General features: G+C 35.3%; 1 protein-coding gene across 1 annotated transcript; it reads right to left on the bottom strand.

Annotated features, from left to right (window-relative positions):
* Nucleotides 1–24,185: 24,185 nt before the first annotated feature.
* Nucleotides 24,186–64,627, bottom strand: LOC149226729 (uncharacterized protein At4g15970-like). Its single transcript, XM_089377576.1, has 3 exons — nucleotides 64,153–64,627; nucleotides 63,669–64,055; nucleotides 24,186–24,917 (listed from the first exon to the last, which is right to left on the bottom strand). Exons 1-3 carry the CDS (start codon nucleotides 64,609–64,611, stop codon nucleotides 24,384–24,386), a joined length of 1,380 nt encoding a protein of 459 aa, XP_089233702.1. The 5' UTR covers nucleotides 64,612–64,627; the 3' UTR covers nucleotides 24,186–24,383.
* Nucleotides 64,628–72,089: the final 7,462 nt, after the last annotated feature.

Genomic DNA, 72,089 nt, shown 5'->3' with positions numbered 1-72,089 from the left:
TACTCGACAAACCCCCTGCTACATAGATTATCCAAAGAGCTAGCTGCCATCATATCTGCATAACTTTCCCTGTTGCCTTTGAAGGCCTCACATTCTAAATGAAATGTTTTTCAGTTTCCACTTTTCCAAAAGAACAAAAAATGCATACTCTTTCCTCCCACACTTCTTTTGGCCTTTTCCAGTGCCCTGTTTCACAACAAAATTGATGAGAATTAGTCCTTAACTAAATATAGTTTAATTAAACTTAAAAATATGAATAACTAATATTGTCTATATATATATTTCTAAAATAGGTTTTTACTATAATAATAAATCATTTTAAATTGAAAATATCATGAAAAAATTATAATTCATGCCAATGTAAATGATAGAAAACTGAAGAAAAATAAAAAAATAAAAAAATAAAAATTAAATTAATTAATTAATTAATTATTTATTTTATTTTTTAATTGTTTTATTTTTATTATTAATAAATATATTATTATATTATTTTTTAAATTATATATATGATTATTAATAAATAAATTATTGAGGAATTTAGACTTCTGTGATCCATAATATTGTAAGATAATCTTCGGCAAAATCACATAACGAATCTTTTGTCGACGCGTTTGGAACCAACCAGTGTGGTTCATCGTCAGGACAAGTTGAAGAACCAATCTAGCTTAGCGTGTATAAATAGTGTTAAGTTTAGGTATGTTCTATGCTAGAGCAATTTATTTAAATTTTCACAGTTAGCAATCACATCAGCATTACGATAAACTGCAGATAGAACATAAATATAAAACGCAGAAGACAAGCCAAGACAAGAGGACACAAGATGTGGCGCGAGCCATGGACAAACCCCACAATGTGTGGGGAAACCCTTTGATCAAATCTTCTTTTATCTTCAAAGTTCAGCAAAGAAAGAGAGAGAGAGAAAGAACAATTACAACAGAAGTCAACACTTTGACTTCTCTAGATCTAAGCATAGATCATCTTCTATAACAATGAGATCAGTTGAAGACATTCTGCTTCAACTAAATCTCCCAAGTGACGACGTTACCTATCCATTTCGTTCATCTGTCACACCTTACCGTATAGCGCCATCATGCTGCATCATGCATCTTCATGTTGCTCATGATCATTGTGTTGCCCATACATTGAGTTGTCCATGACCTCATACTTCATGTTTCCCATGTGTCGTGCTGCTTCATGATTTCATCATACAACCCATACTTGTGATTACTAACCATGACTGCAGCATATATACATGATTGTCCAGCGTTTACACTGCTGCCTATGATCTTTGATATGTGACTGCATATATTAAGTCACTGCTGTACAAGATGTAAGTCACTAAGATCCATATACTAAGGTTCTTCATCCAACCGAAGCCGAGATGGTTGTTGCAATCATCTCACATCAAGACTGGAGGTGTTTCATTCATTGTATCCTTATCCGAAGTATGCTTCAACTATCCAAGATAGATGTGCCCAGATCACATACTTCTACAGTTATGTTGGCTCCTTCATGTACAATCTGCATCTACAACAACTATGATTGCGATTAAGTCACTGCTATAATCACTGCGATTCTTCCATTCTTGATTGCGTGAACAGGTTCATTAACTGTGTCAGAGCACTCTGATTAGGCTTCTACAGGCAACGTTCTTTTGACTGTGTATCTTGGCAGATTAGGGTTACAGCGTATTCACTGCGGATAACAAGTCTTCTTGAACTGTTTCTGTGTCATGCATATAACGGTGACAGTGCTTCTTCTAACCGCAGCTTCATCATGAACAGTCTATACCCAACATATGAACGTAATCATGAACACTATATAAATGTGTATTATCTGTGTAAGTATCTCCAGGACCATGAATGCGATGTACTGCGGCTTCATAGATTTAGCTGCGTCTATATTGATCTCTGTCCAGAGTTTAGGGCATCACATTAGCTGTATGATTTGCGTGTAATTGTCTGCGTGAACTCTGCTTTGACAACAGTGTATATCATCCTTACGTTGACTGAGGGCATCACGTTCTCATGAACTGCACGTAGGGAGATTCATCACATTTCATGAACGGCGTATATGGCCTTACATTGACCGAGTGTAGAAGTCTTCCATTGCTGCGTATGCGTAGATAGATCTTCATTTGCCAACGTAGCTAAGACCTCATCTGCTGCGTGGATGTGCCCTCATCATAGCGTATGGACTGCGGCTCATTCTATTACAGCTATATCTGTAGCTAGTCCATTTAACGTATTCTCTTTATGTCTTCTCCCTCTCCAAAAACCCAAGACGTGGAGAGGAGGAATTCACCTGGAGAATTAGTCGTTAGAAATGTAGCCGTTGGGATCTCTGCACACTCTATTTATACACGCTAAGCTAGATTGGTTCTTCAACTTGTCCTGACGATGAACCACACTGGTTGGTTCGAAACGCGTTGACAAAAGATTCGTTATGTGATTTTTCCGAAGATTATCTTAAAATAAATAAATTATTTAATTACTTTCTCAACCTATTATATATATATATATATATATATATATATATATAATTTTAATAATAATTATTAAATAATTTAAATAAATAAATAAATTATCTTTTTAATCTAATCATTAATCCTAACTTTTACCTTAATAACCGAATATTATAACTTTATATATATATATATATATATATATATATATATATATATATATATATATAATTGTTAATAAATAAGTTAAATAAATAAATAATTACATCTTTAACCTTAAAATTATTTTATTTTTGTATTTTAACTAACTTCCATAAAAATAAACTAACCGTTGAATTATTATTGAATAAAAATACTAGTCAACTTATGATTTTAATTAAAATATATATATATATATAGAATACCAATAATAATTATTTAATAATTTGAATAAATAAATAAATTATCAAACTAACCATTAAAATTATTAATCCTAACTTTTATCTTAATAACCTAATATTATATATGGGTCTTCCGCGGACCGCTGTAGCCATCATTCAATGGGCGCGGCCGCGGGGGTCACTGCAATCATCATTCAAAGGGCGGAGACGGCTATAAATAAGATGAGATATGAGATGAGGCCACATTCTTTTCACTATCCCCAATCCTATCTAATTGTCACAAGATGTTCACAGTCTAAGTCTGAACCGACTATTCACTTCTTCACTCAACTTTCCCGTGTTGGTGGCCATTAACTTGAGTTTCAGATGGATGTATCGTGTAACACAATTTAACATGGAATTTTCTTCCATCAAAGTCACTGGCGCCTTCCTTCAAAATCTCATCTCGGAGATGTACAAAAGTCTATTCTTTTCAAATACATACGTCTTCCATGAAAGTCAGTGGCGTCTTCCCTATTCTTTTCTTTTTTTTTGTGATGAGATTAGGTTGTTAATTTTTATTGATTAATTCAGTTTCTTAATTTCTATTAAAAAACTAACCCATTTAGATTTTGCAAAGTAAACCATTTAAACTGATCAATTTCAAAATCACTAATAAAAAAATATGAATTAATTATTTAAAAGTTAATCAAGTGGGGTTTCCTAGTTTAATTTCTCTTATTGAAATCACAGGGTTGATGGGTAACTCATGCACAATGGAAATACCATAAGAGTTTTTCAGGGTGCTGAATCCATACATACAGCGAGAAAACTAGTTTAAATAACACAAATCAAGATTTCACTTCAATTTTTTCAACTGTATTCCAAAACCAGAAAATCCAAAAAATGACACAACTCCTTAAGACTACCAAATAAAGTTAATAATTTATTTGTTTTTAAATATTTAAAAAAAATCGCCATTCCAACTTTAAAATAGATGAATCTCGTGACACAATTCTGTATATAATTGTCTTCCTTTTATCCTTATCACACACCACTCATTTTGAATAAAGTACCACCACCCATTCCGAGCCCACAGCCATCTTGAAATCACCATTTTTTATTTTTCCGATCTTTTATGAATTGGGTTATGTAGTTTTTCAACTTTCCTTCACAATATTTGTTCTCTAGTTTGCACGATATTGATAGACTGTGGTTTTGGGATCCCTTCTTGGGGTTCTCTCCCAGCGCAGACTTGCATTTCGTCTCAGACAAATACAAAGGTCACCCACACTATCTCCACAACCTCCCAAACTGTGACTTTTTGTACGTCCAATCCAGCCAACGAACAATCAGTTTCTTTAAGTTCTAGTCACCTCCTTATAATACCTTAGCTTCATTTTTACCACTAGCTCCTTATCATCTCAAAACTTATCATTAAAGTTTGAAGCAATAATATTTTTAATATTTTCGTTATTTTTTAGTTTGATCTCCACCTTTACCACCCAATGGTCTAGCCAAGACTAGGTATCCTTATGTCTAGCTCGCTTGAGCTGGAGGTGTGGATTTTGGCTAGAGTTAGAAGCAATTTTAGGAAACCACTTAGCTTCCATGTTGTATAGGTTCTTCTTATACAAGAGATACTTAGTCATAACCATGATTTCAATGGGGGAAATGATAGCTCCAATCAAGAGGATATCATAGTAAGTATTTCCTTTAATATTTAGGCTGTAAGATATAAAATTCTTTTGAATCAACTCAATCTTCCTATATGATTCTCTAGATATACTACATCCACAAACCTTACATCCATATAAAATAACAGGGGTGGCGAGAGTCTCAAAGATGAGCATTTTTTAACTCCATATCCAAATATCTATCGACTTACAATTCTTTTAAAGCCAGTAATAAGATTTCCAACATCCAATTATCATTTTCTCAATGCTATATTCCAATTGAGCTCATGTTGAATGTTGATTCTGAGATACTTATATGAAGAAACTTTCTCGGAGTAGTTATTATCATAAATGAAATTATTGAATTCAATCATTTTGGATTTAATTACCATGACTTTATAGTATTAACAGTCATACCCAGATTGGAGCATTATTCTTGTAGGATTCTGGCTTCTTGTCGAGATCATCATGGTTCCTAGCTAAAAGAATGACATCATCAGCATTAAGGAGAAGAGTAATGACCATACTAGTGAGCCTGAGACCATCAAATCCTGTAGCTTGCAAACACTCCTTTATCTTATCAATGCAAATGCCAAAAATTATAGGGGGAAAAGGGATGCCATTGTTTAACTCCAATATTGTAATTAATTTCTTCTTACCAACCCTCGATGGTCCTAAGCTTGACAGTAATTTATATATGTATGCTTGTGTTATATGAATGAACAATTACATCAATTTTATAATCATGTGACCACTATCATAATAACCTTTTGTGAACTTGTGTGTTAGAGGAATCAACTATCAGGTTTGGGTCATATTCATGTGACTAGTACCACTATAACTTCTAGGTGTAGCCTATGCCCCAACATTTATGGGTGGACACAATTTTGATATGATTCAGACTTACGCATGACCAAAACATAATACATATATAAGCATAAAAATAGAGATTCAACATAAATAAATCTTCATTTCATTAATATCAAAGAACATAAAGATGCTTACAAGCAGAATGGAAATAAACTAGCTTGGGCGATGGTAGCCTATCTCTTAGAAGAGATGTGGTGGCTATATGTCTCTAAACTATGTTACAATGAGGCTCAAGGGACTTTTTATTATAGAAAAACAAAGCGAAACCCTAAAAAACCAAAATCCTAACCTTAAGAGATAAAGTGCCAAGAGTTTATGGGCCCCATTGGGGTTAGTTGGGCAGCCTACCTCTCAGGTTGTAACTTGGTCATATGATCTCCATTTGGCATGTACAATACCTAGTTGGAAATAACTCTTCAAGTAGTACAATATTTGTGGAAGGCCTAGGCCTACCCATGGCTATGGGCCTACTGCAGACCTAAAAAAAATGATGTTTAGGGGGCCACAACAAATCTAGAAGTTAAAGACCTGAAAAATTTGATAAAAATAGTAAATTCTATTATAATCAAGGAAACTGATGAAACCGACTGGAGGTCTAGGTGGCATAGGAGGGTGGATACCAATATCCACATGGATCAGTCCTCCCCCCTTAGGAAGCAATGGACCCATTGTAGCAGCTCCAACAGCCTCTAAAATTTTGGCTCGCATCCAATTTTAGAGCCTCCTTTGAGAGTTTTACTTGATGTTTGCATGCACTTGAGTTCACCCCGTGAGCTCATGTGTGCCTTCGCACCCACCCTACTTGATCGTTCGACAGACAAATTTTGCATGTTGACGTCAATGTAATACTTGCGACCATGATTTGGTCATACCCAAGGCCTCTGCTTCATGTGTACATGTTGTGTTCACTATGTAAACATCCATTGCACTCACAAATGAAGTCATATACACTGTCGCACAAACATCATCGCAGTTATACAACGATTAATCAAAAGCATCGCGCACTTATCTCTCACATTGTCAGTCAGTCATGTTGAGCATGTGTGTCTAGATGGTTTGAGTCGTCCCATTGTGAATTCATGTAAGTGTGTGTTTGCAAGTTCGCTTATGCACCTTTTCACTCACTCACACACTTAGTCATTTTGTTGAAGTCTTGACGATCGGATTCCCCTCTAACATTAGGACCTTCACCCTACCACCAAGTTGATCGATTGTCAACCAGAATAGCGTAGAAGCACCAAACACGCCATTTCAAGATGCCCTACTTGCAAGCTGATCAATCAATCTTCTTGTTGATCAAATAGAGAGTTTTACCTGGTACTCACCCCGAGACTGACTCCCCTAAAAAATTTCGCAGACGTTGTAGACCTTGCCCACTCCGCTGACTGAGAAAATTGCGTAGACATGTCGGATAGACACCCAGTGCCCATTCCTGTCTCCCTAGAAAAATTGTGCAGTTTTTCCAGCCAGCCCACCAGTTAGCTGATTGGCTACTCATCAAGAAAATTGTGCAAATTTCATGAGAAAACCCTCTGCTGCTCAGCAATCTACTTAGCTAAGAAACGATCATGCAAGAGATGTGTTGACGGATGGATAGACACACGAACATGCGAATTTGTGTTTGCAAACAGACAGATGGAAGAACATGCACTTTTCGTGAAGGACCGAACCTATCAAGCATGTCAATAGATAAGCAAGGAGCAACATACGAATGAAACATCAAGCAAACCCAATGACCATCGAAGACTCTCTGCACCTTGCCATGCGGAGATGAAGCTGTGACACACCATGAGGACATCCATCACCCAACAACACTACAACTCGACATGCACACCAGCAGCAAAATGACTGTACCAACAGTGTCATGTTGAGTCTTGTCATGATTCATGTCAGCCACATCTCTACTGTGGGCCATATTATTAATCAATGTAATGTAAAGTGGAAGTGCAAGAGACCCACATGTCATATGAAGAGTCATGTAAAGTTGAGAGTTCATGGAAGTCAAACAGTCACGAGGGAAGTCGAACATCCACAAGGGTCAGTTTCACCCTTGGCTATAAATACCCCCTCATTTTTACATGCAAAAGATATTTTCACCTCAGCTACTCCCACATAGCATTGAGACTCTGTAATCTTTTCTTTGAGGAGTAAGTAGTGTCTCCAATGCCCAACACATGGGGTTAGTGATGTATGGTGTAATGATGTGTCTTGAAACTTTCCCTTAATTTAGAAGCCTACTAACAAGCCAACACATTTTCACACATGTTGTAAATGTTGTAAAACTAATCTTTAACACTTGTAATACATGTTGTGAACCTGTGTTTAACACTTGAACTCATTCAATTTTTCTAATACATATATATTAATGAAAATGTGTTGTATGAGCTATTAATTCTTTCCTGCCCGTGTTGGTTACCTCCCAAGACATCATACAAACCTTTCACCTAAACTTTCTATAACGATTGTCGCACTCTTGCAGACTCCTCCGTTGTGTGTTGTACGTGTTATCTTTCCTTATGTGTTGTGACTGCCACATCCATCTGGACTCCTCCTCCAGAAGTTGTGCACTTCCTATTGTGTTGTGTGTTCCTAACAGAGTTGGTACTTTCTCCCATATGACTCAGGACTCACTCTAACCCCCTCGCTATGGAGTGAAAGAACCATTGACACAAGTAACACTAGCAATCACCAGGCATGTGAACCTCACTCTTCGAAGACAAAGGGGACCACTCTACTACACTAACAAGCAAGAGTTGAGGCAAACATTTAAGATAATGGAAACCATGCCATCATACTAGATGTGACTCCCACACCAAATGGTGCGAGGTCTAGTTCGGACTTCATATTGGGGTGATCCCCTGAATGTTGGTGGGTCCATCACCATCAACATTTCTGGCTCTAGAAGGAGGGCCTCCAGTGGTTTATGGCTGAATGTCCTCTCATACTCACTCATCAACCATTTGGTCAAGGCAATAACTCGCACTCCCTCTCACCTACACGTGACTCTACAATTGGTTACTACTCACCTTCCATGACTAAACACGAATTTCCATATCATGACCTTTGCTTTGTCCATCTCATCACCCACGAGTTTGTGAAATTAGTCCAACTGATCCCAATAATACATAATCTTCCATACGTATTAAGGAAGCCCAAAACCACTCCCATAGGGGTTGTTTTATCATTAGTGGAAGAAGCAGTTCTTGCCACACTTGAAGATGTCGTAGAAGATGTTGAAGACAAAGAGGAACCTCTGGTCTTCTGATATGGAGAAAAGACACCCTCGTGATCTTGGGCTCATATTTCGATATAGGAGGTGGAGGTGGAGACGAACCAAAATACTTAGAGCGAGAACTGTCAGATTCTAAAGAAGATGAGGAGCACAAAGAAGAATTAGACATGGCTGACCAAAACTTGGAATGGATGACTCAGGGACTATTGGATCTCCTAAGTGTTTTGCAAAAGATGCCAAAGAATTCAGAGAGGATTCTCACAAAGTATGACCCTGACAACACAATGAAGGTAGAAGAACATGTGGACAACTTCTACCTACAACTGTAGATATTCAAGGTGTGGCAGGATGAAGTTGCATGCAGATTGTTTCTGTGTACCCTGGATGGTCATGTAACAATATGGTATCACAGCCTTCCTGTCAACTCATTCCATAATTGGGTTACGTTCAAACAGGTATTTTTGGAAAATTTCACTAATGAGAAGACACCGACCATGTTGCTCAAAGACTTGGGCAGTCTGAAAATGGAGTCGAAAGAAAAGGTAAAAGATTTCACTCAGAGGTTTTTTCACATATTGAATAAGTTTGCAGCAGACAAAAAGCCTCATGACTCCATGACTATTGACTACTACACATGTACACTACTAACTAACATTGCACAGTTCGTCAAGTGAGCTGCAAAACCAACATTACTAGAAAGCTATGAAGAGGAAATCATTGTAGAGAAGGACCTATGTGAAATTGGTGTCATCAACGATGATGAACCGGCGAAGGATTCCATAGACGTGAGAAAGAAACCCCAGGCTACCATGGACAAGGGTAAAGAAAAGGAAACAAGTGATATTGAAACCCTTACTCATCTTGTCAAGAACTTGACAACAGAAGTGTCCAAGCTCAAACAATGAACAATCGACACATCTACGAGAAGCCTGCCACCGAGAAAACAACACGGAAGAATTTCATGAGGCAGGAACCATATCTTGACGAAAACTGCGCAGATCTCTATGTTTCATCTCAATCACTGTGCAATCCTTGAATTTTGTTCATTTCATGAAGATGGTCATTCAAGGACTCCTTATTCAGACAGGAAGTGAGTCGCGGGGTCAGTATATAGTTTCACACTTGACATGGACAATAGTATGTAGGAAAAATTGGGAGATACAGACAACGAAGAAGATGTCGCACTAGATGAGGCATCATGTTCTGGGCATGTGGTGAACATGTATCAGTGCTTGCATGGAGCAATGAAGATGAACACCGAAAAACAATCCCCAAAGAAAAATGACTGTTACAATCTCAAGAGTAAAGGGGCTCCCCTTACAGTTGGGGAAGCACAAAAAAAGATGAGATTGTTGATGAGGAAGGTTGATCCACCAGCCATCCCAAAGTAGAAAACACAAAGTAAGTCCAGCAAGACATCGGCGGACAAGAGTACGTCCATGAGCAGCAAACTGCATAATACTCTGCTAGACAACAAGAACATCAATCTTACTTCGTACACCTCGATGAGTCTCCCCCTTCTGAACTACAACATGGTGGATGACATGAAGAAAACTCATGCAAAAATTAGTTTGTTCAAGATAGCTAAGATCCAGAGTTAGAGAGACATCCTGTTCTGTGCATTGGGACATACAACAATGGACAACACAACCTCTATGAGTAAGGGAGCAATCACACCTCCTGGATCACTTTCGACTGTGTTAAGAACACTCTGGATGGAAGAAGAAAATTCAGGTTGCCCTCCATTCCTGCTCTCATTTGAAATTATCAACTGTAATGTTCAAAACTTCTTGCTTGATTCTGGTGCAGCAGCCAACGTCATGCCGTTTTCCATTGCTAAAAATATCAATGCACAATGGAGCAATACATTCACGCAAATCATCCAACCTGATTGAACACTTGTACTAGCCATTGGTGATCTCTGAGATGTGATCATCTGACTATCTCACGACAATCGAGTCCACCAATGCATCAACATTTTTTTTGTGGACATACAGGAAGCATATGGTTTACTACTCAACAGAGACTAGTCCAACAAGATGAATGGATATTTTGCTACGGACTGGTCACTAATGTGGCTTCCTTACAAGGGTTAAAAGAATAAAATTTAGGTGATCTCCAAGAGGCATATGAAGCATAATGTCACTCCCATCAATGGCAAGAACGAGCCATTGGCCTTCGCAGAATTCATGTTTGGCAATTTCTTCATGGAAAAAACATTGGGGTGTTATCCTACACGACCAACTCCAACCCCACCAGACACAAAGTTGGGTCTACTTCCTTGCCCAACTAACCGTAATGAAACATGTACAATACATTGTACCAATAGTAGCAGTAGCAGTAGCAAAAAAAGTATCAGTAGTGTAAGCGCGTTGAATGGTCCGTGTATAGATGAGTTGTGGACCATCTATTTCGACAGATCAAAGCAACAAAATTGCTCTGGATTCAAGTGTATCTTGGTCGACCCAAACAACATAAAACAAATGATTTCAAGTCGCTTGGAGTTTGAGTGCAGAAACAATGTTGTTGAGTGTGAAGCATTCGTGTTAGTCTTGCAAAAAGCCATTAGTCTCAACATGGTCGCACTCAAAGTGGTAGGTGATTTGGAGATAGTGGTACAGAAGGTATGTAACACAATTCAATATTTGTCAGCTCGTCTCAAAAGTTACCCACTAAAGGTATGGTGTCTGATCTCTAACTTAGAATCATTTTATATCATTGTTGTGCCGAGAACATGTATTGTAGCTGCCATTGCCTTACGAAACACAGCTGCTAGCATGTCACTACTTAGGGATAGATGTATTGTTGAAATTTTGTATAAGCCTCCTGTCTCTGACAAAATAACCGAGCTATGAATTTTTGGTGATTGCTAACGGATATTGCACTCCATGAACATTGTTGATGCTTTCAAGGACACAATAGTTGATGAATATGAGCACCAACAGCCCCTACAAACTGCAGTTGATGGTGAGAAAGGAAACCTCATCCCCAAGGGTGTGGTTTTATGAGTAAGCTCTATGGTTTGCAGCACCACTGTCAAGAGTCAAGAAACAAAAGAACCCATAGTTCCACCATGAGGAACGAACAGAGAAACCCGAGAAAAAACCATGATCCAGAGTTAGTCAGGCTCAATAGGTATTGCACACCGTAGCAGAAGAAAATTATTTTCTTCTTGTTCAAAGAGTACCGAGATGTGTCTGCATGGGCATGTGATGACCTGGGTACATACGACACACACATAATCCAACATAGGATTTCAAGAAAAGAAGAAGCCAAGCCATTGCGGAAAAATTTGAGTAAAACACATCTGTCGCTTGAACCCCTTATACATAAAGAACTGACTAAGTTTTTGGAAGTTATTTTACATGGGTGTCTAATGTAAGTTATGTACATAGAGAATTTGGGAAAATCCTCTTATGCATTGATTTCAGGAACTTGAACTATTCCCAGAACAAAAAGCAACTACCTTGTGCCATCATTTGAACCTACGATACATGCAGTATCTGAAGCAGTAGTGTCGTCCTCAACTAAAGGTCTTTTGAGATACCGCCAGGTTCCAGTAGCGGAACTGGATAGTCCATATACAATCCATGAGAAGATTGTCCCACACACATACCATATACAACCACTTGTCAAGATGATTGAAAATCTTCCTATCAATGGCCAAGATCTCAAACACTCCTTCCATTAGGCCGGGTCGCGCCCCGCGCCATGTACATAGTTTGCTTGCTACTTGTTGTTTTCATTTTGTTTGCATTGCTTACTATTTTTTTTTTTCATTTTTTTTGGTTTTCTTGATACCTTACTATTTTTCTTTTCCAGAAATAAGTGCTGCCATCTACTGAGTTCTGGATTTTGAATGAGTATGTGGCTAAGATACGAAGAGACTTGTGACGTTGCAGCACTTGGCCAGTCTTGTGTCTGTCTTCTGTGTGCTTGGTTATAACCTTCGGCCAATGAATTCTTGACGAAAAATATGAGACATCTACAAGGGGAGTTTTGGTCCAACCATGAACCTGTGTCCACACTAGCAAGCCTCATGCCTGTACTCAACTTTCTGCTCTATGTGTTGGAGCTCATCCAATTAGTAGAAACGAGGAAAGGGAAAATCTAAACGAGCAAACCTATGCAAGAGTTCTTACATGCTTCTCTGAAGGAACAACCTCTTATGCTCTCAATAAGTCAGGATCCCTCTTCCGTCCCAAAAATAAATAAGTTCCTATGCACAATCCTCTTGAAAAGAGTATAAAGGTGAAAGAAGAGAAAGGCTTCCTGCACAGAGATATGAAGCATGCAACTCCACGGGGGTACTGACCAGGCTCACTAGAACTAGAGAAATGTGTGTGTTCCAGCATGACTCTGGAATGGTATTGTCCAGGCCTATTGGTAGCAGAGCAACACCAAAGAAGAAAACTTATACTTGAAAAATCTTCAACTCGCGAGCTAAACTACCCTTCCTGATTTCGAAACACTATGATCAAGCTGAACTTTTGTTGTTTCTGACTGAGTTTGAAAAAGGTGAATCATGTATGTCCATGGGGTAAGTGGGGAAGCTGAAGTAACCAACACAGTGATTCAATCCTCCTCGAAAGACTAGGGCCTTGTGCTGACAATGTACCAAAATAGAGAAGTTGGAGTTCTACCAGTGTGTCCCCAAGCGCTGTAGCGGCTACAACACTCTCCAAAATTTTTGGCCCACATCTACTTTCGGAGCCTCCATTGAGAATTTTACTTGATTGTTTCACACACTCGGGTTCACCCTATGAGCTCGTGTGTGTCTTCACACCCACCCTACTTGATCATTCGATAGACAACTTTTTCATGTTGATTTCAATGTCATGCTTGCGACCATGTTTTGGTCATACACAAGGTCTCTACTTTGTGTGTACATGTTGTGTTCGTTGTATAAACATCCATCGTGCTCACATGTAGAGTCATATACACTTTTGCGCAAGTGTCTTCGCGGTCGTACAATGATCAATCGCAAGCATCACACTTTTCACTCACACTGTCTGTCAATCATATTGAGCATGTGTTTCTGGATGGTTTGAGTCATCTCATAGTTAAGTCGTGTAAGTTTGTGTTTGAAAGTTCACCTATGAACCTTTTCACTTGCTCACACACTTAGTCGTTTTACTGAAGTCCAAATGACTAGATTCCCCTCTCACAGTTGGACCTTCACCTCGCCATCGACTCGATCGAATCTCACCCAAAACAATGCAAAAGAACCAAATGAGCCATTTCAAGATGTGCTTCCTACAAACTGATCATTCAACCTTCCTGCTAGTCAATCGGAGAGTTTGACCTAGAAGTCACCTTGGAACTGACTCCCCTAAAAAATTACGTAGAGGCTGTAGACCTTGTCCTCTCTACTTATTTAGAAAATTGCATAGATAGGCCTAATAACACTCAGTGCTCGTCCCTATATCCCTCAGAAAATTGCGCAGTCTTTTAAGCCAGCTCACTAGTCAACCGACTAGCTGCTCACCCGGAAAACTACATAGATTTCATGAGAAAGCCCTCTACTGCCTAGAAATCCTCTTAGCTTAAAAATTATGTAGAGGTGATCAGCGGGACAACCTCCCAGTATAAGTGTATTTTTTCTGCTAGCATCTCCCAACCATCGACTCCTGATTCCCTCCAAGAATTACGCAATTTCTACTGCCAAGGTCCCAGCAACCCACTGTCAGTTCCCTCCAGCAATTGTGTAGTTTTTACTGCTAACCTGCTAGGCTCCCATTGCCCGCTCCTTCCAAAAATTGCGTAGATTTTGTCTACCCAGCCTTCCCATAACCCGAAAATGTTGAATTATAAACTGATTTACTTACCTGCTCAATGTTATTATCAGAATTATGTAAAGTTTGACGTGAAATGGAGATTTGACATGAATGCTTTCCATTTCATTTTTTTTAGATGAAATTTGAATTAATGATATAATGAATACTATGTTTTACACAAACCAACTGACTTACATCTTATTTGATGAGATGAGTGCATTTTATTAGAAAAAAATCATTCTTATTTTTATGAATTATTTATTAATTACTTTTTTAATGACAGTTTTATAATAGTTTCATATGAGATCGATTCTAACCACTACCATTATTAATTCTAGGCAAAAGATGAATAAAGTGGATTTTAACACTTGACCTTCTCACTTTTATATTTCATATACATGGATGAAAACAATTATTTCCATTAAAAATGCATAAATTTTTTTATTACACGTTCAATATAAAAATGATTAATACTTTTAAAATTATTATTTATTTTTTTAATAAGAATTTTGTAAATATATCCAATTTTGCGTTTTGACAGTAACAAATAGATCAAATAGGTACATCTCTATATCTTGGAAAGAATTTAGTGATCAAAGTTATTCAACAAAACTATATTTTTTTGCAAAGGACTCTAAAATAGATAACAAAAAACTAGGCTTTTGTAGGTCTATACCTTACAAAACTATGTCTATACCTTAAAAAACTACCCTACCAAAAAACAAAATTTACATGTCATGTTATAATTGATTGATAATGTGGTCCTTCATAATTGTGTAATGTCAATCCATTTGGCTCAAAGGAATAGGAGAAGGCCAGATTCGACCATTTATTTTCAAATCTCTCAATCTTAATTACACCCTTTATTAACACATACGTCTACATATTTATTAAAATCATAAAGAACATGAAAATATGTTATTCAAAAGAACCCTTCAACTTTTTTTCTATTGTTTTAGTAAGACTTTTTCCTTCACCAAATCTTGAGTAAGGAAGAGAGATTCTCCTAAAAGAGTGATAATGGTTACCCATTTTTGTTTGGCTAGTTAAATCCTCTAGTACTAAGCATAAGCTTTAGCTTAGTTATATCTAATGCATCCTAAACCCCAATAATACTCTACAACCTTATCTTCTTCGAAATCATAAAAGCCCCTCCTCATACTCCTTTTAATTTTATTATTTATACAAAATATAAAAACATTTAATGTTTTATAAATTATTTATTAAATTATTTATTTTTTTACACATACTAAATAATATGAATACTTCAAACTATATATATTAAAATTTAATCAATTGTATGTAATTTAAAGTATTCCCGGTAAAAATAAATAAAGTCCACTTTTCAACCATTAACCTATCCACTACAAACTTGAAATGGCATGGAATGACTTCACAATGTTTGCAAATGGCATGAAATGACTTTACATTAAGCCTACGCAAAGAAAAATGACACAGATCAGAAATACATGGAAATTTTAACTGCGCTCTTCACAACATTTCCCTACCCTCCTTATATTACCACATTATTTCATTCTTTATTTTATCAACTTGTGCCTCATGTAACTTACACTATCATTCTATAGTGTTCATCTTATCTGCTTGTACGTCATTAGAACAACAATAAGGTGATAATGCAAGCCCAGTTGTAGCAGAAGAAAACAAATTTGAGGTAAGTCCCCTACCAAGGGGATCAGTTAGGAAGACTCAATTACCATTAAAATTGAGAAACTTTTGAACATTGTAGAACCCTCTAATTACAAAGAAGCTAGTCAATTTAAGGAATGGAGAGCTGCAATGAATGAAGAGATGGAATCAATTCTTAGAAATGATACTTGGGATTTAGTTGAGCTGCCTAAGAATAAAACACCCATAGGATGTAAATGGCTGTTTAAACCAAAAATGAATGCAGACGGAAGTATAGAGAAGTTAAAAGCTAGGCTGGTTGCAAAAGGATATTCACAGCAGGAAGGTATATATTTTGATGATACTTTTGCACATGTAGCAAAGTTAAATACAATCAGAATGCTTATTGCTTTAGCTACTAAATGTAATTGGGAATTGCCCTAGCTTGATGTTAAATCTGCATTTTTAAATGGTTATTTAAAAGAGGAAATTTACTTAGTACAACCAGAAGGATTTGTAAAGCAGGGGTAGGAACATCTTGTTTGCAGATTGAAAAAGGCTTTATATGGTTTAAAGCAAGCACCCAGGTCTTGGTATGAAAAGCTTGATTCTTTCTTTGTAGAGCATGGTTTCCATAGAAGTTTAAATGACCCAAATTTGTATACCAAGTACAATAATCAGGGGCAGATTATTTTGATTTCTTTGTATGTGGATGACATGATTATAACAGGAAATGCAGATGATTTAATCAGAGGAATCAATAGGATTTTGGCACAAGTTTTTGAGATGAAAGATCTCATAAGCCTTCACTATTGTCTGGGATTAGAAGTATGCAGAGATAGTGGGTAAAATTTTCTTACCCAAGGGAAGTATGCCAGAAATCTGTTGGAAAAGTTTGGTATGGATTAGTGTAGATTAGCAGCGACACCTTTGCAACAGAATCTGAAATTGAGCAGTGATGTTGGCACTAAGGAGGTTGATGCCACAATGTACAGACAGCTGGTTGGCAACTTGATATATCTTACAACAACCAGACCTGACTTGGCATACTCTGTTAGTGTGTTGAGCCAATTCATGTTGAAACTGCTTGAAAGCCACTGGATAGCAGCAAAGAGCGTGTTGAGGTATCTTTGTGGTACTGTTAATTATGGTATTTTATACACTAATGTATCTGATGTTGCTCTAGCAGGGTTTTCAGACTCAGACTGGGCAGGTAACATGGATGATCGGAGGTCCATCACAGATTACGCATTCAACATAGGTTCCGGGGTCATAGCTTGGAGTAGCAAGAACCAGAGTACTATAGCCTTGTCTTCATGTGAAGCTGAGTATCAAGCATTGTGTGCAACAACGTGTGAAGCGATCTGGTTGAGTAGGCTTCTCAAAGATGCAGGAAAAGAACAGAAGAATCCCACTTCCATAAAAAGAGGCAACCAGAGCACCATTAAATTAGCATACAATCTAGTGTTTCACAAAAACACCAAACATATAGACACTCAGTTCCATTTTGTTAGAGAGAAAATATAGTCAAAAGAAATTGTTGTTGAATATTGTAAAACTTGTGACAATGTGGCTGATATTTTCACAAAGCCTCTTGCACGAGTGAAATTTGAATTGTTTAGAAAGATGCTAGGAGTCCAGGAGAACCCTTTCTCCATTAAGGAGGGGGGGGGGGAGTTAAAAATAATTAATGTTATTTTGTATTAATGGAGAAAATGGTTACATTGTTGTAACGTTCTCCCTAGTTTAGGATTAGTTCGTAAAATTTAGGGGTTTGGGTGCAACTTCCTAATTCCTAGTATTGTATTTAATGATGTAATCTTTCATTGATGAATAATAGAGTGTACGAGAGTAATCTCTCTGTTTTGTGAGTGTAGTCTCCAGGTGCAGGCCACACCTGAGAGATACATCTCTTTCTTTTCAATTTCGTTCACATTTTATCTGAGATGACATCTTGCAAATATCGAAACGTCATCAACTTAATGGAACAAAGAATGTTACATTGTTAAAAATACAACACTTAGTTAAAAAAATAATGAACCCATATTCAGGACAAAACTTGTATTTAAATAATACATTTTCATATTCTAGTGTGTTTCTAAAGGTTATCTCAATAATAAATGTCTATTGAAATTGGAAGAAGTTGTGAAATTTTCATATAGATATAAATCTTTATATAGGATGTGTATCTCTCTTAGTTTCTTCAAAAATCTTGACAAGGCTACCATTGGCATTGACAATTCCTTCAAAAATTTCTTCCTCCCAATATTCCTTTTGAAGAGAAAAGAGTCGAAACCATATTATGGAAGCAAGGTATTATTCATTCTCACAATTGTATCACTCTTTCTAAATTCTCATAAATAGCCACACATTATTAAAAAGTAAGGTCGTAATTCCAAAACTGTCATTCTATCTTCCATGTTGGAAAAAAATACTATTAATAACCCCTTTTCTCCTACCTCTAAATGTATTTGTCCCCTAAGGTTTCATATATATTAGATCCAACTAATTTAGAGAGCCATATTCCTATGACCTTGCAAATTAGAGCATGATCTTGCATATATTGAATGTATTCTATAATCTTGTTAGATCTAACCTCATTCTTTGGATATTCAATTGACTTTGGTAGGAAACAACTTTGAATTTTATTTTTCCAAAATGCTTGAAGCAATGCTTTCTGTAACTAACCAGAAGCTCCATTACGTCTAGAAAAGCTTTCAAAATGATGTGAATGATAAGGATTTTGGAAGAGAATTTCAATAGATCTATCATTATTATCAATTGTTAAGACAATCTAATCGAAGTAGGGGGATTATCCCCCTCCTGTAGAACTAGATATGCATGGATGCACAAAGAACGCATAATTTAAAACCCTAATAAATCCAAGCACAAATTTAACTAAAACTTGGTTAATAGTTTAGAAAATTTCATTCATGATAATTATAGAATCTATCGTTCTTGTGCATAGTTAAAATTTGTATTGGATGATATAAAAGTAATTTGTAGATCATAGAACATTTTAGTTTTTGTAGCAAGTTTAGCTTAAACATAATGTTATCATTAGTTCACCTTTTGCATAACTAATTCTTGCACATATTGAGCTGATGCTTCATAATATTATAAGTTCATTCTTGCAAATGCTGAGCTGATGCTTCATAATATTATAAGTTCATATTGATAATTTGTTGAAGGAATTTAAAACTAATTAAATTACTTGACAGTTTTGGAACCCTTGTTGAGGAAGACACGGAGGGAAATTAGTCCAATGTATATTAAAATAGAGATGCATGCATGATAGATTCATAATGGATTTCTAATAATAATAGTGACACAGAAATAGTACAATCAATTTTACAATAAAATAAACTATAGGCCTCTAGGGAGATATTGAAGAAAATCAAATTACCAATTTCATTAACAATTATCATTTTTTCTAATATATTGGCCCGGGACAATCTTATTATGATCATATCTTGATTTTTTTTTTTAAGAAAATTGTATTATGGAATGTTTTTCATCATTATTTGATTCTATTTTTTCTATCAATTAAATATCAAAACCTTCTATAACTCTTCTAGAAATTAAGAAATGAGAAACTTTGAATATTAATTCTAAATTTGAGGAATCTCAAAATTTTCAATTAATTCAAACACTACACGAACATTCTAGTGCATTTTCATGGGAGTACACGAATATGTGAGAAATTGATCCTAATTTGTATTCACCATAGTTATATTCAAGAAAATTATAAACCTTATAGATAACCCCAAAGATGTATGAATCTGATTTTACATGAAATTGTAAAAAGAGTTGCAAAAAATATTGAAAGTGAATATTATATACTATAGTTTTTTTATAGTCATTGGGTATCACCATTACAAATTTCTCCCGAAAAGAGTGGTAAATGGCATGTTTTTATATAGTATCGAGAACTAAATAAAGCTACCTTCAAAGACCATTTTTGTTGCAAAAATATTGAATGTGAATATTATATACTATACTTTTTTATAGTCAATGGGTATCACCATTACAAATTGCTCCCGAAAAGAGTGGTAAATGGCATGTTTTTATATAGTATCGAGAACTAAATAAAGCTACCTTCAAAGACCATTTTTCTCTTCTATTTATAGATCAAGTTTTACATACATTACCGGGGAAAAATATTTTTCTTTTAATGATAATTTTAATGATTATAATTATATCAAAATAACTCTAGAAAATAAGGATAAAACAACATTCACATACCCATCAGGGACTTATTCTTATACAGTATTACCCTTCAAGTTATGCAATGATCTTGCTACTTTTCAATAAGTCGTTTTAGGTATTTTCTCTAACTTGATCCATGACATTGTAGAAATATATATATGATTAAAAACTATCATAATACTTTTGAGGAAGCATTGAAAAATATTTAAAAGGTTCTTATTAGATGCGAAGGAACTTATCTTTCATTAAGTAAAAAAAAATGTCCATGTTATTCACTAAAAATTGTTTTGGGTCACTATATTTAATGTGAAAAAATCAATTTTGATCCCCAAACTACAAAAGTTATTTTTAAACTTCCAATACCTAGGACCCAAAAGGATGTAATAATTTTCATGGGCCATGCAAGTTGCAATTCATATAAAAAATTTAAAAATAGCCTCATCATTATTTAAACTACTTTTTAGAAATAGTGAGTTTTTTTGGAATATTCTTGGCCAAATAACTTTGATACATTAAAGTAGAAACTTTCTAAAGAAATTATTTTAAGATAGGCACATTAATCTCTTCTTGTGCCTATATCTACTAATGTTTCATACACTACATTGGAAATACTTTTGGAACAAAATGTATCAAATCCCTTTATGATACTTATGGCACTACATTAGGCAGTACATTAATAGTTATGTTACCTTTATCCATACTAATCGTTCTTCCATCTGATATTTGATGAGCACACCAATACACAATGGAAGAATAATTACATGGATTATTTTACTACTAGAATTCAATATCACAATCTTTGATAAACCTCAACAAGAAAACATAGTTGCATATTTTATTTCCTAAGTCCATAATGAAGGTGAAACAATTCCTATACATGATAATTTTCTACATGAACATTTATTTGTAATTTTTATTAAATATACTTGGTTTGTAGATATTTGTAACTATTTTTCTATAGGAAAATTATCCTAAAATTTGTCACATAGAGAAATTTAGGCCGTCAATTTCCATACTATTGATTTCCCTGCATGGAATTAGGCTTAGTTGGAGGTTTCTCTCCTTCTAGAGTCATTGCAGCTATGTATATCCAACTTTGATGTCCTATTCAATCCTAAGATGAGTCTCATGCTCTACTGATTTTCCACTCCATATTTGTTTTTCAACTCGACTCAGGTGACATTCTTACATCACACATCTCTTATATTATCTTTTTCCATTTGTCCATTTTTATCATTTGTATGTTGATAGATGGTTTATAATAAACCATGTCTTTTCATTCTTTTAATAGACTCTTCATCAAGTGTATGATATTTCATCTTTCTAGTTGAATTTCTTCCTCCCATATTGACTTGGCACTGGTCGACTTTTCAACTAATTATAAGTATCTCATGGATGTTTATCCCTCCATTTTCAACTCCATATTACTTTTGGTTGAAAATGGGGAACAACAACATGAACATGGTTATTTTTTTAGAAAATAATCCCCAAGATTTTCTTTATTCCTTACAATGAGGTTGTAAAAATTGTTTGTAGACAATTTGTCTCTCTTCCTCATTGGAGTTCAATTATTCACATTGTTGTACTCGATATTGAACTATACTTTTCATGCTCTTGCATATCAGAAATTTATACAATAAAGAAGTTATTGTAGATAAGAGCCCTTTGTGCAAATCCATGTAGAATTTCTCTGTGATATTTTCAAAAAAGTTGTAGTCTTCAACTACTTGTTTCTTGAAAGCATATTAAAGTATATTTTTTATCCACTTGTGAAAATTTATCCCCGTATTGATAATATTTGATACTAACCATTCATTAGTGATATGTTGACACATTAGAAGGTTGGTCAATGTATTTCTTTAGTTCTACAAGGATTGAATCAATGAATTTCTCATGTGTCTCAATGAAAAAGTGTGACTTTTCCCTTTCTAATGAAATGGATTTATGTGTGTAATTATTTAGATAGTTTTTGACATTTATTTTCCACCACTCTTGTATCTCTTCTATATTCATCATTTGTGTGTGCATTACTAGATTGAATTGGGTGCAAGAAATGGCAACAACAGAACCAATGTTGTAATTTATTGAATTTCATTAATAAGTTACCATCAAATCAATACACCAAGAAGATTCCATCCACACACACACATATATAAATATCACATAAGAGAGAGAGAAGAGAAAAGAAATAGAAGTAGTGGTAGAACAATGAAACCCCCATTGTATTAAGAAAAAATAGTCGTTACATTCTTCATTTAATATATATATATATATATATATATATATATATATATATATATATATATATGTATATATATATGTATATGTGTATATGTGTATATGTGTATATCTATATCTATATCTATATCTATATATATATATATATATATATATATATATATATACATACTATACTATACTATACTTTGATATTTATAATGTATTTCCACTTGGATAGAGTATAATAATCTAAATTCATCACCACATTGGGGATTTTACTTCTTGATCTCAAGTATAAATAGGACCAACCAATGAGTTTATTCTAATCCGTTCATATGTTCTTTGTGAGAGTAGAATGCCTTTGATGATCATTATATGAACGAACATCTTACACCATATCTATCTTTAATCTAACATCATCTTCTTATTCCCTCACTTGTTATATTATCAATAGTATTAGATTGGGTCTATATTTCCATTTTCTTATTCAATTCAGGATTAACTTCTATTGAAGACAACTAAAAGATATATTCCTTATGTTTCCTAAGTGTGCTCACTAGAAGACAATGCAAGCCCTCATCTAAAGTTGGCCCATTACCAAATATAAGAATAAGCACTAATCATATACAAAACTTCCATTTATAAAATGAAAACCTCAAGAAAACTTCATTCTCTAATTTGTTATATGATTAAATACCTCAAATAAAAGGATGGAAAGTGGCATTAGGGATCCCCAAACAATAGAAATTCTCTAATGTTGATGTGAAAGAAATAAAAACTATTTCAACATTGTGCATTGCTTTCCTTAACAATGGAAATGCGCCAATAGTAAAGTGAAAGAAATAAATACTATTATAATACTAGGAATTGTTTTTAGGATTGGCGTTAAGTTTGCATTATTAATTTATTAAGAGCTTCATGTTTTGGGTGTAGGTATAGGTGACAAAAACTATATATATAATTAGTTTTTTGAAGGTTAAATACGATGAGGAAAAATAAATTAGATATTCCACCTTTCAATTATCATACACACTATACAACAACGCAAATAATACCACTGTTATAGGATCAATATTTATTATTTCAAATAGCTAATTGTAAACAAAATCAAAATGCATTTAGATACATAATAAGCTATTTGGGGAAAATTAAAATTATATCTTTATATTCACCAGTAAAAAAAGCTAAAAATATATATATAATTTTACTCAGTAGAATTAAAGATGGCCTCCAATGCTCACTCTTTGGGAGGTTCTTGGCTCCTTAAATAAAATTGTCTTACAAAATCTAGACTGATTTTAGTAGTGTTTCCCTCTACGAAATAGTTAAATAGTTATATGGACACACCAAATTTGGACATTAGAACAGAAAATTAATTCAAGGGAAAAATTAAAGTTAATTGACATCATCATTCTTCAATAAATTATTGAACCATAACATTAGATACCTTCATTGAGTATAGTTAAGGACTAATATAGGCATGAATGGACTTAAAAAACTTTTTGAAATAACTATTTCATTGAGTGAACCGTTGGATTTCCCAACATCATTGTTAATATCTCAATTCCTTAACTAAGTGCATAATCACACATTTCATAAAATTATGATAAACATTTAGTTTTTCAAATAGTGATATCGACACTTAACCTTTAGTTTTTACGTATAATTGATGCTTCTGAACTCTTAAGATGTTCTCAAAGATGATTTTCTAATTAACTAAGTGCACAATTACACGTTTAAGATAAACATGTAATTTTTCAAAGGGTGATATTAATATTTAACTTTTAGTTTTCATGTATAATTGATCCTTTTAAGCTTATAAGATATTCTCAAAAACGATTTTTGATATATTTGCGAAAACAAAAAATTAAGGTCCAAAGCAAACAAAAGTGCTTTACAGAACCCAGCTTGACACTGCTCTAAGTTACTCTCATGAATGACATTGATAGGTCAAGGAAACCATCGACGCCAAAAGTGCCGATAGTGCCGGGTGCGCCTGCATGCCCTTGCAGGTGTCCAGTGCAATTTCTTGACGCCGTGATGGCCCGGTGTTGGATGGCTGTGCATCATATACCTTTTCCAGTCGGAGAGTGTGTTTCGCAGATCATGGAGCTTCGGCTCGAGTCCTCTGCAGCAGTTGGCGTGTACGGTGCACACCTGCTTCAAATCCGGGCTTTTCTGGCAGTACCCTCTGAAGTATTCTGTATCCAGGAATATGACTTCAAGGCATCTCTGCAGGATCTCCTGGGATTTGATCAGGTTTAAGACCTGTTGTTCGTTTTGTCCAGGATAGGTTAATCTCGACTGATACCAGAACTTAAAGAAACTGATTGTCCGTTGGTTGGAGCGAGCGTACAAGAAGCCACAGTTGGGGAGGTTCTGGAGATCGTGTGAGTAACCTTTGTATTTGTCTGAAGCGAAATGAATGTCTGCGTTTGACGAGAACCTCTTGAACGGGTCCCGGAACCACAATATATCAGTATCCTGCAACCCAATTTATAATCACAATGTTATGATTAAGAAAATATGTTTTTTTATGCCAATGTAATTTTTTTTATTGATTTGATTGACTAGTGATATTAGTTTATGACTTACGAAATTATGATTTAAATATTAAAAATCAATTCACAAGCCCAATCAACCTTTTACACAAAATACAATTCTCAAAAAGCAGAGACATGTATTTTTCTCAAGTTATATATTCTATACCGTAAAACATGCGTATTTCTTATAAATAAACATAGATTATGTAGATATATAAATATACAAATTTGTAATTTGTTACATTAAGAATTGAATTTGATTGCATATCACAATAATCATTTCTCATAAACTACTTGAAATAAATTCAATTCACATTCTGTTATGTCTATAAATTATATATTCTATACCTTAAAACATGCGTATTTCTTATAAGTAAATATAGATTATGTAGATATATAAATATACAAATTTGTAATTTGTTACATTAAGAATTGAATTTGATTGCATATCACAATAATCATTTCTCATAAATTACTTGAAATAAATTCAATTCACATTCCAACCCAATTTGTTGACATTGATGTCAATAGGGGCTTAGTACTATTTGTCATATCATTGATGTGAACCACATGATGGTAGCTCTCATGGTTTATCGTTTGTATGTAGATTTATTAGACATTAATTAAATGCAAAGGTTGGTTTGATGTAGAGATGTTGGTTCATAGTGAAGTGGTTTTCCAAATAAGCCTCCATGTTCCTCACTTAATGCAGATGTATTTGGCATAATAATCTCCTTGTGCTTGTGTTATTGATGATTATGCTTGAGATGCTTGGATAGTTGTTGGAGACTCTAGACAAGTTCTGGAAAATCTAAGCTACAAGATGGAGGTCACGTGATGTATGCCATGTCATCATTAGTTTGATGTCTTGTTTTGAGCTCTATGCATATAGTGATGATGTCAAATTGATTATGGAAGGTTTTCTTGATGTATCAGGCTCACTCCTAAAGATAGCCTACAAGTTTGATGTCAATTAATGCATGCCCTATTATAGTTCTTGGGAGTTAGACATACATAGAGTGGTTGGAGGCTCTCAACCACTGGGAGGCCAATGGAAGGATAAGAATTACAGTCTCTACGAGCTAGTAGCCTTCCTAGCGATTGTGATTGTAGGTGACTTTTCCGAGATTATGCGTGCACCTCACATGTTTTTACTAGTGTTTCTGATGCTTTTGTTGAGGGATTTTAATCAAAAGGTGAGAAAAAGGTTAACTAACTTCTACAAGGTGGTTAAAGTAAAGAATTTTTCCCAATAAGTGAACTAAGTGGCTAGGTTTTTTTATTAAAAGGTGAGAAAAAGGTTAACTAAATTCTAGAAGAATATTTCTCAATAAGTGAAGTTAGTGGCTAGATCTATTTAAGGAGCAAAAATGTCGAAATATGAACAAGAGTATCTGGCTCTCCATATATGAACGTGAATATTATTTAATCATTTCACTTCTTTTTTTTAGTTTATAGGAGGAAGCTTTGTGATGGAGAGGTCATCTCTTTTAAGTGAGAGAGTTATGATAGTATATTAAGATCCAATGGTGAGAGGAGTGAGTTTGAAAGAACATATCTTGGTACTATTGTACAAAGTGTGCATGGATAAGTAGCTAATAGAAAGCTTTTATTGTGCGTAGAAATCATGACTGAAGATTAGTTGTATGCAGAGTTAAAGTGATGGGATTTCTAGGGAATTTGCTAATGTATTTGTGATTGTAGTGAGAAAATTACATTTTTATGGCTGTAACATTTTTATTATATGGTTGAGTTCTTGTTTTTAGATTTGTGATGTTACTGATCATGATGAATTGAGAGGATGTATGCAAAAATTTTGATGCATGGTGATATTGAAGGAGTTTATGTATGTTATTAGTTCCATTATGAGGAGAGTTGCTTATGTGAGGGTTTGACTTGCTAATATGGTTGTGTATAAGAGAGCCATAACTTATTTGTACGTTGCATATTAATTTTGAGGGTTGAGTTTTGTGATTATAATTGTTACATTGTTGATTGAGTTGGGTTGAGAGTGTGTATGTATGATCTGAAATTGATCTAAGACAAACAATAAGGTATTACAGACTCATGTGCATGGATGTGCCTATGTTACTTTATGCAACGGATCGATAAGATTGTGAAACAGAGAGGCAATGAAGCAGTTAAAGGAAACATAACATGCAAACATATAAACACAACATATTTAATAAGGAGTTCACCCAATACTCCTGGGCTACGTCTCCTGGTCCAACCTTCAGTGGTGGCCTCTCTATTATGTTTTCAAAGCATAGTTTTTACAACAGTGAGCTCAATTTGAGTCTCACACAGTAGATATAAATCAACAAGATTGTACATGGATCCCCCAAGTCTCTGGAGTACATAGACTTTCCTTACTTAAAGTCGTCCTCTATTGGTCACAGTAGTATGAGCCCAATCTGAGACTCATACATCACAGACATATACATAGGAGTTTGCTTGAACCTCTCAAGCCTTCTCTGGAGTACACCGACTCTCTGACTCTCGTTGTCTCTGTCTGGCTTGATGCTGCCTTTGCTTCTACAGGTCAGCTCAGCTTCTTCTCTCTGCTCTTAGCTTTCTGCTTCTTAACTTGCTTGCTTCTCTCTTTGTCGGTTCATGGCTTTAAAGCCAATCTGCTTTCTGATTGTTCGTTTCCTCTTCCCGGCTTTCTGGTTCCCCTACCTCTATCCATTTGAATCCCTCTGTTCTACGTAATCATCAATGTATAATGCGTCAGAGGGAGGTGGCCACCTATTTCATGACAGATGAGTTTTAGTTCTCCTGGACATGGTCGTTATTCCATTAACTTCCAAGAATGCACGTGAACCATGACCTTCTGCCAATGCATCGTCCACATCGGACTTCAAATCCTATACAACTCTGCCTGTGAACCTTGTCAAATCTGGTCATCCATCGAATCGCATCTCCATCGTTGATCTGGAGAATCCAAATCCCACGGTCATCATCCATATCAGGCAGATAAGTAACATGATGTTTATCCGTCCGATGTGAGAGGTTTTCTCTCTCTTCCAGTGGACGCGTGGCAACCATTGTGTGGCATCGGGCGGGACTCGGTTGAAACCGCTTATCGCTCTAAACCCTTCCGATATCGTATCAATTTTTGTGGGGGCCCGCTTCTAACGGAATCAGAATGATATCCACTACATTTTATGATTTCTTGGGTGTGGGTGCTTGCGGCCTTTCCTTCTTTGAGGGGTTTTCCCCATGATATGAAATTAGTGACTTGTCGCTAATTGCATATCAAAAACTAACCCCGTTTCTTGAAATACCCTCTGGTTTTGCTAATTTGTGATAGCGCGCGTTACCATGGGCTGACGGTTTGCGCACTTGACTGACGGTCCTCGTTGCTCCACGCTGATCACCAATTGCAACTGTTACAGGGATACCTCCGATAATCTTGATATTTATAAGACTTTGAAACTTTGGCATGATTTTTAAAGAGTTCATGAAAACTTAGAGAGTGTTCTAGGATCCAATTTGGATCGTGACCTTCCCACAAAAAGGCTTTTGGACCACAAAAAGTTGGTTTTTTAAGCATCAATCAAGTGAGGATATAGATTCCTTGCTTTCCCAATTTCTATCCATTTTTCACTGATTGGTTTTGAAACTTTGAGTCCAATCCTAAGGTAATCAACGTCCCCTCTATGCGTAGTTCTCACCTTCCTGTCGAGAACTGTATCTTCCTGTAATTCATTGAGATATTCAGGCAACAGATCATTAATAGAAGGCAATTGACTCTGCTCTTCGGGATCTTCAATCAATGAAGGTTCAAATAGTCTCAAGCTTTCTACATTAACTACCGAATAGATATGCATGTTAGCTAGAAAATCAAGGCGAAAAGCGTTCTCAAGAATTTTCTCAAGTATCTTGAAAGGTCCATACCTTATTGGCTTCAACTTCTTACCTTCACCTTGCATTCTGTCTTTTCTGATATATAGCCAGACTTGATCACCAACACCGAAACTATGCTCAATTTGATGCTTATCATGCCTTTCCTTGTACTTAGCTTGGCTCTTTTCCAGCTGTTCCTATATTGCCTGGTGAATTTCTTGGATTTTTTCAATGAACTTCATTGCCTTGTCCACATCACTATGTCCATCAATCGCCATGTCTCTACCAAGGACAAAGTCCAAGGGAGACCTTCGTATGAAACCAAAATAGGTCTCAAAAGGAGATCTCTATGTAGAAGAATGTTTAGCTTGGTTGTAAGCATGTTGCACATAACATAAATGTTCATCCCAAAGCTTGAGATGCTTACTACAATAGCCTCTGAGCAACTGGATCACTGTCCTATTGACCACCTCTATTTGGTCATCCTTTTGTGGATGAAAAGTTGTGCTCTTCTTCAGTCTGGTGTCCATCAATTCCCACAGACTCGACCAAAATTTTCCAACTATTTGGGAATGTTGATCAGATACAATGGAAGTGGGTAATTCAAAATGAACCCATACATGCTGAAAGAAGAAATTTGCAGTTTGTTTAGCTGTAATCTATTTGTTACAGGGTATTAAAATACACATTTTGCTAAACCTATCCATAACAACATATAAATAGTCATGACCCTTTCTATATTTAGGCAGTACCTCAACAAAGTCCACGGAAACACTTTCCCAAGGATGAGAAGGAACTGGAAGTGGGGTGTACAAGCCTAGTTTCCTATTGTTGGGCTTGCTTGTGGCACACATGGTACACCCTCTTACATATCTAGAAACTATTTCGTTCATTTATGGCCAATAACAAAATCTTTGCAGCTGTGCAACTGTTTCACTTACACCAAAGTGACTTGATATTAGAGAACTGTGTGCTTCTCGAATTATCTTTACTCTTTCAGTTTGAGGAATGCATAACTTTCCAAAATGATATAAGAGTTGGTCCTTAACATGATAGTCCAATTCTTCTACTTGTTTGCCATGACTTAAAGTTTCATATACATCTTTAAAACATATATCTTAAGCGTATCGTTCAATTTAGCTTTCATACAATACTGAGTTATACTTAAGTATCTAGTAGATGCATTTATGATTGGTCTGTACAACATATCTGCAACTTTATTGTGTATGCCCTTTTTATATTCGATGACAAGATGAAACTATTTTAGAAAACCCATCCACCTATAGTGTCTTGATTGCTGCAACTTAGTTTGTGAGTGCAAATATTGAAGTGGTTGATGATCAGTATGTATAACTCTCTCTTTGCCCGTTAGATAATGTTTCCACTCTTTCACACTTTGTACTAATGCATCAAATTATTTATCATATGTGGGATAATTAACTACTGTAGAATTAAATGTCTCAGAATTATAACATTTGGGTTTACCATGCCGCATCAACACTACTCCCATGGCATAGTCACTCACATCCATTTCAATCTCAAACGGTCTTTGAAGATCGGGCAGTGCTAGTGCTGGTGTTGTACTAATCTTTTCTTTTAAGGTGTCGAAGGCTTTATGCTATTTGCCTCCCCATTGAAACACCTTATTCAATCCTGTTAAAGCATGTAAGGGAGATGCAATCAAGGAAAGGTTAGAAATAAACTTTCTCCAATATTGTGCTGCTCCTAGGAAGCTTCTAACTTCTGTAGGAGATTTGGGTTTAGGCCAGTTTACAATGACTGCAACCTTAGAGGGATCTATCTTCAATTCACCACCCCCTACAATATGAGCCAAATAATTCAAATATGTTTTGCCAAATTCACATTTTGATAACTTAACATAAATATTTTCCTCCCTCAAAACATATAGAGTTTGATTTACATGCTTCAAATGTTCTTCCCATGTATTACTAAATATAATAATGTCATCTAGATATACAATGACAAAATCATCAATAAAAAGCGTGAGTACATCATTCATTACTCTCATGAAAGTAGAAGGAGCATTAGTTAAGCCAAAAGGCATAACTAACCATTCATACAATCCTTTCTTTGTTTTGAAAGCAGTCTTCCATGTGTCTTGCTCTAAAACTCTGAACTGATGATTGCCACTATGCAAGTCCAACTCGGAAAAGTCAACAACTTCTTTCAACTGATCTAATAGATCATCTATGCGAGGAAGGGGATAACATTTTTTTACTGTTATCTTATTCAGTGATTCGTAATCAATGCACTTTCTCCATGAGCCATCTTTCTTTCTCACCAAGACAATTGGAGACCCATATGGTGATGTGCTAGGTCTTATGAACCCTTTCTCGAGCAGCTCATGTACCTGCTTCTTGATTTCTGCATTCTCTAAAGTGGACAACCTGTACATTCCAATGTTAGGCAATGGAGCATCTTGCTGCAAATTAATATCATGTACTATTTCCTTTTTGGGTCGCAAACCTTTAGGTTCTTGAAAAAGAATATCATATTATGAAACAACTTTTTCTAAATTAGCTTGTTTTTTAGAATTACAACCTTCAAATACATTGGTTTTATCAGGTTTCTTTTCCTTTAAAACCATCAGTAAAATTTGTTTGCATGAATTTACAATTCATCTGCCCTGAGTTTATGAGAGTATAATTATCCTTGAGTTTATGATCTCTTACAATATATTCAATTCCATCTTTAACGAGTTGATACTTGATTTCAGCTCTATAGAAAATGGATTTTCTATCATACAAGTAAGGACTTCCTAAAACAATTCCACATATATCCAAGGGAACAATATCTAACTCAACCTCATCTACAAATGTTGACCCAAAAGAAAACCTAAGTTTACATTGTCTAGTCACTTGTAGCTTTGCTTTATCACATAACCAACCTAATGGATACGACTTCTTGTGAGGTGTGGTTAGTAATCCCAGCTTCTTTACAATTGCTTCAGAAGTTAAGTTTACTGTGAGCCACTATCAAGCAAAGTATCAATCTTTTGATGCTTGGAAATAACTCTAATATGAAAAAGTTCATATCTTTTGCTCTCATTTTCTTCATTATCAGTAGATTGTCTAGAATTACTTGTAGATGCTTCATAATTTTTACCTTTTATACCTGTGGCTATGATTGTTGTTTCATCCCCTGAGTCTGACCCCAAATCCTTCTGAATAGCTTCAGCATTCTTCTTCTTTTTGCCATCATACTTCCTCGGCCTTAACTCCAGATGCAGAATCGAGCAGTGTTCATCATCATACCCCTCCTTCTTGCAGTGAGTGCGTGAAGATTTGGTCTTTTGTATAACGTTTATCTTCCTCTCTTTCCATTTCTGCTTCCTCTTTTCCTTGTTTTTGCTTGCAGTGGGTTTTGATGATCCCTCAACTTTTGGGTTCACATTCTTGCCTCTACCCTCTAGAAGTGTAGCCTGAACAGATACCTCATCTATGCTAGTAGGGTTAAACATGAGAATGGTGTGCTTTAATTAGCTGTGTAGACCACTTATATGCTTCAACAAAGTTTTAGGTGAGTCTAAAGAAATTCATAGAATCAAAGCTCTTTTTCTAAATTCTTGGGTGTAGCTTTGTACACTTTGCCCATTTAATTGTTGAAGAGTTTGCCAACTCATCATGGCTTGCTGCATATAAGCTAGTGGATAGAAATATTTTTTAATTGCAGAAACAAATTCACTCCATACAGAAAGAATTTTACCATGCTTCTTCATGTCAGCTTGTGTTCTGCCTTCCCACCATACCAAGGCAGTTCCTCCAAGGTGTAGGCTAGCCAGCTAAATCTTACTTTTGTCGAAATCAATGCTCTACACCCTGTAATATACATCAATCTATCTAATCCAATTATCCAAATTCTCTGCATTAAACTCTCCATCATATATTGGCAAATCAAATTTAACATCTAATTTAACTAAAGATGCGTTCTTCTTTTTATTTTCAAGACTATCAAGAGGTGTGGAAATCTTTTATTCTTTCCATTTGGCTATAGAATGGTCATTGGGGAAAGATTCTTTTGCTCATTTATCTTTTCTGGAGTTTGATGAATCTTCATATCTACCTTTCTTAAATTATCTATACATTTCCTCTACCATGGCTTTGATGGTCATGAAACTGTCCATGAACTAGAAGTCTGATTCCAAGGGACTTTCTCTTGCCATTTTCCTCTTAGGATAGACTCTTCCAATTTCTGGGTTAGCTTCAACCAACTCTCCCTCTCCTAACTTGAGCTTTATCCTAGGTAGCATTCAACAAAAGAATCTAGCACAAGCTTGTCTAACCTTAGTAACCTAGAGCTCTCATACCACTTGATCTGAAATTGATCTAAGACAAACAATAAGGTATTATAGACTCATGTGCATGGATGTGCCTATGTTATTTTATGAAATGGATCGATAAGATTGTGAAATACAGAGGAAATGAAGTAGTTAAAGGAAACATAATAGGCAAACATATAAACACAACATGTTTAATAAGGAGTTCACCCAATACTCCTGGGCTACGTCTCCTAGTCCAAAATTTAGTGATGGCCTCTCTATTATGTTTTCAAAGCATAGTTTTTACAACAGTGAGCTCAATTTGAGTCTCACACAGTAGATATAAATCAACAGGATTTTACATGGATTCCCCAAGTCTCTGGAGTACACAGACTTTCCTTACTTAAACTCGACCTCTATTGGTCACAGTAGTATGGGCCCAATCTGAGACTCATACATGATAGGCATATACATAGGAGTTTTCTTAAACCTCTCAAGCCTTCTCTGGAGTACACCGAATCTCTGGCTCTCTCTTTCTCTGTCTGGCTCGATGCTGCCTTTCCTTCTGCAGGTTAGCTTGGCTTCTTCTCTCTGCTCTTAGCTTTCTACTTCTTAACTTGCTTGCTTCCCTCTTTGTCAGTTCATGGCTTTAAAGCCAATCTAATCTATGAATGTTTGCTTCCTCTTCCCATCTTTCTAGTTCCCCTACCTCTGTCTGTTTGAATCCCGTTGTTCTGCGTAATCATCACTGTATAACGCCTCACAGGAAGGTGGCCAACTATTTCATAATGGATGAGTGTTAGTTCTCTTGGACATGGCCATTATTCTATTAAGTTCCAAGAATGCCGCAAACCATGCCCTTCTTCCAATGCATCGTGCACATCGGACTTCAAATCCTATAGAACTTTGCCTGTTAAACTCATTAAATCCGGTCATCCATCGGAACACGTCTCTACCGTTGATCTGGAGCCTCCAATCCCACGGACATCATCCATATCGGGCGGATAAGTAAGATGATGTTTATCTGTTTGATGTGAGTGGTTTTCTATCTCTTTTGCCAGATGCATGGCAACCATTGATGGCATCGGGCGAGACTCAATTGAAACTGCTCACTGCTCGAAGCCCTTCCGATATCTTGTCGGTTTTTGTGGGACCCCGCTTCTGACAGAATCAGAACGATATTTATTACATTTTATGATTTTTCAGGTTTGGGTGCTTGCAACCTTCCCTTCTTTGAGGGTTTTTCCCTGCGATATGTGATTAGTGACTTGTTGTTGCTAATCGCATATGAGAAACTACCCCTGTTTCTTGAAATAGCCTCTCGTTTTGCTAATTTGTGATAGCGCGCGTTACCATGGGCTAACAGTCTATGCGCTTGACTGGTGGTCCTCATTGCTCTGTGCTGATCACCAATTGCAACTGTTACGAGGATACCTCTGATAAGCTTGATCTTTATAAGACTTTGAAACTTTGGCATAATTTTTAAAGAGTTCATGAAAACTTAGAGAGTGTTCTAGGATCCAATTTGGATCAATGTAGGAGGATTGATGTGTGGTGCTTTGTATATAATATTTGTCATAGTATTGTAGGGTTTTTATGTATGCTATCGTTTATTCTGATATGATTATTTATTGTAAAGAGACTGTGTTAGAGAGACATCATTCAATTGATATGCTTATTGTATGTTGTGAACCTAGTTTGAAAATTAATCAAAAGAGGTTCGCGATTGTTTTTATGTTGAGTATATGGACCTAGTATGAAATATTTTGAAATTAATTCCATGAGGGATTAAAGTTTGGGACTTCAGTGTTGCATGTATAGGCTTGCAAATGAGTGGTGGCTTGTCTAGGGAGTAGTGGCATCCTTCTAGTGGTTGATGGAGATCTTACTTAAGGAGTAGAGGCAATCAAAAATTAGTGAGGGTGGTGGCCTGCATAGTTTATGGGAGTGGTGTATTCCGAGTGAGTGGTGACTCATATCTCTTTGTGTGTAGAGGCTTACATACTGGTGGTGGTCAATTCACATGTACAATAATTTTTTATATAATAGAAGGGGAAATGGAGAAAACTACCTACCGATTGTGGTTTTTACCCTTCTAGTTTCCACATTACATCTAGTATCAACATGTGTGATTATTGATGTGTTATTATTATGTGTTTTGATGGTTTATGAATCATGCATTGTTGATCTCATGATTATATGTTGATTGGTATTGTTACTCATATGACTGTGGTTACTCATATTCTATTAGTTGCATATATTTTTTATGTGCTAAAAATTAAATGTGTGATTTGGTTAAAGTTTAATAAAGGGAAAAACTTGTTCATAAGACAAACTACTAATTCACCCCCCACCCCACCCCCCCTTCTCAAAAGTGTTCAAGGTTTCTAACACAATTCACTTATTCATTTCATAGTTAACATATTTTTAGCATGGTTCCACTTCCTTAAAAAATCCATAATGAAGAAAGATAGATTCATTGACAATGAAAAGGAATTTGTAATTGATCTCTAGTAGTTGGTTGAAGAAATGCACCCTTCTCCACATATACGTATTATAAAACATAAATAATTCCATTCTCACTACACTTCTTGATATCACCATCAAGTATAAAAAAATATGTAAAGGAGAATAATTTTATATTAATTTTGAAAAAATAAAGTAATTAAAAATAAAAAGAAATCTTATATTTTCAATCTTGACTATGTAAGTAAGATGTATAATTTTTTACACCATTTAAATATATCTCAATATAGGATTTCGATAAATTATTTGGATATGTTGATTAATTATATTTTTTTTGATAATACTAAGACTAGTTATCCTTAGGGTGTGTGTGTGTGTATATATATATATATAGCAGAGAAAGGAAACAATTATATTAAAATGGGTTAGTGAGAGATTTCCATCATTCATACTGTATAACAATAGAATTTAAATCACTCAAAATACAAGGATTAATAAGGGGTTTTATGGTTGACATGGCTCTTAGATAGGGTTTATCATGCCCCTTATTTTCAAAGAAGTGTTGTCCTCAACACTTGACTATATTTGGGTGTTTCTACATGAACAAATTATCTTTGCATGTCACTTCCTCCACTGGTAAGTTCTTCCATTTGATGAATTTCTCATTAATTGTTTGATATATCACCTGATTAGTCATTATTTACAATATTGTTTCTAGTTCTAATATTACTTTTCCTTCTCAATTAACAATTGGTAGATTAGTTTGGACTGGGGTATTATGATCACTTACCTTCTTTAAGCATGAAATATGGAATATTTGATGTACACACGAAGATGGAGGAAAATAAAATTCATAAGCCATACTTCCAATCCTCTACAGCATCTTATAAGCACCAAAATTCTTTGGTGCTAATTTATTTTCCCCAAATTATTTCTTGAGTGGAATTTGATTATATGGCTATAGTCTCACAAATAGGCAATCCCCCACTCCAAATTCCCTTCCTTATGATTTTGATATTCTTATTATTTCATCTAATTTTGTGCTATAACCAAATTTCTTTTTAATAGTTTTAGAACCTCTTATTATTGTTGTATGTGCTCCTCTACCACTGGAGATTTTATAGTCCCTTTCATGGGTGATGTTATGGATGGAGGATGATATGCATAAAGTTCCATAAATGTTGACACTTTTGATGAGGTATGGAAGTATGTCTTGTAGCACAATTATGCCAAGGGAAGCCATTTGGCCCATTGTGTTTGTTTATAAGATAAAAATATATGTAGATATCCTTGTAAACATTTATTCAAAATATCAATTTTCCCATAATATTGAGGATTGTAAGATGAGTTGTGAGCCAATTGAGGACCCAAACAAGAAGATAATTTAGCCCAAAAATTTCTAGTGAAAATTGGATCTTTTTCATTTAAATAATCTTTGGTATTCCACGCATGTTTGGATTCTTTCCTTGAATTATTTTTCAACTATACTTTCTTTAAAGGATGAGAAAGAGAAAAAAAATGGACATACTTTGTCATTCAATATACCACTACCATAATGATGCTTTCTTTCATATTTGGGAAAACCTGTAATAAAAACCATTGAAACTTCTTTTGAACGCTGCCTTGGTATGGCTAATGGCTAAAGGAGGCCTCGAGTATTGTTTGTATCTCCCTAATTTTGTGGGCATACCACACATTCTTCCACAAACCTTTTCACATCTACTTTAAATCCTTCCCAAAAATAATATGTGTTGATCTTCTAGTATGTCTTTAAGAACCATTGATGTCCTCCTACAGGACAAATGCATAATTATGTAAACACCTTTGAGTTGAGTTGATAATTCTTACAGAAGCATAAAATATATTGATACCTTAACAAGTTATTTTTCCACATAAATTTTTCTACTACATTTGGGTCCTCTTATAGTTGTTATATGATATTTCTTATCTTCCCATTTTTCTCCAACTCCATAATTTATTCTTCCACATAGTCAAATTGTGGAATGGAAGTAACAAATACTAAACAATTTGTGTCTTCCTCTTTCCTCAAGAGCACATCTACAATAATATTTTATTTTCCATTTTTCAGATAATTTAAAAGTCATAAAAACATACTTGTGACCCTTTTTTCATCTCTTCTAATGATAGTATTTTCTCCAAGAAGTATTTCACACTATCATGATCTTGCTTTACTTTCAAGTGCCTTTTTATTAGACATGAATTCCATTTATTAACTACATGTAGTATGGCCAATATTTCCTTTTAATATATTGCACTAAATAATTTATTTCCTTTAAATTCACCACTTTCAAAGGAAAGATGATTTCTTTCTTGCATCAAAATTATACCAATGCCATGGCTTCAGGTATCACACTTCACAATGAAGGTTTTTGTGAAATCAAGTGTTGCCAAGATGGGAGTTGTACACATAGCCTCTATAAGTTCTTCAAAATATTTGGTTTCCTCTTTAGTTCAAGAAAATGCCTCCTTCAATAATTTTGTTAGAGGTGCTACCATTTGACCATAATTACTGAAAGACCTATACCAATATCTTGTGAATCCTAAGAACCATCTAAGTTTATTCAAGGTATTTGGGATTGGTTATTCCATCATAGCTTTGATTCTTCTCGGATCCATATTTGAATCCTTATATAATGCAATATGATCAAGTTATTGCACTTCTTGTATACCAAAGTCACACTTGGAAGGCTTTGCATATAGTTGTTTCTCTTCCAACAATGTTAAGATCCTTTCAACATGTTGTACATGCTCTTCCCAAAAAAATTTACATTAGTTTGTCATAAAAAATACTAACAGAAATTTTCTAAAGGTCTGAAAATAGAATTCATAAAAATTTGAAATATTGAAGGCACATTTGTAGCTCCAAATTTATTAACCAAAAAATTGCAATTACCTTCATTTGTTATAAAGATTTCTTGTGAATGTATTCTTGCATTATTCTAATTTGATGGTATCCAAAACAAGGATCCAACTTAGTAAAGAAATTCTCTATTCAATTCATATAATAACTCATTAATGATAGTAATGGGGAACTCATCTTTGATTTTCATTCTTTTTAGTTCTATGTAATCTGTACACATGCACCTTGAACCATACTTTTTAATAACCATCACCGCTACTAAAGAGAAATCCCTTTAGCTAGGCTCAATGATGTTTGCCTCTAACATTTCATGAACCATATATTCAATCGTACTTTTGGGTGCATGTGGCTACATGTAAGGACTAAACTTAATGTTGGGTTGTGTTATATTCTTTCCACGTAGTTAATAGGGGGTTTGAAGGACACCCATAACCCCACTTTATGGGTTCCGGGGCAGCGCCCCAGAAATTTTTTGTTTTGGACCATATGCTAGGTTGGGTGGACCCATCTATCGTTTTGTGCATGATTTTCGCACATTTTTTTTAAACGCGATGGTTTTTTTGGTCCATGGTATTGGACGCGATGGTTTTCGGTCCATGGTATTGGATGCTTTGGCATGTATAATTATGTATTGTAACATTGAAAGGAATATAATGAAAAGTCAAGCTAGTAGTCCCGGTATTGGGATCCAGGGAAAAATCTCTGTGCATATGTGTTTTATGGGTTATGCTCTCGCATTATTTATTTTCTTTGTTTAATAATTCGTATGCAGGTAATTTCTGTACAGGGTTAAAACCTACATTTGGTATCAGAGCTGTTTTGGCTTCAAGGGGACGCCTTTGTTGTTGAGGGGTTTCGCTCGGGCCTGTGGTAGACCCTGTTCAGTGGGAGATATGCGAGATCGATTCTAGTGGTGAAAGAAGATGGCGAGTAGTGGAAAGATAGAGATTGAGAAGTTCAATGGTCAGAATTTTGAGTTGTGGAAACTCAAGATGGAGGATCTGTTGGTGGATAAAGATCAGTGGATCGTGGTAGATCCGGGTACTAAACCATCTGGAGTGACCGATGAAGAATGGAAGAAGTTGGATTGGAATGCAAAGAGCACAATACGATTGTGTGTCTCAGATTCAGTATTGCTGAATGTATCAGGAGAAGCTACGGCAAAGGCTTTGTGGGTCAAGTTAGGGACTTTGTACCAATCTAAGTCTCTGGTGAATAAACTGTTCCTGCGGAAAAAGCTGTATAACCTGAGGATGAAAGATGGAGACTCGGTGACAGAGCATCTGAATGCGTTTAATACTGTGGTAAGTCAATTATTATCTGTTGATGTTAAAATTTCAGATGAAGATAAGTGCATCAGTCTGTTGTGTTCTCTACCAGATTCGTGGGATAGTCTGGTTATTGCAATAGGTAGCAATGCAACTGCTTTGCAGTTTGATGAAATAGTCTCAGCCTTGCTGACGGAGGAGATGAGACGGAAAAATATAGACAACCAGAATGGTGATGCCTTGTCTGTACGAGGACGGTCCCAGAACAAAAACAAAAATAAGTCATCGAGTGGGAGATCTAAATCTAGAGGGAGATCTAAATCTCCAGGAAAACCTACAAAGGTGGTGTGCTGGAAATGCGGAAAGGAAGGGCACTTCAGAAGGGATTGTAAATCTAAAGCTCCTGATAAAAGAAAGGGATGTGATGATGCTCCTTCTGTAGAGGCGAAAACCACCTCAGATGAAGGTGGGGATGTGTACTTGGCTTCTTCAAGTACACATGTAGATCATGAGGCATGGTTGATTGACTCAGGTGCATCCTTTCACTTCACTCCCCATAGAGAGTGGTTCTGTGAGTATGAGAAATACGATGGTGGTGATGTCTTCTTAGGAGATGATAGGAAGGCTAGAATCATTGGTCGGGGAAAGGTAAAGTTGAAGTTGCAAGGTGGAAGGGTTAGAACACTTCTGGATGTTCTACATATTCCTGCATTGGCCAGAAATCTGATTTCTATAAGCAAGTTGGATGATGCAGGTGTAAAGACGGTGTTCGAGAAAGATACCTGCAAGAGGGTTTGAGGATCACTGATATTGATGCGGGGAGTTCGGATTGGAACTCTGTACAAGCTGCAAGGTAGCACTATTGTTGATGGGTGCAATAGTTCTATGGTTCCCGAAAATGGAGTAGAAAATCTAGTGGCCTCTGGAGAGAAGACCATGTTGTGGCATCAAAGGCTTGGACATATTGGACACAAGGGCCTTCGAATACTTCATGGTAAAAGTATGGTAGAAGGTATGAATGATAGCTCTCTGGATTTTAATTTCTGTGAAAATTGTGTGTATGGGAAGTAGAATCGGGTGAGTTTTCCCTCTGGTGGTAAGAGGATGAAACAAATATTAGAGCTTGTGCACAGTGATGTGTTTGGACCTGTGAAGGTTCCATCACTGGGTAAGTCTGTGTACTGTGTATCATTCATAGATGACTTGTCAAGGAATACATGGATATATTTCCTTAAGAAGAAATCTGAAGTCTTTGACAGGTTTAAAGAATTTAAGGCTCTAGTGGAAAATCAGACAGAGAAGAAGATAAAGGTGCTGAGGACAAATAATGGTGGAGAATTTTGCAGCAAGGAATTTGAAGAATTTTGTAAGAAGTGTGGTATAGCACGGCAGAAGACTACTCCATATACACCTCAGCAAAATGGAGTCACAGAGAGAATGAACAAGACGTTGATGGAAAGGGCAAGAAGCATGCTCAGTGGTGCCGGGTTAGGACAAGAATTCTGGGCAGAGGCGGTGGATACTGCATGTTACCTGATCAATAGATCACCTTCATCAGCGTTGGAGGAAAAGACTCCACAAGAAGTATGGACTGGTAAGAAACCCTCTCTTTCACATCTAAGGGTATTTGGATGTGATGCATATGTACATGTTCCAAAGGAGAAACAAACCAAGTTGGATAGTAAATCTGAAAAGTGCATCTTTATTGGGTATAAGGATGGTTTAAAGGGTTATAAGCTTTGGAACCCAGTCACACGAAACGTTGTGTACAGCCGAGATGTGTTGTTCAGAGAGGTAAAAGATGTTATTCAACATGAAGTCCAACCAAAGGAACCTGAGAAGATAGAGTTTGAGGCAAAGGAGGAAGAATCAGACTCTGCAGCAGAGGAGGAATCAGAAGATGAAGAGCCACAAACTCCGGCTGTGAGAAGATCAGTTCGAGAAAGAAGGCAGCCAGAAAGGTATAGTCCATCTGCTTTCAGTTCAAATTTTGCTTTGTCTGTTACTGATGATGATCCTAGAACTGTGAAGGAAGCAGTGGATTTAGAGGATGGAAAACTCTAGAAAGAGGCCATGGTCGATGAAATGGAATCTTTGCACAAAAATGAGGCTTGGGATCTAGTGGAGTTTCCAGCTAGAAGGAAACCCATTGGCAGCAAATGGGTGTTCAAGAAGAAGACAAATGCAGAAGGAAAGGTGGAGAAATACAAAGCTCGGTTGGTAGCAAAAGGTTATTCCCAGGTGTCGGGAATTGATTTTGGTGATATTTTTTCTCCTGTTGCCAAGGTAAATTCTATTAGATTACTTTTATCTGTTTCTGCTGCTTTTGATTTTGAGGTAGAAGAGATGGATGTGAAGACAACATTTCTTCACGGGGATGTGGAAGAGGAAATCTACATGAAGCAACCTGAAGGCTTTGCGGTGAAGGGTAAGAAAAAACTGGTATGCAAGTTAAAGAAGTCTATGTATGGGTTAAAACAGTCACCAAGGATGTGGTATCAAAAATTTGATACATTTATATGGGGACTTGGCTTCACCAAAAGCAAAGTAGATCATTGAGTGTATTTTAAATTAATTGGTGACCGTGTTATTTATCTGGTCTTGTATGTGGATGATATGTTGCTGGTTGAAAATGAAAAAGAAATTATCCAGGATTTGAAGACCCAATTGTCCTCCAAATTCGACATGAAAGATCTTGGTGCTGCAAACTATATTTTGGGCATGGAAATTAAAAGAGATTGGTCAAAGAGGAAGCTCTGGTTAAACCAGAGGAAGTATGTCGAGACAATACTGCAGAGGTTTAATATGCAGGATAGTAAACCGGTGAAGGTTCCTATTCCTGTAGGTGTGAGGTTATCTGCTGAACAGTGTCCCAAGACACAAGAAGAGGAAGAGGACATGTCTCATGTTCCATATGCAAGTGCAGTGGGTAGCCTGATGTATGCAATGGTCTGTACTAGACCAGACATTGCACATGCAGTGGGAGTATTGAGAAGGTTTATGTCAAAACCTGGGAAGGAGCACTGGACAACTGTGAAGCGGGTTTTTAGGTATTTGCGTGGCACTAGTGATTATGGTTTGTGCTACCAAGGAAGACCAGGATTGGACAGAGTGTTGGATATTCATGGATTTGTTGATGCAAACTGGGTTGGAGATCTGGATCAGAGAAGATCTACAAGTGGGTATGTGTTTAACCTATTTGGAGGTGCAGTCAGTTGGATGAGTAAGAAACAACCTGTAGTGGCACTATCAACTACAGAGGCAGAATACATGGCAGCCACTCATGCAAGCAAGGAAGCAGTTTGGTTGCAGAGATTGTGTTCAAGTATGGGGTTAGTACAGGGAGCTATAAGAATAGACTATGACAACCAAAGTGCAATTTTCTTGGCAAAGAACCCTGCTTATCATTCAAAGACAAAGCACATTGATGTTCAGTATCACTTTGTGAGGGATATGATAGAAGACAGAAAGGTGTTGCTGGTAAAGGTGGACACTTTGAAGAATACTGTAGATGCATTGACAAAATTTGTGAGCTCTGAGAAGTTCTCTTGGTGTAGAGAAGCAATGGGAATCTCAGGGCTGAAAAAATGACTAAGCTCTCCTGTGGCCCCCTGTGGAAAGAAAACAAGTGGGAGATTGTTGGGTTGTGTAATATTCTTTCCACGTAGTTAATAGGGGGTTTGAAGGACACCCGTAACCCCAATTTATGGGGTCTGGGGCAGCGCCCCAGAAAATTTTGGTTTTGGACCATATGTTAGGTTGGGCGGACCTACCTATCGTTTTGTGCATGATTTTCGCACATGTTTTTTGGACGCGATGGTTTTTTTGGTCCATGGTATTGGACGCGATGGTTTTCGGTCCATGATATTGGATGCTTCGGCATGTATAAATATGTATTGTAACATTGAAAGGAATATAATGAAAAATCAAGCTGGTAGTCTCGGTTTTGGGATCCAGGGAAAATCTCTGTGCATATGTGTTTTATGGGTTATGCCCTCACATTGTTTATTTTCTTTGTTTAAGAATTCGTATGCAGGTAATTTCTGTACAGGGTTAAAAACTACACTTAAGTGGTACACTTCTAGGTTGCAAATGAATAGCATGGTCATGATATCAAATATGTAGAAGACCCTTAGGGATCTCTCCATATTCCTTAGAATGATTATTTATAACTTTTTGGAGATTCATTAGAGCAGAGGATTTAGATGTTTGAACATATAATGAAAACAATTGTGAAATTACACAATGGTGTCCCTTTTCTATAATTTTTTTCATGCTATTAGAGCTTATCACTTTACTAAATTTCTCCTGGATATCAATAAGTTAAATTTCCCTTCCATTTGAGAATAATCCTATGAAGATATCTTGAAAATTAAGTTCTATTGTTCCCAAATATTATAACCAATGGAACCCTAATAAAACATTAGAACCACCCATTTTGATTAAAATCATGAAATTAAAAAACAAATACTCTGCCATATTCATCATAATATCATGACACTTCTATGATAAATGTATAGTACCTCCATCTGCAATTTTTAATTTAAATTTTGGTATTGGATAAACAAAAGCATTCGAAAAGTTTTTCCAATTTGTAATTGATGAAGTTATGGGTACGACCTAAATCAATTAATACTATTTCCTTTCCATTTATAATATGTCATTCTATCTTGAGGGTTTCTGGAGTACTAATGTTGTCCAATGCATGACAAGAGATTGTTGGAGTAGTTTCTTACAACTCTAGTTCCTATGAAGTTTCTAGTTCTTTATATTCTTCATCTTCATAGTATATGTAGAGTAATTTCTTCTCGCTAAATTTATTCCCATTTCTATGCTTGTTATATAGCTGAAAAAAAATCCCTATTCTCTTCCTTCATCTATTCTTTTAGGATTTAGCCTTTCAAGTTTAGAGAGGGAGCATGATTTTCTCTATAGATATTATTAACCAATTTTCTGTTAGAAACTTGGAAAGGAAGAAATATTTTATCTAGTTGATAATTACTTGTGATATATTTTAATTCTTATTATCTTTATTATGTTTATTTTTATCTTAGTTCATCAAGAAATTACCAAAACCAAAACACAAATATTAGGGACATCATATGTAGGCACTCAGCCATGGCGAAAACCCCTATATAGGGGAAAACTCAGTCAAGAACTCTTCCTTCAGTAATTATAAATGAGATGGACCAATACCCTAGACCAATATACCTTCCTCCACCAATTAATCCCTCCAAGATTATTTAGTAGTCTATTCTTATCCAGCAGCTTCAGCCCAACAACAATCCAGAAATTTGACTTCCCAACTACAAATTTTCAATCCCATCAACAAAAATTTTACCCAGCGGTAGAATTACAATTTCGTCTCTTCCAGCAGCTCAAAAAATTCAAACATGTGTGTGTGTGTGTGTGAGAGAGAGAGAGAGAGAGAGAGAGAGAGGAGAGAGAGAGAGAGAGAGAGAGAGAGAGAGAGAATTTCGACTTCTAGTGCTTGAGAGAGATCTTCTTCCTTTTCACTAGCCTTCTTCCTCCTTTCCCTCGAAATTCACTCTTTTTTTGGCCCAGAAGATACAAATTGAACTTGGTAAGTGAGTGCTCCAAATGAGGTCATGTTGATGCCTTAGTTTATGCCCCTTAGTTTAGGCCGACTTGCCTAGTTTGCGACCGACTTGGTGGAGGAGGCCTAGAAGAACTAATTTACATTAAAATAATTTTCTTTCTTGACAAATAAATCCCAAGAAGGGTTCTTTACATTACGACATTGACAAGGACACTTGACATAAAACCTAGAAGCCTGCAATGGAGTATTTTACTTATAAACAATTGACCCAAGCATGAAACCCATACTTTAGTAAGTCAATTTATTTAATAATATTTTTTTTCTTTCTTTTGATAAATACATTACATCATGTCTCAAATACAATTATGAGTACCAACACTAGTTACATTCTTCGACACTCCCTCTTAACTACACAAGTACTCATAATTGAAAATATATAGAGGTACATGGAAGATCTCGAAAATGAACTACAAAGAGTTGTAGCACACTCAATGGTGCATACTAGATGCCTAACCATGGTAATCTATCTACGTGAGACTAAGATGGACTCAAGCTTTCATCCAGTCTAGGTACCATCACGCTTACTTGCTAACCATCAACCTAGGGATCTAGGTGTGTATACAAGGTCAAAGCTCCTTGACCAATGCTGCCCTCCCTCTTTGGGATTTAGACATAAACACATAGGCCGACTAGATGTCCTCTGAAGCATCCCTCGTTAGATTCCTCAACTCTCGCTAATTAAATAGATATATCCTTTTGGCCAAGGATTGTTCTCAAGTCTTCATCCTTATTTATGGAGAGATTTACGTATTTAAAGACAAACACCAATCCACAATACACTTTCAAACATACACATACAAGTAAACACAAACCTTTGCGGTTTCCAATCATCTTATTCATATTCAACTATTCATAATCTTTTTTTCTTTGTTTCTTTACCAACACAAATACATCCTCAATACATTGCAGATCTATTCATTCTCTAAATTATCCTACAAGGTATGCATCATGACTCATAATATTCCCTCCCTATCAACTGGGGAGATGTACTCTTTTCTTCTAACCATGCTCCCTCTTAACTTTTGGATATCAACAATTTTATTCATAAATAACATCAGTGAAGCTTCAATGTTTCACGAATTCATCAAGGTTATCTTGATCATCATCATCCTTATAAATTTCATCATGCTCACAATATTTTTCAATTACAAATATCTTCAACATGTTGAAGATTATGTACCAGCAAAAATTTAATAGCAAGTACAACCAAATACATATAGAAGCACGAGGTTAGCTATGCCAAATTCTTATAATGGAAGAAGTAAATAATTCAAACTTTAGACATCAAATACCTAAACCTAGTTAGGTTCATAATTTAATAAGAGACACGTTTATTTTCAGACTAGGCTTCAAATTCTTACTAGGGTTTTGTCACAAACCCTAGTTTCCATTTCAAGATACAAGATCTTAGATAACAAATCAAATAACAATCCAATCATAGTACTATACATCTAAGTTTCACTAATATATTCTTTGACATACTCTACTAGGGTTTGTTCCAAACCCTATATTTTCATCATCAAAACTAAAACATATCAGTAATGTCATCAAGTCCAATAAAATCAATTTCTACTAGGGTTTTGTTAGAAACCTTAGAATTCACAAACTAAACATGAGTATCAATAAGCATACTCACATATACATAACTAGGATATTATAATCATGCACTTGCATATCATAACAATATTTACTTGGTAAACCCAAGACATAGACATTAATACATTAAAGTTAGATAGATAACAATTTCGACAAGAATAGGGATTCGATCAGTTAGACGAATACACACTTAGGGTTTCATTCCTAGGATCTTACTATTACAAAGGTTTTTCTTACAAACCCTAGTTCGCCACGCCCTAAAGAATTAGGTTCTCTATCATAACAATACCAAAACTCTAAACATGAAGAGAATATGATTTCTAGACTTCATCAACCACACGAAGTAGGCTAGATTTTCATAAATATAGACATACCCTTAGGTTAGGGTTTTATAGTGAACCTCTTTAGGGTTCCACAAGAATGATATTATAATGACAATAGATTCAATCTAATGATTAATCACCCTAAAAAAACCTCTATGATTCAAAACCCTAGACATAACGATGTTAGTAATGTAGAGAAAATTTTAAAAGAAGAATGATCATACATTTTACATGAAGAGAATTTTTATAACAAAGCTTATAGTCTAAGACATATCTTGAGTTGTTTTTTAACAAACCTTGTAGGACATCAATGCTTGAAGGGCTTCTTTTGCACTAGATATGCTTCAAGTCTATCCTTTGAGGTATTCTTCATAGCCTTTGAGCATTAATATAAAGAAAAATATTATTAGCTTACAATATAAACATAAGAGAGAAACCAAATACAAAACAAGACACAAATAATAAGATACTTATCTTTTGGTAAAATGGTGATGACTCAATTCAGTCTTGGAGAGATATCTACAACTTATCAAAACTCAAAAGAAAGATGTTCTAAAAAAACATGTTAGACCTTAAAATTCTAGAAATCAAATAAAGAAAGAAAACAAATCAAAAGTAAAAATAACAACTATGTGTAGTGGCTCAATCCTTGTCCACGCTTTTGTTACATACTAAAACTTTACTCTTATATTATTTCTTTAAAAAAAATATTACAATTCTTACAACCAACAACAACACCCCCATTTGTTTTCAAAAATAAGTTTATATAAATTCTATAGACCATTAAAAAATAACAAACCATTCTTAAACCATACCTTAAAACCCGCTTTCTTTAAAATAAATTCATATTTCTTTTTTAACTTTAAAAAAAAAATATATATATATATATATATATATATATATATATATATATATATATATATATATATTTATATATATATATAGATATATATTATTTCAACAACAAATCTTCTCTCTTTTAAAAAAAACTTTGTATAGTCCCCTTTGAAAAGTCTTTAACAAGAGCCCTTTTAATATAGCCGCCTTGAAAAAAAAAACATTTGACTGCCCCCTTTTTTAAAAGAGAACTATGAACAAAGCCCCTCTTAAAAATATTTGAACGAGGCAATTTTTAAAACAATAACCATGAAGACTTTTTAGAGAATTACATGTAACCCTTTAAAAAAATACATCTTTCGAAAAACACTTCAAAATTTTAGGGCATATCATAAGCATTTGGAAATCCATGGAGGCTTTGAAAAATGAACCTTTCACCTTCGTTACTTTATTTTTAAATGTTGTGTTGTGTTTGCGCACTCCCGATACCAAGTTGTCACGCCCCTACACCTGCGGTAGTCTTCCAACCGCCTATAGCGAGGTGCGGCACCACCGAACGCTTTCTTTTCACCGATACTAACATTCATGGACTACGCCTACTTCCACATTAACATTACTTAGCTTGTGTTTCGCAACCAAGTAAACATACAATTATCCTTTATACTTAATGAAGCCCATACTCATTCATTATCATCATGCAATTATACCAAGAACAACAACAATTGCAACAAGTATAAAGGGGAGGGGCAACTCCCGAACAAGTCTACCCGACAATATATTATAACCAATGTTTCTTCAATAATACAATACAAGTAATGCTTGGCAAGATCCAAGCCAATACTTAGTTTCTTTTACAAAACATGCAACCAGCCTTTACAATACATGTGCACCTCTTGCACGAAGGGCGGTGCTCACCCGAGCCACGTAGATACGACGTCCTGCACAAATCTGCACATCCACCGAACCTCGGGCACACCTTGCCCACTCTTCGACCGACTCAAGGTAACCTCCAAGTGCACCTTCAAGTGGATCGCATGAGATATGCGCAGCTCCCCTTATTTCTGCGCACTTTAGTTTACCTCTTGATCTTATGCATAGAAGAGATGAGAGAATGTGTTGATGAGTTGTGAGCTCTCATGCTCCACTCATATATACACTTCTTAACTTGTTTACATGGGGTGTGCAGCCCCTTGGCCGACCCCAAAACCACATGTAATGTGCCCCATAAGGGCTCCTTCCAAGTTGGCTTGCACATGATACAAGTCTCCTTTCGCATCGTTATATATATCCCAACACTTAGCTGCATTTACCCAAGTGTCGTTCCATCGTTTCATGGTATCGTCGCATTCGGCTTGCACAAACGTCGCATTGTCGTTTGCCTTCACCCGCGCGCCCGCCCGTGCGCCCGCCCATGCGCCCGCTCGCGTGCCCTCATGCACGACTTCACCTGCACCCGTCGCACCCACAGCCAGAGGTCCTTACATCCTCCTCCACCTGAAATCGTTGTCGTCCTCGACAACATATCATCCTTAGTGACCAACTGCCACCAAGATCACCATACCAAGGCATGCACCTCAATGGTATGTCCTCCATCAGATATCATCTCGATCCATGATCATCGACTCCTCTGTCACAATCTCCACTGCAACATCCCGTGTCGACCTCATCATGTGTCACCATGTGATCCTCTGTCATGATACTCCAACAAAATGTTAACACATCTTTGCACACTTCGCGACCCCATGTCTGAACTATTTGGGTAGCTAATCCAATCATCACGCTCAATCCATGAGAGTGAACATCCTCATTCCATCATCAGTTGTTCCTCAAACATCTGCCACATCCACGACTCATCAAGAATCTACCTCCATAATCCATGCTCGGGTCCATGGAAACTCCATCCATCTACAACATGCCATGATGCTTGATGCCAAGCCATCCCTGCACCATCAGTCATACCTGCTCCAACATGTTTTAAGGACTCACTTCCATGAGAAGCTAACAATGAGCCCCATCTTCTCCATCCATCTAAGAAGATGTAGAGGGAGTCGAGCCTGAAGGCTCTCCCTCACTAATCAACTCAATCCATCTGTGAGGATCCTCAATCTCCATCCTTTGTAGATAAGCAACCCGGTCTTCCTTCTAGACATCCGACCTCACATATACCTACTCATCATCATCTTCACCATCCTCCATCAACTCTAGCCTTCTTTTCAAATCCAAGATGCTATCTGAAAGTGATCTAATGACCAATGACTGCTCGGTAAGCTTTGCCTCAACAGTAGACAGTCGCTTACTCATGTCTCCCATTCTCTTCTCATCCTCCATTCGCATCACTCAAAATTTACAATCAGGCCTTGTCACACCAATGGTTGGAACACCAATGGGTACATATTCCCTTCCATCATAAATGTAGAGCTTCTTCAAATGTGGAATGATCATAGCGTCAAATTGTTTCATGAATTCCATCCCCAATACAACTTCATAGTCATAAATCCGCACTATAGTGAAGTCGACATTCCCGGTCCATTCACCAAGTGTAGTGTCCACCCTCTCAGCTATACCAAGAATCTCAATAGGAGGAGAATTCACTGTCTTCATTTGTGCCTTTGCCGGTACAAATTTCAGCCTAATCCTTCTCGTAGTATCTTCACACATGAAGTTGTGAGAAGCCCCACTATCCACCATAGTGAGCACATCAGCACCTCCAACCTTCATTTGAACATACTCCAACTTGTTCCTTTCAGGATCCCTTCTAGAGACCTCCTCCGTAGTAGCAGAAGCACCAAGTATCTGCATCATCCCTACAGAACCACCTTCATTCCTCACATCCGATTGTGCAATAGCAGCCACCTTTGGTTTAGAAGGACAATTCTTCACAGTGTGTGGTCCAACACATATCCAACACTTCAAGGCTTTCTTCGTCTTCGAACTATCATCCGATTTCGAAGCATCTTCCTTCTTCTTATGTTTCAGTTTATCGGACTTCTTCTTCCTATCATCAGAAGTCTCATCATAATGCTCCACCAACCTGTCAAGAGCAGCAAAATCTTCTTCAAGTGTCCTAATCTTCTGCCTCTTCACTTCATTGCATGCCCAAGGCTTCAACCCAATAATGAAGTTGAACACCTTGTCCCTGTCCGCCATGTCAGGAAGTTCCAGAGCTACACTTGCAAACTCCCACTGATATGCTTGTAGGCTCCCGGTTTGCTTTATGTACTTAATCTTTGTCCTTGCTTCCCATGTTTCATCCTGAGGACTGAAATGAGTTTGCAAAGCTTTCTTCATGTCATCCCGTGAAGTGATGTCATCAGCACTGCCATTGGCAATCTGATCCAACCTCCTGCGCCACCACATCTTAGCATCCTTTGTTAAGAACTGAGCATCTACCTTGACCTTTGTCTCATCATCAGATAGACCCAACCGTTCCAAGTATTTCTCCATGTCCCATAGAAAGTTACCAAGAGTCTTTGCATTCCTTGTGCCATCATAAGATTCTGGTTCCTTGACCTTCACATGAGGCACTCCTCCACCTGAGTTATGCCTCACAGCCTTCTTCAACACTGCGATCTCATCCTTGGCTTTGTCAAGAGTTTTCTTCAAGTTCACGATCTCTGTAAGAACCTGATCCCTTGCTTCTTCAACCTCCTTGACCCTTACTTCAAGTTGTGTGCATATAAGATCAGTGTACTCATACTGTGTCCGGAGTTCATCATGTTGTGTTCAGAGTTCATCGAGCTCTTCTTTCATCTTCAAATTGGCCTCTTGTTCTTTAGCGAACAAGCCCATATTCTTATCCCAAGAAATCTCCATATCCTCCATCTTTTCCAACACTTTTTCAATGAACCCAATAGTAGTATCCTTCACAACGTGACTAGACCCAGCCTGAGATTCGACTGCCATCTATAACAGCTTCTTTCTACTTTGCAATCTAGTTTCGACCATCCAACAGCTTCATCAAGTCACCTGCAATTAGAACCAACCCTTGTTCCACTTGCGTGAAATGGTTTAATTCACCTGCAAGCGCTTGTCACGAGTAACCCTGCTCAACAGCTTCAAACTGAAGTCTTGTTCTCACCTGTCAAGTGTATACCGGCTTCAATGCTTCAACACATGAGCCTGTTCACAAGATTCAACCTATCACAAGCAAACCTTGCTCTGATAAGCTCTTCACCAAGCTCTGATACCAACTGTCACTCCCCTACACCTGCGGTAGTCTTCCAACTGCTTATAACGAGGTGCGGCACCACCGAACGCTTTCTTTTCACCAATACTAATGTTCATAGACTACGACTACTTCCACATTAACATTACTTAGCTTGTGTTTTGCAACCAAGTAAACATGCAATTATCCTTTATACTTAATGAAGCCCATAATCTTTCATTATCATCATGCAATTATACCAAGAACAACAACAATTGCAACAAGTATAAAGGGGAGGGGGAACTCCCGAACAAGTCTGCCCGACAATATATTATAACCAGTGTTTCTTCAATAATTCAATACAAGTAATGCTTGGCAAGCTCCAAGCCAATACATAATTTCTTTTACAAAACAGGCAACCAGCCTTTACAATACATGTGCACCTCTTGCACGAAGGGCAGTGCTCACCCGAGCCACCTAGATACCCTTTACCAAGTCCTGCACAAATCTGGATATCCACCGAACCTCGGGCACACCTTGCCCACTCTTCGACCGACTCAAGATAACCTCCAAGTGCATCTTCAAGTGGAGCGCATGAGATATGTGCATCTCCCCTTATTTTTGCGCACTTTAGTTTACCTCTTGATCTTATGTGTAGAAGAGATGAGAGAATGTGTTGATGAGTTGTGAGCTCTCATGATCCACTCATATATACACTTCTTAACTTGTTTACATGGGGTGTGCAGCCCCTTGGCCGACCCCCAAACCACATGTAATGCACCCCATAAGGGCTCCTTCCAAGTCGGCTTGCACATGATACAAGTCTCCTTTCGCATCGTTATGTATATCCCAACACTTAGCTGCATTTACCCAAGTGTCGTTCCATTGTTTCATGGTATTGTCGCATTCGGATCGCACAAACGTCGCATTTTCGTTTGCCTTCGCTCGTGCGCCCGCACGCCTGCCCACGTGCCCGCTTTTGCGCCCGCCTGCACGCCCTCGTGCATGACTTCACCGGCGCCCATCGCACCCGCAGCCGGAGGTCCTTACACAAGCTCGCGTGAAAATTTGCGCACTATATTGACGGGTATGTTGCGTGAGTTTTAAAAATTAGACAATTTGATAAGGGTTGGACACTTTTGCACAATTTCTTCTTTGAGGGGGTGCAAAAGTGACATATTGGGCTTTCTTCATAGATGTACAATTGACACACTTTCTTTTTTTTTACAGGTGTGAAATTCAAGCTGGTTTTGCAATTTCTTCTTGATCTCATAGAAATGAACTCAGACGAAACTGATATTACTTGGTAAACCCAAAACATATTGAAACACTGCTCTCTCTAGAGTCTTATGTGACCTGACAATTCTTTTCTTTGCTGTGCTCAGGGAGTCTTGCTCAGGCTACATTCTAATACCATAACAAAGAAGGAAAAAAATAAAGAGAAATAGGATTACTCTTTTCAATATTCTTAAATAGTTATGTAAGATTATTGGAGACATTAACAATAAATGGTTGTAGTGAGAGTGAACTAAAGTGGACTAAGTGAAACTAAACTAAGACACTTGGATAGACAATTTTGACACCTAAAATGTAGTTAGAATTATATTATCCAACAATATAAAAATTTAGATATTTAATTAAAATAAAATAAATTTCCATATTAAATAAATATAAAATATTTCAAATTTTAATGTTTAAGGTTTAATTAAAATAATTGTTATATTTGGTTAAACTTTATGGGGATAAGGAGTAGTGGTTTAAGGTTGTAAATTTATGATATATATCATTTAAGGATCCTGTGGTATAATTAGTAAAAGAAATGACATTTTTTGTGATCTATATTCTTTTTTTTTTTTTTTTTGTATCCGAGGAATTCATAACTACGACAATTCTTGTGCTCCTATGATATTGCCACTATAACCCCTGCCACTGCCCTTCTCCGAAGAACCGAGCATGAGTAATGAATAGATCGAACCTGTGACCTAGAGGCACAAACTCTCTCAAACTCCTCACAAACTCCCTAGCAATAAAAACTCTACCAAACTCCTCACAAACTCCTTAGCAGTACGTTGACTCACCACAAGTCCAAACCACTAGTCTATTTTATTTAAAAGTAGTGAACTTTAGGAATTATAAATTTAACTTAGTTCCAATAAAAACTCTCTCAAACTCCTTAGCATTATGTTGATTCAACACAAGTCCAAATCGCTAGTCTATTTTATTTAAAAGTGGTGAACTTTAAGAATTATAAATTTAACTTAGTTCCAGTGAATTTTGAAGTGTTGAATTTAATTATATTCAAAAGTGATTTTAAAGATTAAAAAAACTCAATAGGAGAGCTCACTGCTAATTACTTTGACCAAAAATCAAATAACATTTTTTAAAATGTACATTATAATATATATATATATATATATATTTTTTACAATATTTTATTTGGTTTTTCCTATATTTCTTGCGTTATCTTTATATTAGACACAATGATTACTTTAATTAAATACATCATGCTTGTTCGTCCTAAAAAACATGATTACTTTAATTAATGCAATGTACTTTTATAAGAGTATCGGTACTCAAGTTGCAGCGTTTATAGTTGTCTATCATTGACGAGGTACGGATTGGTACTTAACATTAAATTTTCCATCTTGAACAACTTATCAGCAGCAAGGATGATGTGGTTAGCAAATTCTCTTTGCCATAGTCTAACTAGCCAAACGAATTGTCTGGAAAATGGAAATTCTAGTCATATTTAGAGAAAATCTGGCAAGGATTTTGGTAAATCCAAGCTATAGTTGTTAAACTTCAAAATTTTAGTTGTTTCAGATGTTTTTTATCGTACTGAATCCATTTCCACCATCAAAAACACGATTCAAACACTATCTCTGGAAGATTTTTCGAAATGTTTTTACCCGAATTCCAACCACATTTGGCCCTCCAGAAAACTCCTCCCCTCGACGACTCCATTTTCCTTTAGCAACGAAATTGTGGACCTATTCCTATACCGTATTCGGAAGTTGGTCGACAATTGCTACGGTCTTCAAGGATTCTTAGCCTTCAACGCACTTAGTGGAGGAACCGGTTCTGGTCTTGGTTCTCTTCTACTGGAACAACTTTCAATGGACTATGGAAAAACATCCAAGCTTGGATTCAGTGTGCATCCATCACCACAGGTCCCAACTCTGGTTATTATGCCATACAACAACATTCTCTCTAAGATCTATCTTCTAGAACACACCGACGTGGTCGTTCTCTTCAAAAGTGAAGTGATTTATGATATTTTCCATCATTGTTTGGACATTTCACGTCCCGCATACACAAATATGAACCGACTTGTCTCACATGTCATTTTTTCATTGAACACGTTTGTACATTTTGACGGTGCCATGAATGTCGATGTAACGGAGTTCCAACAAAAATTGTCCCGTATCCTCGAATCCACTTTATGATTTTCTCTTGCGCCCTACTAATATCTCAAGAAAAGGCCTACCATGAGCAACTTTCGATGGAAGAAATTACTAACACTGCATTTGAGTCGTCTTCCATGATGGCTAAGTGCCATCCTTGGCCATAGAAAATACATGTCTTGCTTTTTCACGTACCACGGAGATGTCATGTCAAAGGATGTTGATGTTAGAAGGAATTAATTCCAACTACCTGCCATTATTACAGTCCTTGGATTAATCTAGAATTCCACAGATGTTATAGGTGCAGTTTCTAGAATTCATTGACAAATAGGCAAGATTCCTGGAGAAGCCACCGCCCCATCAAACTCCAGAAATTTCTCTGTCATGTATAAATACCTATTCAATCATCGAATGAAGGCAAGTTTATGAGTTCTATGTTTCAATGCATGATCTCTGATTTGGTATCAGCGCTAGTGTGAGGTTGAGTTGTGAAGAGCTGTGAGACAGCTTAGTGTGTGCTGATAAAGAGTCGTGAGCATGGGCGACTGAGCCATGAGTGTGGTCACTGAGTTCTGTGTTGAGTTGCTGCAGTCTATGGGAGGGAGCCGAATTGTTGGAGAGACTAAAGAGTGCGATTGAGAGAGCTCCTGGAGAGAAAACATCAAAGTGAGCTTGGAGAATGGCGTGCTAGTAATGAGCATGCCGAAGGTAGAGAAGTTTGTGTGAATTCTTTCCTGTGTATAGCCAGTGTGAGATATCTGTTGCAGAGAAATTTGTTTGAGTTCTTTCCCGTGTTTCAGAGAAGTTTGTTTGTAGCAGATAAAGACTCTGAAGGGAAAACCTGGACGAAGGTGACTGAGTGTGGACGAAGGATTGTGTGTGAGTTTCATTCAGTTTATAACTGTTATTTCTCATTATGATTTTTTGGTTTTTTTTCAATCTACGAAAGGCAATTTTTTCAAAGAAATCACTAAACAAATCTTCGTTGGAGCTAGTGAACTAATAAATAGTACGTTTGAATAGGCGTTTCAATATAATTGGATTATATGACAAGATATTCCTTTCCACAAAAAGAGAACGATGCATATAGGGATGGTGTAGGATGTTCTCTGATGTTCAACATTTACTTCACATGTAGCTGATTGGAACAATTCTTACAAGTTGCAAATCTAAACATGGAATAGATCATAGGAAGGTCATCACTTACAAAGAGTTTTAAGGTTATGTATTTTTTGTAAACTTTTATGTAAATGGTGTTGTGAAAAGAAAAAAGGAAGAAGGAAAGGCAACCATATATTGGATAATTTTTTTTCTGAGAATTTATAAAAATTAGTAATTTTTTGGTGATTGGTAAGGTGAAAATAAGTAACAATGGCTAATATATTGGCTGAATCTTATATATCTGACTCTAAGAAATTAGATGGTGAAAATTATGCAAATTGGAAGTTTAAGTTGCAGACTTTGATAGAAGGCAACAATACATGGGCGATTGTGTCTGGAGCTGAAGTTAAGCCAATGTCCCCTCAAGCCACAAATGCTGCAATTCAAGATTGGGAGCGATGGGAAAACAAAGAAAAGGTGCTTTTGCGGATGACGGTTAAGGACAACATTATTCCACACATTAGAGAGTGCAAAACATCCAAGGAGACATGGGACACTCTCAAAAAATTGTATGAGACGAAGACTACAAATCGAATATTGTATTTGAAGAGTAAGTTTCTTTCAATTAAGACGGAAGAAAATGAAAGTGTTAGTGATTTCATTTCTAGAATTAAAGATCTAAAAGATAAAGTAAGTGACATTGGTGAATCAGTATCTAGTACAAACTTGGTTACTGTGACATTAAGTGGAATGCTTGATGAATATCAAATGTTTATAACTAGTCTTTCAGCTAGAGAGAAGGCTCCTACTTTTGATGAATTGGCAGGTATACTTATGTAGGAAGAAGAATGGAGAAGAAGCATTAAACAGAATTCTCCTAATTTAGATTTAGCATTGATGGCCAAAGGGAAGAAGTCCTTCAAAGGTAAATAGTGGGAGAAAAATAAAGGCAAAAAGCCACAGGTAAAATCATTTCAAAGTACCCATTTTCCAAGGACAAATGCCAAATCGAGTAGAGATGATGTGTGTTATTACTGTGGAAAACCTGGTAATTTTTCTAAGAATTGCATGAAAAGGAGGTCTGGTCAATTTAAACAAAGAAGACATTCAGGAAATTATGTTGATAGTGATGAAGCAATTAATCAAGATGTTAGCAATCTTAAATTGTTTGTGTCCAAAGCTGCTTTATCAGCAAAAACTGATAATGATAATGCTTGGTTTATAGATTCTGGTGCATCAATCCATATGTCATGCAAAAGAGATTGGTTTGATACTTATCATGAGATTAATAAGGGAGGACACATCTATTTAGGAGATAATAGATCACATGAAATTAAAGGATATGGTAATATAAGTGTTATGATGCCTAATGGACAAGAAAAATAAATTCAAAATGTGATGTATGTTCCTGGATTAAAGAAGAACTTAATATTAGTCTCTACTATCACAGATCAACATTTAAAAGACGAATTTGTGAAATCACGTTGTTTGGTAAAGGATGTGTAGGACAACTACAAGTTTGTTGCAAAAGGAATGAGAGTTGGAGGCTTATACAAGTTGGATGTAATGAAAAATGGGCATCAAGATTTGGCATCAACAGGCATGTCAACTATAGAGCTCTGGCATCAAAGGTATGGGCACTTAAATCACAATGACCTAATGTTACTACAAAGGAAATTGATGGTAGAAGGTCTTCCAATTATTAAGGGTGAAAACTTTGAATGTGAAGGTTGTGCACTAGGAAAACAACATAGGGAAGAATTTGTTGTGCATGAAAATAGAAGAAAACATGGAATACTTGAACTGATGCATACTGATGTATGTGGTCTAATGCAAACTAAGTCACTTGGTGGAGCATATTACTTCCTTATATTTATTGATGATAGCACTAGATACACCTGGGTATACTTCATAAGAAGAAAAAGTGACGTGTTTGAATACTTTAAAGAATTCAAGAATATGGTTGAAAAGCAAACAGGGAAGAACATTAAAATTCTTCGATCAGATAAAGGTGGTGAATACACTTTAGGAGCTTTTATCAAATATTGCAAAAAAAATGGAATTATGCAACAATTTACAGTGCCACATACAGCTCAACAAAATGGAGTAGCTGAAAGAAAGAACAAAACATTAGTTGAATGTGCTCGAAGTATGATAAAAAGTAAAGGACTTTCTAATAGTTTTTTGGCTGAAGCCATTAATATAGCTGTATATCTTAAAAATAGAAGCCCTACTAAGTATCTTGAGCACAAAACACCATTTCCAGCATTTTATGGCTTTAAACCTAAAGTTAATCATTTAAGGATATTTGGATGCAAGGCCTTTGCTCATATTCCTAAATAGGATAGGAAAAAGTTAGATGCCAAAGTCATCAAATGTATTTTTATTGGATATTGTACTAATAAAAAACATATAAAATTTCTGATCCAAGCACTCACAAGGTCTTTGCAAGTAGAGATGTTATATTTCACGAACATGTAGATAAACAAATAAATGAAGATGAACATAATACATCGCAGTCTTCTTATGAAAACTTTAAGGAAGAAGAAGTTGTGGAATCAACCCAAGAACTAGCACACATGGACATTGCAAAAGACCCATCAAGGGATCAAAGTCCACAAAGAAGTGATAAAGGCACTCCACAGAGAAGAAAAGTAGAAGGTACTCCACAAAGTAATGAACCTCTAAGAAGGTCAACACGACATATTCAATCCCCCATCATGTATAAAGATTATGCCTTAACGTCTCAAGCAATGACTGTTTTTGAGCCCTTAAATTATGAACAAGCCAAAAATCATAAAGAATGCATGGAAGCTATGAAAGAAGAGTATGACTCTATAATAAAAAATGAAACTTGGGAATTAACAAAATTACTTGAAAATAAAGTTCCCATAGGATCAAAATGGTTGTACAAGACAAATAGCATAGACAAGTATAAGGCAAGATTGGTTGCAAAAAGTTATTCACAAAAAGAAGGTATAGAATATGAAGATACCTTTCCTCCGGTTGCAAAAATGAATACAATCAGAATAATGATAGCATTGGAAACTAAATATGATTGGAAACTACATCAATTAGATGCAAAGTCAGCTTTTCTAAATGGTGACTTAAAGGAAGAAATTTATCTTGTTCAACCAGAAGGATTTCTAAAGAAGGGTCAAGAACATCTTGTATGCAAGTCAAAAAATGCCTTATATGGACTAAAATAGGCCCCTAGATATTGGTATGAGAAAATCGACAAATTCTTCTTCTAGCAAGGATTTAAAAGGAGTAAAAATGATCCTAATTTGTATGTCAAGATAGATAGAAATGAGGATATAGTATTACTTTATATATATGTTGATGATCTAATAATAACAAGGAGCGCTGATAAATTAATTACAGATACAAAAATGAAGTTATCACAGGAATTCGAGATGAAGGATCTTGGTGAAATGCACTATTGTCTAGGTCTTGAAGTATGGAGAAATGATGGAAGAACCATAATCACACAAAACAAATATACAAATGAAGTACTAAAGAGATTTCATATAAATGAATGTAAAGCAGTGAGTACTCCACTAGAACAAAATATCAAATTAAGAAGTGATGATGGAACAAAAGAGGTGAATGGAACATTTTATCGACAATTAGTGGGAAGTCTGAATTATCTCACTAGCATGAGACCAAACATTGCTTATGCAATAAGCATACTTAGTCAATTCATGGCTAAGCCTCATCAAATCCATTGGATAGCTGCAAAAAGGGTCATTCGATACTTAAAGGGAACTATCAATTTTGATATTGAATATACTAATGTTTGAAATGTTGAATTGATAGGTCATTCTGATTCTGATTGGGCTGGAAATCCAGATGACGGGAGATCCACCACTGGATACATCTTCAACATAGGATCAGGAGCCATATCGTGGAGCAGTAAGAAACAGGCAACAGTTTCCTTGTCATCAACTGAAGCAGAATATAAAGCATTGTGTAGTAGCACCTGTGAGGCTATATGGCTTAGAAGAATAATTGAAGATTTTGGTGAAGGTCAACAAGAACCTACAGTAATCAGATGTGACAATCAAAGCACCATCAAACTAGGGAACAATCTTGTATGTCATGCAAGGTCAAAACATATAGACACACAATATCATTTTGTAAGAGAAAAGGTCCAATTGAAAGAAATTTCTCTAATGTACTGTAATACAAATGAGAATGTAGCTGACATATTCACTAAGCCTCTTGGGAAGGCAAAATTTGAGTTTTGTAGAAGTAAGTTATGTGTTGTAGAAAAATTAAGATTATATTGCAAGCCTACCTGAAACTTAGACCAGCAGGCATGTCGATTAAGAATATGTTTATAGTGTTCTATATATTTGTTATATGGTTGGAATTAAGGGGGAGTGTTGGAAGGAATTAATTCCAACTACCCACCATTATTACAGTCGCTGGATTAATCTAGTATAGGTTCAGTTTCTAGAATTCATTGACAAATAGGCAAGCTTCCTGAAGAAGCCACCACCCCATCAAACACCAGAAATTTCTCTGTCATGTATCAATACATGTTCAATCATCGCATGAATGCAAATTTTTGAGTTTTGTGTTTCAATACATGATCTCTGATTGTGAATGTTGCAGTTGCAACGATTAAGACAAAGAGAACCATCCAGTTTGTCGACTGGTGTCCCACAGGATTTAAATGCAGAATCAATTATCACCCTCCCACCGTTGTCCCTGGAGGCGATTTTGCTAAGGTTCGGAGAGCCGTGCGCATCATCTCCAACTCACCCAGTGTTGTGCTCCACATATAGATGGAACCCTTTTCTTTTATGTGCCGTGAATGGAAACATGTTTGTCCGTTTTTGGTTTACAGGAGGGGAAGCTAGTTTATGGCATCCAGTGGGTTAAATGTGACATGGCAGACAACGTGGATTACATCTGGAAACATTAATTATTGAAGTAAATTGCTGATGCGCTGGAAATTAAATGCACATATTATTATTATCCTGTCCGAGGCAGTATTACTCATTCGATAGGAGGATTGAATGCTAATTACTTTGTCATTTGACTAAAACTTTCTAAAATATACGTTATAAAAAATACATATACTTATCTTTTACAAAATTTTATTTTGTTTTTCCTATATTTCATTGGTTATATTCTTGTTATGCAAATTAATGTAATGTACTGTCATAAGAGTACCAGTGCTCAAGTTGCAGCTGGGAATTTATGAAATCATTAAACTGGACATTAATTTTGTTACCGTGGAAGATTGAAACGTTTTTAACTTTTTCTGGCTTTCTAAAACTTAATAACGATTTTTAGAGATAATCTTGTTAAAATTTACATTAACTAAGTTTTGGTTTTATTTCTCTCATATTTCTGCTACCATTTCCATCTTGATAATGCCTTCCATATTTCTTCCCGGACTGTGCATTGTATGTCACTGATACATCACGACCCAAACCGAAATTCTACTCCATTTGGCTTCTCATTGGAGAACTATTATATGTTGTTTCATTGCATCTGGTTTAGGAGGGAGCACTGAAGACACACGAATAATTAAGTGGGCCATCCTAAATGTCATCTCACGGTGTCTAATCATTATTGCGTTTTATAAACTCTATTTTTTTTTTAAAGTAAGAGAGGTTGCAAGAATAATTAAAAGGTCCATCATTAATGTGTTGGTGATATTTAAGAGAGAGGTTGCAAGAATAATTAAAAGGTCCATCATTAATGTGTTGGTGATATTTAAGACAAATTCACATGCTTAAAGAAATCACGAAGCTTTTTTAAATCCAATTATTAAAATATAAATATTTCTTGTACTGTTAGGTAATCCAAATCCAATCAATAAAATAAGATTTCATGTACTTTGCAATCTTTGGAGTTTTAACTATATTCTTGAAATTTATAATAGTATGCATGTATGATATTTTCATTTAATAATGTCATGCAATTAATTGTAGTTATTTAATTATGTATTAAATTCAGTACTTGGACAATGATATTAAATGTAGCTCTTTGATTGTAACTTGGATGGACAAAAATTGTGTTTATTGATGGCATTAGGGATTGAATGAAAATCTGTCGCTCTTCATAAGAGAATACGCATCATCATAGTAAGAGACGACACCTTTGTTGCAATTTATATAGGGTAATCATCATGGGTTGCAAATATACAATTTCAATTGCTAATTTTACATTTATTTCAAATTACTTATTTTTTAATTAAAAACATACCAATTATTGTAAACATCAATTGAAAATATATACCAGTTATTATAAACACTATTTGTTAATATAAGAGAATCCCATCAAATATTTTATAGCCTTTGTAACTCTAATTGGTTTAGGATCATCCCATTTAACAATTTGCACCTTTCTCGAGATTTTCTAGGTATTTTGATTCTATCCATACGTTCAAGAGTTAATTCAACGATGAGGTGGGAAAAATATGTAAGAGTTTCTATATACACTAAAACAAAATCTTCTTGCTAGAATGAATAGGTTATAGCTTTTTAAAGCTATATTTGCACAAACATTGAAATCAAAGACTTTCTTTTAAATTGTACTAACTACCAAACAACAAAAATTGAATTCTAAACCTTAAAACTAACTTAAATTCAGTATATTTACTCTAATTTAATTATAGTTAAACTAAGCGACAGAACTTACTACTATATAACACTTGTTAAAAATTCTACTAACAAATTTAAACCAAAAAAATCATTTCAAGAAATTATGAAAAATATAAACCTGCCTTTAGCTTGTAAATCAATATGAAATCAGTAATAAAAGCTATTAGAAATTATAAAAAGTTTAAACCTCTCTTTAGCTTGTAAATCAATAGGATTATAAGACATCATAAATCTACGAAATGAGTAATAAATCGCTCTGCCTCTTTAAAAATCCATGATTGAGCAAGATAGATCCACTTACGGAGAAAAGGAAATTGTAACCCGTCTCCAACACCTGGCCGAAGAAGCGCACCCTTCTCCACATCATCTTCAAGTAATTTGGACTCATAAGGGGCATCACGGGTGTGTAATCGACACCCTCTGTCTTCATCAGATAACAATACTTGTGCATCTCCCTGCAGCGCTGTAGTGCCTCGTTATCCGCTGCAACAATGAGAAGATTATGCAGCAAGTGTTCAGTTCCGTTGCCCACTCGAAAACTTTCCAAGAACAGATCGAGCATGCTATTATTTTGCGCCCATGCTGCGTTAAGCAACGTGATTATAACAGTCCTGTTTGAGTTCGCAACCTTCGACAGTATTAATTCAAGCTCCACCATATCGCTGGATACTGGAGTACTGTAATTAGTCTGCACAATTATACAGTCAAGCCTTATAAATACCATAACCCTAGAGGGATCTATGCTAATATAAATTTATAAATATTTTGAGGGATTACAGACTTACATGATGATTTGTAGGTTGGGTACACGACCCTGGCATTTTAAAGAGTTCTTCAGAATTACGCGAAAACGAACTTAACGCAAAGGGATAATTGAACTCTTTTTGGGCCTTCAAAAACCCTAAGTAGATTAATCCTACCAGTGTGATACAAAGCAAGACCACGTTCACGTTCCTCAGCTTGCTCTGAATGATCGCCATGGAAATATTCCTCATTTTCTTTCTTTCCAATCTTATTTTAAGCTCCCACACACAAATTCTTGAGAACCGACGTTCAAGATTCTCTGAGGAACAATCTTGTATGAAATACCATGCTGCCTTCAAATTCTCAGATGACCAGGTTCTCTGAGGAACAATCTTGTATGAAATACCAAGCTGCCTTGAAATTCTCAGATGACCAGGGGAATTGGCGTTGTGCAAGGAAGTCAGAAAATTAAGGTTGAAAATTAAGGTTCGGCGGTGCATGATGAAGACCACCGGATTGGCAGTCTACAGATAAGGGTGAGAGAAATTAGTGGTCGTTATGAATGGTAGGTTCAGACTTCAAGTTTGACCAGGCAACAATTGACCGTTGGCACCCACGGGAATTGGAAACTTTAACAGCGATGAAAAGCTCTCACAAGCAGGAAGCTTGATGGATTTCGGAAATACCTCGAAATCAGATTGAGATAAGCTCACGCAATTAACTTCTCTCCTAATCGTAAAATTCCAAAATATTTTCAAAATGTATAATTAACACAAGTTCAACGCCCACAAACTATGAAGTAAGATGTGCGCTCAAACCTAGAAATTCACTTTCACATTAAGGACATGACGATGAAATTGTTCGGCCACCGTTCATTTTAAGGTTGACCGCGCTTATAGTATTCCGAAATTCGCGAGTGGGATGTGAGCCCACGCCTGCAAATTCACTTTCACATTACCTATGACATGAAAAAGTTTGACTGGGAAATTTTTCGAACACCCTTCCTTTTGAGGTAAAGGTTTATGGTTTGTTTTTCTTTACTTTATCTCTCTCTTTCTTGATTTAATCTGAATTGAGATTGCCGTTAGTTTCGATGTTCAATTATAAATTGATTTACTTACCTGTTCAACGTTATTATCTGAATTATGTAATTATGTAAGACTATTATCAGAACTACGTATCGAGGAATTGTTTTTTATTTCTACGAGTAGTTTTTAATCTCGATTTCGATTTCCCTGGATGAAATTTGAATTAATGACATAATGAATATTAAGTTCCACACAAAATAAGTGATCTACCTTTCATTTTAGGAGATTGAGTGCACTTCGAATTAATGACATAATGAATATTAAATTCCACACAAAATAAGTGATCTACCTTTCATTTTAGGAGATTGAGTGCACTTCATTTATTAGAGGTAAAAATCATTTTCATTTTTATGAATTTATTAAATTGGATGAAACCAATTTTTTTTTGTGACTAGAGGAGTGATAAATACTCTATCTTATATTCAAGCGAAATGGGTGGATTCCAACATAACTCTAGGATTGTAATTAGGCCTTTTTATGCACACACAAGGTGAATAAGAGGGATTTGAACATAGGATTTCCTGGCTCTAATACTTCATTCACTGCCCATTGTCATTTTCACAACCATTATTATTATTATTATTATGTAATCTGAATGAGAATTTTTTGTATATATGAAATTGTGTTCCTTAATAGCAACAAATACATCATGTATTCTTTTATCTTTGAAAAATTTCCTTACCATAGTTATTCAACAAAACTACATTTTTTTTCCAGAGGGACTCTAAACTAGATAATTAAAAAAGAGTTCTTGTACGTTTATATTTCACAAAACTAACCTATCAAAAAATAGAATTTACATGTCATATTATAATTAATTGATAGTGCAGTCCTTATAATTGTGTAATACCAATCCATTCAGGTCAAAAAAAAATAGGAGAAAGCGAGATTGGACCATTGATTTTTAAGTCTCTCCACCTTAATTTTATTAGCACATAAGTCTAATCTTTATTGAGGGACTACGTTAGTGAGGAGAACCCTTCAACTTATCTCCAAATTCTTTGTAGTAATACTTTTACCTTTATCAAATTTTGAGTAAGAATGAGGGAATCCCCCAAAACAACGGCTAAGATTACCAATTTTTTTTTGGCTAATTGAATCATCTAAGACAAAACATAAACTTTAGCATAATTGTTTATGATACGTCCTAAAACTCAAAAATGCTCTACAATTTTATTTTCCTCAAAATCATAAAACACCTCTCCTCCTCATACAACCCTTTTTAAAATTATTATTTATACGCAATGTAAAAATATTTCATATTTTATAAATGATTTATTATAAAAATTATTAAGTAATATTAATAATTCAAACTGTATATATTAAAAATTAATCAATCATATGTAATTTAAAAAATTTCAAAGTAAAAACTCTGCATTTAAAACTCCGTTTTTCAACAACTAACGTATCCACTAACAAACTTTAAATGGCATGGAATGACTTCACGATGTTTGCAAATGGCATGAAATGACTTTACATTAAAACCTTACATAGAGAAAAATGATACAAATAAGAAATATATGGAAGATTTAACTGGCCTCCTCACAACATTGCTCTACCCTCCTCCTTATGTTACCACATTATTTCATTCTTTATTTGATCATATTGTGCCTCATGTAACTTACACTCTCATTCTTTAGTGTTCATCTGGTCTGTTTGTACGTCATTTAGAGATTGCATCTTGCAAATATGGAAACTTCATCAAGTTAATATACAAGGAAGGTTATAGTATTAAAAAACCAACAACACTGAGTTAAAAAAAAGGGTGGATTTTTTATTAAAGGTTTTCATATTTATTATTACACTTGCGTTTAAATGGGACATTTTCATAACCGAGTGTTTGTTTTAAAAAACTATCTCGACAATAAATATCTATTGAAGTTGGAAGAGGTTATGATGTTTTCATACAGATATAGATCTTTTCATAGGATGTGTATCTCCTTCTCTTAGTTTCCTTAGAAATTTTGACAAAGATACCATTGCCATTGTTAATTCCTTCAAGAATTTCCTCCTCCCAATATTTCCTTTGAAGATAAAAGAGTCAAACTCATGCTATGGAAGCAAGGTAATATTCCTTCTCAGGATTATATCACTCTTCCTAAACTTACATGAAGAGCCCCACATTATTAAAAAGTATGGCCCTCTTTCAAAAACCCTCATTCTTTCTTCCAAGTTGGAAAAAATTACTATGAAGAACCCTTTTGCTCCTAGCTCCAAATGTATTTTTCCATTAACGTTCCATATATTCTTGATCCAACTAATTAGGGACTGTTCAAAGGGTCATAGTCTAATTAACTTGAATATCAGAGCATGATCTTGCATATATTGAACGCATTCTATAATCTTGTTAGGTCTAACCTCAAACTTTGGATATTCAATTGATTTTGGTAGCAAATACCTTTGAATTTTGTTTTTGCAAAATGGTCAAAAAAATGGTTTCCATGACTCACCAGAATCTCCATTACATCTAGCTAAGATTTCAAAAGGATGTGAATGAAGAAGATCTTCGGAAAGAACTTTAATCGATACATCATTGCTATCAACTGTTAAGAAAATCTAATTGAAGAAGTGGCATTATCCCCCTCCCATAGAAGTAGCCATGGATAGATGCACAAAAGAAAGCATAATTTAAAACCCTATAAAACATAAGTACACATTTAACTAAAACTTGGTTATTAATTTAGAAAATTTCTTTCATTATAATTATAGAAGCTATCATTATTGTGCATAGTTAAAAATTGTACTGGATGATATAAAAGTGATTTATAGATCATAGATCATATTAGTTTTTGTAGAAATTTTATATTAAACATAATGTTATCATTTAGTCACTTTTTGCATAACTAATTCTTTAAAATTTTGAGCTTATACTTCATAATATTATGAGTTCATATTGATAATTAAACAAAGGAATTTAAAAATAATTAAATTATCTGAAATTTTTGACACCTCTATTGAGGAAGTTACTGAGATAAATTAGTTCAATGTATCTAAAAATATATATAGATACATCATAGATTAAATAATGGTAAATAAGATGCATGTATGAGTAAAGAGATTATAGGAGTATCTTTGTTAGAGGTAGAATTGTTCCAACTATTCAAAAACCCATTAAAAACCTATTAATCCGTCTAATTCAATTTTTCGTAGTAAGAGTTGTACCACCTTAGAAAGAACAATAAACCATCCAAAATATCCACCACATATGCCAGAATGAGAGGAAAATCAGAGGAAGCTCCATGCCATAAAAGGAAGGCTAAAGAATAAGAATAAGAAATCGTAGATAAAGAATAAGAATAAGAAATCATAGATAATACATAACAAGAAGTCATATTTTATTCTCATTAAAGTAGAGAAGAATTCATTTGTGAAGAAGATACCATTTGTTGATAATCCAATCGAAGAACCAAAACACTCTATTTCATCAGCAATATATGTGCCAGGTGATATGGTTGAAACTAATAGACGTGAAGGAGTAAAAGGAACAAGATAAACAAAAAGGAAGAGGAACAATAGCTAATGAAAATGTTGAAAAGAAATTTAGTTTCCTAATTAAGGATCAACATCAAATATCAACATGAAAAATATTTCATCATCAATACTACCTAATTTTCATGGTATAATAATAATAGAATATCCCAAAAAATTTCCAAGTATTCTGTCGTATTTATGATCACACTCTTAATGCCAAAATAAATAACGTTTTTCCAACTAGTCTTAAGGATGGAGCTTTTCATGGTTTATGGGATTACGAACAGATAGTCGTATAAAATGGGACACTATGCATCAAACAATCTTGATAAATACAAATATTACTATGTAGAACATGATTTGTGAGAAGAAGTCGCTAAAATGCCAGAAAAGGAGTATGAGGATATTTAGTATTGCTTTAGAAATATTTAATTATAATTTCAAGGGTTAAGTAGCAAAAAATTGAGTTTCGATACTCTTAAAAAAAATCACTTAAAGGAATTATAGAAGAATGGAAATATGTGTTGAATCTTATGGGTAAGGGAGATGTGTCTCAATTGATAATCTACAAATTTGTGAATCAAGCAAACGCATTTCTTGAGCAAACTATATGTATGGTAAGGGGCTTAGTGATGCTATCTCTAAGGTTAATATGAGGCAAGCAAAGTTGAAATTAGTAATTTATTTGTTGGAAATTTTTAAAATCGATATTCTTGGTAATGTTAGTCAACAAATGGATACTTTAAAATCCAAAACAAGAAAAAGAAAAAAAAGAATGCAACATTGTTAATTTTTTATCCAAAATGTAGAATGAAACATGCTTTGCATGAATGTCCTCTAAATAATGTTGAAAATTATATTAATTTTGTAGAAAATCATGCAATAGAAAATTTGTCATCTTTATCAAGGATGATGTTAGTTTTTCATGGAGAGAAAATTATTAGAACAACTCTACTGCATTGCACAAAGATGAAACTTACAGTCATAACCAATAAGTATTGCTCATTACCTCACACATCAATTTAATCCTTATCAACAAAACCCATAGGATAATTGAAACACACCCACTCTTTGGCAAACATGGACACCACAACAAACCCAGAACCAACCTTGGAGGCAAGGATGGAGAAAGTCAATTTATGGAAATATGCCAAAATTTTCATTATTTCCTTAAAATAGCCACAATATCCATAATTTCCATCATATTTTCCTCAAATCGAACAACATAATTTCCATGATATTTTCCTCAAGTCCAACAACATTGTGCTACTCAACCTCCTCAAACATAAGATTATAAATCATAACAATTATAATTTCTTTCGACTCAACCTCCTCAACAAATTACTCAATTAGAAAACCCAAACTTAATAATAAAGTAGCTCAACTAGTATTGACTTATAGAATTTTCTACCTTATATAATTACTGCACATTATATAAATGATATTCATCTTAAATAAGGAAAGATACTTTATAAAACATCTTTAGTTATTATTAAATATAAATGATATTCATCTTAAATAAGGAAAGATACTTTATAAAACATCTTTAGTTATTATTAAATATAAATGATATTCATCTTAAATAAGGAAGATACTTTATAAAATATCTTTAGTTATTATTAAAGAACAGATTTAGGAGAAAAGTGCTAGCCGATCAAGCAATAACACAGTAATAATAAAAAAAAAATTCCCCCGGTAGATCAACCATCAAAATATCAAGTTACTACTCTTCCATAAAGGAAAAAAATATTTTCCTCCGGTAGATCAACCATCAAAATCTCAAGTTACTACTCTTCTAGAAAGGTTGAATGTAGATAAGCAAGTAATTGGCCTCAATATAATCCGTTAGAAGAATTGCAGAATGTATGTATTAGAATTATCTTATTGCAAGCCATTAAAGGTATTCATAATTATGTGAAAAGTCTAAAGGAATTATGTTTGGAAAAATTAGCAAGAAAAAGACCTACATAGAGTACACCTTATTGGAAATTTAGTAGATATATTGATGAGGAAATATTGTTTTGAAAAAAATGTTGATTTAGGTAGTTCTATTGTTAAGATTTATAAAAAAAATCATTATGGATGATAGATAGATATATGTACGATAAATGCTACGTTTTAGAAGATATTCTAGTTTCTTTAGAATTTGGGGACTATCCCATTCATTTTATTATTTTAACCCTAAAACAAATTTGGGAGGAAACCCATTACCCTTAGGAAAATCATGGTTACCTATGATATGAAAATATAAAATGGTAACTCGATTAATAAATTCACTTTATATCCACCTGCAAAATCAATAATTGAATTAGAAAATTCACAATGGATTTATGATATTAATAGTGATTGAGAAATAATACAACGAGTGTTAATAATAACACAACATATGACTTTCAAGGAAGATACCGAAGAAAATGAAATTAGTAATTTCAATGTCAATTAAGATTTTTTCTAATATCTTGTGGGACAATCTTCTTATGACCATATCTTGAATAATATTTTTGAAGAAAATATACTACGAAACACCATTCATCATTATTTGGTTCTACGTCTTCTATCAATTCAATATTTGAAACTTATAGCACTCATGTAGAGATTAAGCAAGTAAAAACTTTGAATATTAATTCTAAACCGAGGAATCTCAAAAACCACAACAATTTCAAATGCCATAAGAATATTCTAGGGAATTTTCGTGGGAGTACATTGATATGCAATAAATTAATCCTAATATATGTACGAACCATATTTCCATTGAATAAAATTCTAAATCTATTAGAAAATCCCAAATATGTATGAATCTAGTTTTAAAGGAAATTATAAAAGAAGAGTTGCATAAATTATTGAATGTGAATTTTATATAACTTAATTTTGGTATTGACATTAGTAATTGTTTATAAAATGAATGGTAAATGGCATGTTTGTATACGCTATTGACAAATAAATAAAGCCAGTATGAAATATTATTTTCATGTTTAATTCATAGATGAAGTTTTAGATACATGAATAGACTAAAATATTTTCCTTTTCTTTATGGTTTTAGCAATTATAGGCAAATCCAAATTTCTCTAAAAGATCAAGATAAAAAAAAATCACATGCCCATGCAAGAATTATGCTTATAGAGTACTACCCTTCAGGTTATTTAATGATGCCACTACTTTTCAATGAGTTGTTTTAGTTATTTTCTCCGGCTTAGTTCACGATTGTGAAGAATCATATATAGATTATTTTATAGCTTATCGTAAAATTTTTGAAGAAGTATTGAAAAATATTTAAAATATTCTTATTAGATGCCAAAAAACTAATTTTTCATTAAGTCATGAAAATATCACATGTTATTAACTGAAAGAGTTGTTTTGGATCATTGTATTTCATGTGCATGAATGAAAGTTGATTCGGCAAAAGTAAAATTTATCTCTAA

Source organism: Pinus tabuliformis, chromosome J, assembly GCF_031772625.1.
Source record: "Pinus tabuliformis cultivar Carrire ecotype Pingquan chromosome J, CPIR1, whole genome shotgun sequence".
NCBI classification, from domain to species: Eukaryota; Viridiplantae; Streptophyta; class Pinopsida; order Pinales; family Pinaceae; genus Pinus; species Pinus tabuliformis.
Note: the sequence above shows the minus strand (reverse complement) of the source record. Positions and strands in the feature narration are given on the sequence as shown.

Coding starts and splice junctions, on each gene's coding strand:
- LOC149226729 (XM_089377576.1), bottom strand. CDS start 64,611: ATGCACCGCCGAACCTTAATTTTCAACCTTAATTTTCTGACTTCCTTG. Junction 64,056..64,152: donor CCCAACCTACAAATCATCAT/GTAAGTCTGTAA, acceptor ATAATTGTGCAG/ACTAATTACAGTACTCCAGT. Junction 24,918..63,668: donor GTTACAATTTCCTTTTCTCC/GTAAGTGGATCT, acceptor ATTGGGTTGCAG/GATACTGATATATTGTGGTT.